Here is a 72,089-nt window from a genome sequence, read left to right as displayed (position 1 = left end):
CAGTCTTTGTTTACACCAGATAATTTGTATTGAAGATGAGAATGATCACCCCACTCTGGACAAGTGTTCCACACCAAAGACAGAACAAAACAGAATATAAGTCTTTAAAATAATTGCTTAATTTGGTCTTACTTACTTAACTATCACATAGCAATGTAAATTTCTATGTACCTTGCACCTAATGTAAAGAGATGCACATTGTTATCCAATTCCTATTTGCCAATCTCCTAGTGAATCCACCAACCCAACAATCTCACAAATTGTAAACTCTTTTTCTTGTTAGCTTTATAGGTCAACATGACGTGACCACAGTTCTGAAAATTTAGTTGCTCAAATTTATTTACTCCATCTTTTACTGGTGATTGAGAATACAGGTAGTCCTCGACTTATAACAGTTCATTTAACATTCAGAGTTATAATGTCACTGAAAAAAGTGACTTATGACCGTTTTTCACCTTTATGACCATTGCAGTCTCCCCATAGTCATGTGATCAAAATTTGAATGCTTGGCAACTGGCTCATATTTATGATAGTTGCAGTGTCCGAGGTTCGTGTGATCATCTTTTGGGACTTCTGACAAGAAAAATCAATGGGGAAGCCAAATGATCTTAACAACTGTGGCAAGAAAGGTCATAAAATGGAGCAAATTCACTTAACAACTGTTTCACTTAGCATCAGAAAATTTGGGCTCAATTGCAGTTGTAAGTCGAGGACTATTGCTTATATTGCTTGATTTTCTGTTATCTGTGTATAATAATTACTGGTCCCATTTCTGCTTTTTGAAAATACTGTTTGGGGATATGGTGTCGTCTGTTGCTAGGCTTATTAGGTTTTCAATCTTCATTTCTTTCTCTAAGGTTAAGTTGAAGACCTGGGGACTTGTATATTGTACAAATACAGTATGTTTTCTCTAGTAAATGACAAAAGATTACCCTTTTATTGTATCTATTCTAAAATATCAAAAAGGCCAGATATTAGCTATCTCTGAGAGCTAAAAATGGTCTTTGCAAGTTACCAAAGCTCTTTATTACTACGGAGCAGATGTAAGCATTTTGGTTCTGACAGCTCCAAGTAATGCTTTGATAAAGCTTGTTGGATTCAATCTGTAGAAACTATGATAGTTGCTTTGTCCCTTTGTGTAACATCGGTATCAGCAAAAGCTGGGCCTGCTGCTACACTGTGAAGAATGCAGCCTTATAAGCTTCTGGCTTATCTTCTATGCCCAGGTTTCACAGTGGCACAACTATGTTGTCTTTTATACTGCTCACTACACTGGCTGGAGACTAATGCTGTTGTATTTATCACTGCTTCCTGCCTAATCATCTCCATATTTTGACATGATGCTACCAAATCATCTCTTGAAATCTAATTTAGATTAAAGTAATCCAAAAGATTGTCATAAGAAACTGGAAAAGCAAGCCAAATGACAAGCATAAATTATGGAAGACTTTTTTTTCATTTACTTAAAGGAAAAGGAAAGAATATTTGCACTTATTCTAATATTACACTTTGAAAGCTCTATGATAAACAGTCATGGAAAAAAACCTCTACTTCATGTGTCTTATTTGGAGTTGAGATTATTAGGCACTTATTCTGTTTTCATCTGGAAATTCTATGTGCTAAAACGTCTCTGCTATAGTTTTATTATAGATATTCAGTCCAAAGACTCCAATGTGCAAGCAGAACAAGAACATGGAAAAAAGGGTTGAAAAAACAGCAGGGGTGTCAAACTGCCGGCCTGTGGGCCAGATGTGTCACACCAAAACCACGTCCACCCCATTGCCGGCAATGGGGAAAAAGTCATGATACATCATGACACATCATGTGACATCGCGAGTTTGACACCCATGGGCTATAGGATGCCCAACTCTTCTCAAATACTATATAAAATTATAATTTAAGTGTCGTGGTTCTGACAGATGAAACTCATCAAAGAACTTTGAGGCATTGCTTACCTTAAAGAATCTTTATTTGAGAAGCATAACATTGGCACTAACATAATCGAAGCAAAAAACTGAATTCCCCCCCCCCTTGAGCACATAGTATCAAAGCACAATTTCCTCCTCCAATTAACAGTCATAAATCACATTCCCCAATTAGTTTAAAGCCCAGGCTTTCCCTCCAACTGTCCAGCCTGCCAATTCTTATCATCTCTTATTTCAACAACCTTGATTCTCATGCTAGGTTCAGTATTATTATGTCTAGCTGAACTCTCATGCACATCCCCCCCTCCCCAGCATCATCTAACTCTAAAAGTGAAAAAAAGAAAATGGCTGCATCTCCATCTGTTGTCAAAGCAAAAACATCTGATGTTAGCAGATATTAAGATATATTATTCCACTTAATATTTATTCAAAGCTTCTGAATATGTATAATGAGTGTAATATATCAGCATGTACTATATTGAGATAAATTATATTGTGGCTTTGAATCCAAAGCTTCTTTATCTATAGAGGTATTATATATTCTTCAATTCTTTATTGCTATAATATGGGTGCTATTAGATATGCCATGAATCTCCAGATAATGAGTATTTACAATATGTAAACAAATTGCAGTATACAAACAGACATTGGTGAATATTGGATCACTATCATCATGTAGCATCAAAACAAAAGAGAATAAAAATGCTTTCTATATTTTCCAAGGTAGTAATATTTCTCTTGATTCCACATCCTAAATGGAATTTTCCAAGCAGTGAGTCTTTAGAACCATATTTATTTACCATTTCTTTGAAATGGATTTTGGAGAAAAAAAAAAGTTAAAAGTAGTAGCTTTCTATTTCAGTATTACAGATCCCACTTTTGCCAGATATTGAGTATAGATTCACTGGCAAATTATTTTTCTTTTAGTTTCTTCAGTTTGCTTTCTGGGAAATGAATTATATATTATACTCACTATCACCTTTTTGTGAATAGCCAGATCTTCTATAGCGGTTCATGACAGTCTGCCTTCAGCAGTGCCATACTGCTGGCTGTATGAGTATCTACACAGATACAAGCAAACTCTTCATGCTAGTTAATTGATAAAAGAAGCTAAGATTAAGGGGTGGTTTACTTTACCATAGAACAAAGTTCTCATAAAGAAGGCTATTGTTCTGGCACCACAGGTAATGTTAAAGTTAGAGAAGGGTTAAAATGGTCAGTGTAATGGTATATTGATGATGCTTGGGGGGGGGGTTGGCAGGGGGAGGGTGGAAAGAGGATCTAGAAAAATATGCTGAAGAATAGGAGGAGGAATTGGAATGAGAGAAGTCTCATCCCTCAGATACCCAGGATAATGGAAGATAAGAAAATTTACTAGCAAGAGATAACTGGCATCTAGACTGTGTTGGAGAAAACTTTTCTCAGTTTTCTCATCAAGAATACGATAGGATAGGATAGGATCTTGGAGATCTTCTAGTCCAGTCCCCTGCTCAAGCAGGAGAACCTATACCAGTGATGGCGAACTTTTAGAGTCTGAGTGCCCAAACCACAACCCAAAACCCACTTATTTATCGCAAAGTGCCAGGGCCGCATAGCATTAGAATGCCCTCGGAGTGGGGGGTGTGGCCCACTGGGTTGGCATGGGCCACTGGGTAGGTGGGGTGGGCATGGGCCACTGGATAGGTGGGGTGGCCATGGCCCACTGGGTGGGCGTGGCCAGCTCAACATCACTCACATCAGGGGCACCTGTGCGGGCATGGTGAGTGCAGGAGGGCAAAGTGCATGGGTCAGAGGGAGGCCCATTCCCTCTCCATGTGAGGAGACCTGGCTTTGTAACCAAAGCTTCCTCAGCAATAGGATGGGAGACCACCAGGAGATGGCAAAAGGGCCACAGGGCTGCTGGTGGCCAAGTGCTAAAGCAGGACTTTCCTCAGGCCTTCCCTCCCTCTCATTCCAATCTCCCTCCCTCCCTTCCTTCCTCCCTCCTTCCCTGCTTCCCTCATTCTCATTCCACTCTCCTTCCTTCCTTCTATCTTTCCTCCCTCCCCTCCTTCCCTGCCTCCCTCCTTTTCATTCCCATCTCCTTCCTTCCTTCCTTCCTTCCTCCCTCCCTCCCTCCCTCCCTCCCTCCTCTCTCTCTTTCTCCTCTCTCTCTCTCTCTCTCTTTCTCCCCCTTTCTCCAAAGTCCAAACATGTGCATGCTACTTCCCTCACTTGCCCTGCTCACAGTGTGGGTGCCCACAGAAAGGGCTCCGTGATAGAGGATTAAACAGCTGGGTGATTTTGGGCCAGTCATTCTCTCTCAACCCAATCCACCTCCCAAATGTGTTGTGAGAAAAATAGGAGGAGAAAGGTATGTTGGATATGTTCATTGCCTTGAGCTATTTGTAAAAATAGTATAGGTGAGATACAAATAAAAATAAAATCAATCAATTAATTAAATAAATACTGGATTTCAGGATCTGTACTGATTTTCTAGACATATAGGGAAACCAATCCAAAGTAAGCAGCAGGTTGCCTACAAGATAATATGAGATCCTTTCAGAAGGCTCCACTTTGCAAAAGATGGAGATGGAGATGGAGAGAGAGAGAGAGAGAGAGAGAGAGAGAGAGAGAGAGAGAGAGAGAGAGAGAGAGAGAGAGAGAGAGAGAGAGAGAAGATACAAATGCTCATCTGTATGGAAATTCATCTTTTCCATCTCCAAGTGTAGTGATGCAAATATGAAAGTTGGATTAATTGAATGAATAGGAAATTAGAATGTAGATTCATTATAGGAATTTACTTTGCTTTACTTATTGATATTCATTTGTATTGAATTTAATTTGGCCTGTACTGTAGGACCAATGGAGATGGATATTAATTTTAAATTAAAGAACAATCCATCTCCATTGGTCCTTCAATACAGGCCCGATCATTCTTTCCTGTTCTGCAATAAAGTAAATAACAATATTCATAAACTTGTACATAAAAGGCTCGCTTAAGTGGCATCTGGTTTTTTAAACAGTGTGTGCAAGGTAATGGGACACTGACCCCTTTGCTGGTCTTGGGAATCTTGGCAAGCACCTACTCTTGAATTTACTGTTCCTATTTGGCTCTTGGGCTGCCCATGTCCCATCACTATGTGGTAGTACTGATCTTCCAGCAGAAAAGATTAATATATTTCTAAGGATGCAGCCAAAAACTGAGCTCAGGAAGTTCTACTCTTGATTTTGTATGACAGGTTGGATCTGCTTGAATAGAACACAACTAGTTCCTGCTCCTTTATCACTTTTGAAAATAGAAGCAATAAGAAATTGCACAAGCAACAGTCCACGGGCCAACAAACAGATTCTTTTTGAAGCCTACTGGTACTAAAACAAGTCATGTCTTTAATTAATTATAGACTCTGGATTTAAACAGTCTTCCAAAGAGGTTAGCCATCTTAGACATGTTGAAGTCACCACTGCATAATGCCAATCAAACAATTATACAATTTATTGCACATTTGCTTTTGGTGATTTATATCCCACCACTTCTCCACAGCAGCATAGACCTGTCCTCCTCTTGAGGGCTACTCTGTGGGAATACTGATTATATTCCCAAAATGCAAAAAACAATTATGGAAACCTTCCTGGTTTGTCTTAGACTAGAGCTCCCACAACTCCCAGACCAGGTTGGGAATTGCAGGCCATGTTTAAAGGGCTGCCATTAAACACGGCCTGGCCAGTTCGTGGATTGTGGGAACCAGTGGGAACAGGGTCGGTCTAGAATTGCCAAAGCAGTGCTTAGCCCCACCTACAGGACAAGATGCACCAGTTACCCAAACAATCTTCCTCTCAGCAAGGCCTACTGACTCCGGTTTGCACTACATTCTGCGGATAAAATCCCCAGAGTTTCACAGCTGAGAGCCGAAGTCCATTCAGCATGGGGTCCCTGAGCTGCTTGGCTCCTGCTGCAACGAGTGGGAAGCCAAAGATGCCAGCCACGGTGATGGCGACTGTTGCCTTGGTGCCATCAGTGGGAAGGTTTACACGGGAGTGGGCCGGCGAGGAGCACATGGCAAGGCTACCACTCCCTCTGCATCGACCAGCCCTTAGCAAGCGCCAAGCAGAGAGCAGACTTGCAGCATGACAAAGCCCCGTTGCCTTGACAAGGCACTGAAGATGTCTCTGCAGAGGAAGACCAAGATTCATTCAGCAGCTAGTGGGTGTGCACGCTTATCACAAATGAGTTTGGGAGGAGGAAGAGGGAGGCTGGATCCCTCCCTCTCTAATCCTACTCTGCGTAGCAGCAGACCCATGCCGCCCCCCTCCAATTGTGCATCTTCCATGTTGGGATTTAATAGCAACGTTATGTTTTTCCCACTTCATTCATTCAGTGAATTCACATCAGTTTTGTGTGTGTGTAACTGTGCATGCTTGTGTCTCACCTCCCATTTTCTGTGGTCCATGGAAAGGAGCGGGAATGAAAAATAAGGGCTGTCTTGCACAAGCCTCTCTGGGTTTGGTCGGTTTTCCAGTTTCTTCTTTAATGCTCTCAAGGGCGCAAGAAAAGATTTGAAATTTCTCTCAGACTAGTTTAGCTGTTGGAATTGCTCAGAAGATTGGAAGCTCTGCATTTTGTGTGTGTGTGTTTGCATTCTGTGTTTCACAGCCTCATGAGTTTAATGAGATTTATTCCTAGACATAGATGTGCAAGATTGGCATCTTAAAAATAGCTGTCCTTTCAGTGCACACAGATTTGAAATGTTGGTAGCACTGGATAGACTGGATTTTTTCCTTGTTGCAAAGGATGGCTTCAAGCGGGAATGATGCAAGGAGCCCAATAATCTTCCCTCCTTTCTCTTTTTTGAAAGCAGAACCAGCCTTTTATGTTAAGGCCCTGCTTGTCTTCCCAAACTCCAAAATCGTGGGTCCTACTTCCCCCACTCACCTTCTCAAAGTCCAAACTCGCGCATCCTACTTTCCTCGCTCGCCCGTCTGTACCGTCGCTTCCAAAAGCCATGCTCTTTCTTGCTTGCTCGCTTGCTCACTACACTTCTTCTGCCAAAAACCTGCTTTTATAGGTTCCCATCTCTCTGCCCAGCTGCCGGGCTCCCGGTGCAGAGAGAGAAAGAGAGCGAGAGTGCTGCTGGATTTGGTTTCCCTATCTTCTCCAGCTCCCATTAGTCAGGCACGTGTGAAAAGGGGAAGGGGAGTGTTCTTCTGGGGCAATGGCATGTGTGCCCCTAGAAAGGGCTCTGCAGTGCCACCTCTGGCATGCGTGCCATAGATTCGCCACAAAGGACATATACCATCTCAGACAGGTGATTGTCTAGTCCCGTGGTGGCAAACCTATGGCATGCATGCCACATGTGGCATGCAGAGCCTCTCTGTGGGCATGCACGCTGTCACCCCAGTCCCAGGCCTTCAGTCCCATCCATGAGCAACCTGCATCAATACCTGTGCAGGATAAGGTTGCCGCTCCCACTCTTGCAAGAAGTTAGAAAGTCTAACTTTCCATAGTCCCACAAACATGCAGTGAAGGCTGAGAAGCAAATGAAGAAACAGAATGCAGCTGAAAGGCAGGTTAGTAAAAAAAATGCTTGGGGGAGGCGAGGGCATCTGGGCAGGGGGGGGGCATGGCAACCTTACCCTGCATGGTGGCGGGAGGGTAGGGCTCATGCCCTTCCTATGCCAGGTCAGCTCCTGCAGCCCTGGGGCAGCCATGCTGGGTGGCAGTGGGCAAGGTATTGAGGTGGGGGCTGGCAGGCCAACCAAAGCAGCAGGTGGAGCGCTGGAGGCTTGGGGAGGAAGGGCGCTGAAGTGTGCGATGCCACTGGCAAGAGCAATGCGTCCTCACCCCCTCCCCAGAAATTGCCTTTTTTTTCCCTTACCTGACTTCCAGCCCCATGCTGTTGCTCCTTTGCAATCCACTGCCGCCACCATATGCAAGGAAACAAAGGAAGTTTTTTTGGGGGGGGAAGGTCAATCAATCAGTTCCAACTTCTTGTGAAAGATCACGAAGTTGGAATTGATTAATTGACATTTTTCCCCAAAAAAACCCTTCCTTTGTTTCCTTGCATGCAGCGGAGGAGCCCGGCAGCTGGGCAGAGAGATGGGAACCTTTAAAAGCAGGTTTTGGCAGAAGAAGTGTAGTGAGCAAGCGAGCAAGCAAGAAAGAGCATGGCCTTTGGAAGCGACGGTACAGACGGGCGAGCGAGGAAAGTAGGACGCGCGAGTTTGGACTTTGAGAAGGTGAGTGATTGCGAAGGAACCTTGGAGGTCATCTAGTCCAACCCCCCTGCTCAGGCAGGAAACCTTATACCATTTCAGACAAATGGCTGTCTAGTCTTTTCTTAAAAATGTCCAGTGTTGGAACATTCACAGTTTCTGGAGGCACTGATTAATTGTTCTAACTGTCAGGAAATTTGTCCTTAGTTCAAGGTTGCTTCTCTCTTTGATTAGTTTCCATCCGTTGCTTCTTGTCTTGCCTTCAGGTGCTTTGGAGAACAGTTTGACTCCCTCTTCTTTGTGGCAGCCCCTGAGATATTGGAACACTGCTATCATGTCACCCCTCGTCCGTCTCTTCATTAAACTAGACATGCCCAATTCCAGCAACCGTTCCTTATATGTTTTAGCCTCCAGTCCCCTAATCATCTTTGTTGCTCTTCTCTGTACTGTTTTTAGAGTCTCAACATCTTTTTTACATACATTTACAAAACTGGATGCAGTATTCCAAGTGTAGTCTTACCAAGGTATTGTAAAGTGGTATTAATACTTCACTTGATCTTGATTCTATCCCTCTGTTAATGCTGCTTAGCACTGTATTGGCTTTTTTGGCAGCTGCAGCACACTGCTCCCTTTCAGTTTGTTCTTCTCCCTTCTCAGTCTCACCTAAATGACAAAGATTTAAGTTTGTGTTTTACTCAATCAGGATACAATTGTGAAGGCTCTAATATTGTTATTAAGAATCAATAGAGTGTGGTTAAGTGCACAAAGAAAACATTTGTCAATATTTTGCCCACGTTTGTGCATGGGCAAGACCAAAAGCACATGGTCAAACATATTTGCATAGGTGGATCACATACAAAAAAATAGGAAAAAATAATTTGCATTAATTATTTTAATCATCTAGTCAGTTTCATTTGTTCCTAGTGCCAAGAAACAGGAAGACTTCTTTCTACAGTTCAACAGTTAGTAACTGGCTTTCAATCAGTTTTGGTAGTCATGACAAGCATATGGCTCACATGTAAGCCACATCCTGCAGGAGTACTTAACCTTGAGTGCAGTACAGCTAAGTAGAATTTAGTCCCAGGTGCAACTCCTTGTATGTCTACAACTGATAGAAATTGCCAACTGGTAACTTCATGTTTTTTCTTCATTCTACTTAGTATCAGAACACTTAAAAATAAAGAGGGGTACACTGAGTACATACTGGGTACATACTGAGTGAATCGTAGCTTAAACATACTTAAAGAAAGTTTAGGTTGCACTACTCAGTAAATGAGTGGGAAGGAGAATCATAATTACCGTTAAAAATGGACAGAAAAAGGCAGGAGAGACCTAAAGGATGGAGATATAAGTCCTTTATTGAAAAAGCCTTTATCTAGAAGATTTTTCTAATTACTGTCAATCTTAATTATTTCATTGCTGGGTCAGGTAATTTAAAAAAAGTTAGTCTCAGAGCTTCAGATGCATTTGGAAGAAACCCATTATCTGGACCCATTTCAACCAGAGTTTCATTCAGAACAGCTACTGAGGCTGCTTGGGTTACTTTGGTGGAGCCTATGTCGAAAATTAGATGCAGAAGTGCCACCCTGCTAGTTTTCCTGGGCTCTTTACATCTTTCGGAACCATTAATCATGGTATCTGTCATCTGGTACTTTTTTCTCACTTGCACATTGATAACTAAATGGCTTAGTAAGGCATGTGTGACCTTTCCCAAACTGGTCAGACTTGAAAACAGTTATCCATGTTCTTGTCCAAGTCATCTTAATTATTGTAGTGCACTCTACATAGCACTGTCCTTCTGAAGTGTCCCGAAATTGCAATTAAACCAGCGGTTCTCAACCTGTGGGTTGCAACCCCATTTGGGGTCGAATGACCATTTCACGGGGGTCGCCAAACAACGCAGTCCACCATTTTTTCCCCCTTTTCCTTAGCTGTGCTACTCCCTTTTATTCTATTGGCTTTTGAAAGCCAATAGAATAGACTCTCTTGAATAGGGTCTAATTCTATTGGCTTTCAAAAGCCAATAGGAATTGTCCAGGCTGTCTCTGCCCTGCTGAACCTGCCAAAAGCCCCAGTCTGCAAACGGTGCTGCAAGTTGTCTGCAGCAAAGGCGAGCTGTCTGGAAGCTTCCACCCGTCCCTGCTGAGCAACTACTAAAAATGTAAATAAAAGAGGGCCAGGGGTGGGAGGTGGGAGGCCGGCGGGCACAGGGAGGGTTGCTGGCGCACGTGGGCCCGGCGGGTGCCTTACCTCTCTTGGGCTGGGCCAGCTGGTGGCCCAGCCAGTGGTCACCCTGCGCCGTCGCTGCCCCTTGCTAGCTACACCTCGGCCGGTGCAGGGGGCGGCACCACGCATGTGCGGCACTCCCGGGCAGAGAAAGTCCTCGACTTATGACCGGTTGGATAGTCCTCAACTTATGACCAGTTGGGTAGTCCTTGACTTATGACCGGTTGGGTAGTCCTCGACTTATGACCGGTTGGGGTCGCGGCATTAAAAAGGTTGAGAACCATTGAATTAAACAAACAGGTTGTGTCTGGTATAAACTATAAAGATCATTTGATGCCTGAATTGAAATATCTGCAATTCCTGCAGATGCAATTAAAACATAACTGTTAAATCTTTAAAATCCTAAACAACTTGTCTACCTGACTGAAAGGCTCTCAAAATTCACTGTGAGACAGACCCAAATTTTAGTGACTAATTTTATTTTAATCACTTGAATTGTGCTCCAAGCAGATAGCAAAAGATTCCAGTATTACAAGATACTGGTAGAGAAGATCCTGTGTTCTCTGAGTTTAATTATTTGCTTGCAGACATCTCATTACCTAACTAGATAACATCTCAATGCTGGTGAATGTTGAGTTTGCTCCCTGTTTACATAGAGTGGCTTGCCCTGAAGGGGTGTGGTTTTTGCCTTGGTAGTTCCTTGATTAAGGTATTATTGTCTGCACTATTGTTTGTTTGATGTTAATCCCTGCTTATCTGGGTGTTGGCTATTGGAAAGTATGTACTCGGATGTTTTTGTTTCCTTAACTTTTTATTGTCTCTCTTGAATGATATGTAAATAGAATTTTTCTGTCTCTATGGATAACTGATTTGTCTGAATCTCTACTTTCCAGGAATCCTCTATGGTTGAGTCTGTCCAAGTGTGGTGAAATTAACTTCTGATTACTAGTTGGTGTTCATGGATGTGCTCTGCTACTCTTCTGCCCATCTGTCCTACATAGTAACTGCTAGTCATTACTCATGTTTTTTTTCCTTCTTTTTGGCCTACTCAGTCTTTTGGTTTATTTAACATAATTTGGAGGGCTTTAATTAGTTTGTGCATTACAGTGATGTGGTTATAATAGTCTGCTGATAGTTTCTGAGATATTTTGGATGTTTGGTAGCATTATCTGTTGGTTGTGCTAGAGTTGAGTGATGAGGCACTTTTTGATAAAGTTGTATGGGTATCCATTTTGTTGAAAGATGTTGTATAGGCAATCTTTTTTCCTTTTTCTAGTGTTCTGGATTGCTGCAGTATATTTGTGCTCATTTGAATAATGTTCTCTTATGGAAGGTTTAACTGTTAATTTGGCTAACAGAGGAAACTAGAAGAAGATACTGTATAGATATTAACTATGTGAGCTTTCAGAACTGAAGTTCTGGGGCCAGTTATTATATTGGCTTCTTTTTGGCTGCTTCCTTTTGAAGATGAATTCTTACAGCCTTTACAATAATGAATTCTATTTTACAGAGGGGAAAGAGGTTGGACAGATGGAAAGAGACTAATGTTGCATTAATACTAAAGAGGTACAAAATTTGCCTTTAATAAGAAAATATCAGCCAATATCATTATTGAATAATGACTAAAGGCTGTTTAAAGTTAAAAGGGGTTAAAATAATTTTTCAAGAATTTATTAATGAAGGTCAATTTGAATTTTATGTAAAATGTAGTTAAAGGATGGTATTAGAAATTTGTTGGAACATTTTGAAATATTTGGAGCAACATAATGACAAATAAGCTGGACTAATTTTCTTAGATGCAGACAAGGACTTCGATGATTTGAACTGAACTATCTTGTTTAAAGTTTTGGAAAATATGAAATTTGGAGATACTTTTTATTAAATAGATGAGATCAATCTATACCTGACAGAAAGCAAAAAAATTGTTAATGGAGAAGTAACAGAACCTTGTGAGATACTGAAAGGAACACAAGGATGTTTGTTGTCTCCTTACCTGTTTATTTTAGATCTTGAAATATTGAATAAAAGGCAGGATAAGAGAATTGCAGGAGTAGAGATCAAAATGTTTGGGGCTTTTGCTGATGATGTGTGTTGGTTTTGGAAGATTTATTAAAGGGAATAGAAATATTAATAGGAAAATTAAAAGAATTTGGTGCGCCAGAAGGTTTCAAGATTAATAATATAGTATATGTAATAATATTATATGTATATAAAAACAGAAAACTGAAGCTCTGAAAATTAAGACCTAGAAAAATCTCACAGAACTTCATGAAATCTCATGCATTTGTATCATTGATGCAGAGAGTTATGTTTGAGTTCTCTGAACTCTTGCTATAAGGAACTTTCTCAACTCCAGCTTATATTTAGAATAATAGAAGTTCAATTTTTATTCATGATACTTTCCAGCCTGGCATGAATTTAAATCTGGAGTTTAAACAAAGGAGCGGGGAACACATTTGGTGCTTTCAGCATACAAGCTGGATGAGTTATGGGCTGAATAAGGAAATACTGTTCTTGAAAGGAATTAAGAATCTCCATCCCTGCTGACATTTGATTTCTTTTTAGCACCAGGACCAGCAAAATAATCTATACCTTACAAGCTAAAAAGGTCTATATCAATATTAACCTCCATGGCATCCTTTTGACATTTGTTCTAAGTACACTGAAATGAACTTTTCTGACAAATACCAAATAAATATTGTCCCACGTCACAATTAAACATTAGCTACGTTTCTTTTGTGTCCTTTTAAAGGGAAGTAGATATAATTGAGATGTACTATGTGTGGATGTAATGATCCCTCTGCTAGTGCTACTAGCATTGGGTTTGGTTCTGAACATTGGATTCAAGTTCAAGGCAAATGCTGTACTTAAGGAAAAAATAGCAAAGAATTGCAGTTGTCACAATTTTATTCAGTTTATCAATTAAAATTAATTGCTTTGTTAAACTGTGATTTGTCAAACAAATCCCAATTGCTTGAATTCTTATATTACACCATCACCACACACACACACACATATACATACACACACACACATTTTTTATATATTGCAATGAGTTTAAGTACTACCGTGTTTCCCCAAAAGTAAGACCCAGCCAAAAAATAAGCCCTAGCTTGATTTTTTTGGAGATGGGCTTAATATAAGCCCTACTCCAAAAATAAGCCCTAGTTTGGGGGCAAGGCACATGACTAAAAATCAAGCTAGGACAGGGGTGGGAGGAGGTGAAGCTGCCCCATGTGCCCCACATCCACTTACTTTACTGGTAGGACCGCCGCAACCAGGCCTCCCATACCCCAACACTTGTCAAGCTGCATGGCTCGTCATGCCAGTGCCGCTGCTCCTGGCAGGAGGTTGTACAGCACTTTGGGACATTGCTGTTGCTCACAGCAGGATTTCACATGGTACTTTGCACCATTTCCGCTGCTCACGGCAAGAAGCCGCACAGTGTTTTGAGCCATTTCTGCTGCTCGTGGCAGGATGCTATGTGGCTCTTTGGGCCGTTTCTGTGGTTTCTTGCCACGAGCTGCAGAAATGGCCCAAAGAGCCATGCGGTGTCCTGCTGTGAGCAGCAGAAACAGCACAAAGCACCATGCTGCCTCCTGCCATTAGTGCCAACCGTGCAATGTGCCACAGGGCTTCCAGCTGCAAGTGACAGCAAGCGGTTGCAGAAGAAGTTAAGCAGCAATGTGACAGGTGTCAGTATATGGGAGACCTGGCTGTGGTGGTCCTAAAGTAAGACATTCTCCGAAATTAAGACCTAGGAAGGTATTCTTCTGGCTTATGTGTCAAATTTCTACAAATACATTTCTAAGTCAAGATGATGTGATCATAGGAAGCTGTAAAGCATTCTGGCTTCTGATAGTGATGCTACTGACATTCCTTCATAAGTAAATTAAGGAAAGGGACAAAGTAAGGATGCAAACAAAGCAAAGACAGTAACACAAATCCCTCATTTTGAATGGAATATATCTGCTGCCTCAAAGATTTCATATTCTGATGGGGACCAAAAAATCTGGGAGCAGGGAATGTGGGGTGGAATATCTGAATGAAGGCATAGCTAGAAGGTGAAGTGGTGTAATCACACAGTTGCATGAGTTTGCACAACTCACTTGTCAAAATAATGTAACCCAGAAAAAACTTTAATTTAATATAGTTGTTTTATTTGGAACACACAGAGAACAATTCTAAGTATTCCCATAGTCATTTCTATACAAATTAATATTAATTAAATTCTACAACAGTGGTTGTTAGTTAATCTGTCAGTTATAAATATTTTAATTTGAACATTACTTTTTAATCTGGAAAAATATCATGACACTCAATAAGGAATGTTTTCACACATATTACAGTACAATAGCAAATAAATGATTTATGACCAGGTTTCAGCCCTTGGCCTTAACCCAATGAAAATTACTTGTAAATTACCATTAAAACTAATAGGAAATTTATTAATGAGTAAACCCCTATTGTGTTCAGTGGGACACAATAATACTTAAAATTAAACAGTTAAAATTGAGATTTAGTGAAATACTACACTAAATAATTTTGTAACTATACCCCTCCAAGCAAGATCTTCCAAACTAATTTCTGCAAACCAAAATGAATTTGGTTTGCAAACTTTCAAATGAATTGTACACCCAATCCTAAATATTTTAGTTATTTCCATTCAGCCATTATAATTTAGAATATTAAAATGTATTCAAGCAAATGGAATAAAATATAGTAGTATATCTAAAATTTCATTGATATTTCACATGTTTTAGAAGAGCGGAATACAGGTTGGGTTTCCATCATAATTAGGTCTAATTCTGATTTATGTTCTCTCGTCATGCTTTTTTGAAACATTGTTGTGTAATTTTCTTCTGACCAAGAATTACATTTTTTTTAAAAAAAGGCCTTCATAGCTACATAGAGATGCCAATAATATATCAAATGAGAGGGTGGAACAAAATATTCAGCACATTCCTGAAGGGCTACAAATGGAATGGATGTCTTAAGCCTTATAAGGCACAATTATAAGGCACAATTATCAAAACCAAAGCACAATCATTTTGAAACTATACACTCTAGTGTTGTGAAGGGGATGCTGGGATAGAGATTCTTTCAAGTGATTAAAACAAACCATAATGTAGTGCAACATGAATCTATCCGGTTATGTCAATGGTTACAAGATCCACTGACATGAAAATACAGATACATTAGGAGTAAACCTTGAATATATTTCACAGTACTTACTTTAAAATGAATATTATAGAATTGGGCTAGGCTTTTGCTTATCTTAATGGGCTCTGGTTATAACTGAAGCCACTTCATGTAAAAGAAAGGGAAGAAACATATTTCCTACACAATATCTTCCTAAAAATCTATTTTTAGATTTTTGATATCTGTTAGATACACTGAATGTTATGCTTCTGCCACTCCTGCTTTGAAAAAAACCTAGATGCATAGGGCAATACCCCTCTCCACCCGCCCCATACCCCCACTATTGCTATTTCCAGGAATATTTCAAAGCAAATGTAATGGTTACTGATTTTCAAAGAAGTACTGTAAGGTAGGTCTTGGTCTTGTATAGATGCTATGGATTACTTCTCACCCAACATTTATAACTTCATATAAAAAGAACATACAAATATCCATATGGGCTATAGAATGTAATGCAGCTACTTATTTTGTAAAAAAACTCATAAGAAAAGGAAATCTGACAAATATTGCACATTAGATTTAACTCAACTATGGGATTATCTAAGAAAAATAAATTAATACATGAACAGGAGCAGTGGAAATACACCCCAGTCAATCCTATAACTTTAGAAGGGCTATGTACTGGAAGAAGTCCTAACTGCTTGCATCCCATAAAGCAGTGAGTATCCCTAAATTAGTAAACCTTGAATATACTATAAACAGACATTTTTTTTATCCACAGACACTTGAATATACAAGTTGAAGTGATGAATGGAAGGTAAAAGGTAGTGTAGAACTTAATTGAGTCTGAAGTAAATAGTGAAATCTATTCAAAATAAATTTAATTCTGATTCACAACGTAATGGCATTTAAAAGAATCAAGCAAACTGTTTTGTAACATTGCCTAAGATATGATTTTTTTTATATATCCCATGAATTGCAGAAATTTTTCAAATAATATGTTAACATATTTTCAACAACAGAGATTTGAAAATTACAGTGTTTGTGCCTGTGTATATATATGTCTGTATCTACAGGTGTCCTCGTCTTATTATCACAATTGGGACCAGAATTTTTATTGCTAAGTAAGGCAGTTCTTAAGTGAATCATGCCCAATTTTATTACTTTTCTGCAATGATGGTTAAGCAAATCACTGCAATTGTTAACTGAATCATGCAGTCATGAAGTGATTCTACTTTCCCCTATTGACTTTGCTTGTTAGAAGCCGGCTGGGGTGGTCACAAATAGTGATCATATGATCCCAGGATGCATGGGATTTTGACCACATGATTATGGGGATGCTGCAGGGTTCATAAGTGTGAGGACCAATCATAATTTCACTTTTTTCAGTGCTGCTTTAACTTTGGTCACTAAATGAATGGTTATAAGTCAAGGACTATCTGTATATATTTATCATATTAATAAATTATTATAAAACTATAATAACATTATTGCTATTCGTCTATGGTTCCAGTAGGAATAAAATAGGTAATAGAACTCAAAAATATTCCAATGAAGGCATTCAGCATAACACCAAATGATTCAGCCACATAAAAAAAGTAACTATATATATAGTTACTTTTTTTATGTGGCTGAATCATATATGAAAAATCTCTTCCTAATGTCCCAAGATTAATGGGGGTTGGAAATCCAAAGAAGAGAATTTTCTCAGTTATTAGAAATAACAATAGGGTAGATGATGTTTATTAAAAGTGAAACATCAAGTCAGAATGTAAAAGAAAAAAAATAAACATAGAAATAATGTTTCCATTGTCCAGTCTAGAAAGTGGCCTTTTATTGATGGTCTTTCTCACTGTATCGCTACATTAATCCAATGTAAACAACATTCATATGCTGTAATCTGGGATTACTAGTTTTGTAGGCCTCATCTACAATACATCAAGCACTGATCTCACTTGTTCTTGCTTAACTAGCATATGTTGGTTAAAGAGTTATCAGATTCTGATTTATACTATGGCACTGTAAAATTTATTTACTTCATTCTCTTAAATTTATATTTAGGAAAACAACTGATCTTTAAAATCAGTACCTTATTTAGAGATATGTAACAGTAGTAAATGATGTATTGATAAAAACATTGCTTATGTGCAATTCAAGAACTTTGATTGGAATAGCAACTTCGTTAGATTTTGTTTTATCGTTTAATTAAAAGGCAGCACAAAAAATCTGCTGTACTGCTAACTCTAATGCAGTGCATTTTCCACAAATATCATAGACTTCAAAGATTAGGCTTTGCATCGCAAAATATCCACATTGTTATTGCACTGGATTGGCAGTGAATCAGTATATAAAAACAAAAGACAATATTCCCATAGAATTCTATGGACTGATAATGCATACAAAGGAGAACTTGTATTGTTATATGGACTTATACTTCTGTCCATGTCTCCCAAGTCTGGTTAACTAGTCTGTATCTACATGATCAATAGAACAGTTGAATTTGGTACATTATTTGAAAAAAGGGAAGATAATTTTACTGTATATTCCTTTCTGTTTATGAGTTTTGGCTGTTATGATTTGCCTGATTTATATTTATGAAAAAAATCAGGGAAGATATCCCATTAGAACTAGATTCAATTTTTAAAAGTGCCACATTTTCTATGTAATTTTTAATAGGTGCAAGTATTACATTTGCCTCAATTAAAATAATTGTTTTCAACTATGTGGACAATAGCAATGTGTCTCCTATAGCTGTCTCTGAATCTTGGCTGTGAGTAGAACTGATTCCAGTGTCGGAGTCTGTATCATTTAGGTCTAAATTTGTCATTTTGTGAAGAAGATCTGTGCCTTGAAAATTTTTTGTACAGGTTCCAGTTTCGTTGTCCTTCATTTCCTCTTCACTGGTTGGGTAACTGAATACATTTTTATCATTAGCATGCAAATCACTAAGCTCTTCTACAAGTAGTTCATATTCTTTTTCCTTCCTTTGAAGCATCAAATCCTGATATTTTAGTTCCTGCTCTATGCAGTTCAAGTGAGAATGAATCCTTAGAGCATCTTTCATACTTCTCTCCAGCTCATTCTTAACACTTTCTAGATCAGCGTTCTCCACTTCACCTTTAGATGCTTCTTCTGTCCATAAGTCTCCATTTTTTTCACTTTCCTTAACCTCTTGTTCAATTTCAGCAGAGAGTTTTTCAATCATTAACTTGTGGTGCTTTAGTCCTTCCTCCACTTGTAAAATCCCATCACATTTATTTGAACTTTCCTGCTGATGGTTATGAGACATTTCCATTAGCTGTTCAGAACTGCTACAAGAAGACATTAAATAAGACTCTTGAACATAGTTTTCCCCATCACTTTCAAGCTGATCTAGATGGAATTTGGCTTCACACTCTTCAATTTCCATATCTAGTTCCTTCATTCTATTAATCTGTTGGTGAATAGTGTGGTCTTGAGAAAGGATGAGATGGATTAGTGTCTCTATATTGTCCCTCTCCTGCAGAACTCCTTCCTGTTTAAGTTTGGCCAGTTTCCGAAAGGTTTTCCTAAGAATTCTCTTTTGTTTGTCCACTGACAACATCTTCATATAATTTGCTGGACTCAGATCCCAGTGCATTTCCAGGTTTGGAACTATTTTGGCTTCAGATGTCCTCCACAAGGGTAAGGGAAGGAAAGCATCTGCCTTGACCAAGACAAAGTGCAAATTAGGTTGCTCTTCCCCCCAGGCTTTCCAGAGTCTGAGCATTTTTGTGAGAGGTGGAAGAACCCGTTCAGAACCTCTCCATTTTTCTATAATGCAATAATCTTTAGGTTGTCCAAAGAGAAATCTCTTCTCTGCCAAAGTGGTCTGATGTTCTTCCAGCAAAGCTTCAACTACTTGAATGCAAGTTGTGTGTTTAGTCAATCCACTGACAATCTTCTCTTCCTGGCAAACCCAGACTATGATTTCTTGGTCACTGGAGCCCATTTCTTTCGCAGATGATCTGAAGTTAAAGAAACAAAAAAAATTTATAAGCCAAATTGTAGCTTTGGGTAAACTCTATATTATATTAAAATATGGACATCCTGCATTGAAACTATCATGTAAAATTTATACACATACAAGGACATGTTTGAGAAGTGTTTCATAAACACAAGAAGTGCTTGTGTGTTTGCTCCTTTGTTTTTGCTCTTCCTTTTAAAAAAATTATTTTTTGTTCTGTTCTGTTCAATTATAAAATGTACCCCCTGCAAACCCCCAAAACCATGGATAGGCTTTGGAGTCTTAAGATAACTTGGAAGATTGTAGAAAAGGCGGTAAAGAATCTCAGGACAAAATTAATTTATCCTACATGTTTAATATATATAAACTGTTACAAAAGCTATGCATGCTCAGTCTTTAATCATATGCCTTGTATGCATTACAATAATTCTCACGGAACTTAGTGATATATATTTTTGCATATACTTGTATGGAACTATATTGCAAGTTTAATTTAGTTTCACTAAAGCTTGCAAAGACTAGCTATTACTCTATACAATTACTCAGAATATAACACAGAGTCAGCTTAAGGAACTGATCTTAATATTGGAGTTGGCCTGAGTAAACCCAGGTTCAAATCACTACAGAATTCACTGGGTGACTTTCCCTCCCTCCCCCCAACCCACCTCACAGTATTTTGTGGGGGGAAAAATGAGATGCTGGAAGAACAACATGTAACCTGTCTTGAGCTGATTGAGAAAATATAAATGAAATGAAATCTATCGACCAATCAATGAATTAGTGAATCAATAAATCAATGAATGAAGCAAGCTAGCTAGCTATTTTGAGTAGTTTCCCTTTGGGCAAACTATAAATACATAAATTAAGCTAATCAGAATGAGAAAATGCAATGAATCTATATTTTTGAGTTGCATTTCATTTGTTATGTTTTATGATTTCCCTAAGTTGCATGTTTTCTGCTATGCACATGGTATTTTTTTGTTTGCTTGCTTTGAAATAGGCTACCTTTTTCAATTTACATACTATGTGGATTCCTTCACAGAAATTCTGAACTATGTAAAGAATGGTTGCTGGAATTGGGTATGTCTAGTTTAATGAAAAGAAGGACTAGTGGGTGACCTGATAGCAATATTCCAATATCTCAGGGATTGCCACAAAGAAGAGGGAGTCAAGCTGTTCTCCAAAGCACGTGAAGGTAAGACAAGAAGCAATGGATGGAAACCAATCAAGGAGAGAAGCAACCTAGAACTAAGAAGACATTTCCTGATGGTAAGAACAATTAATCAGTGGAATGACTTGCCTCTAGAAGTTGTGAATGCTCCAACGCTGGAAGTTTTTAAGAAGAGATTGGACAACCATTTGTCTGAAATGGTACAGGGTTTCCTGCCTGAGCAGGGGTTGGACTAGAAGACCTCCAAGGTCCCTTCTAACTCTGTTATTCTGTTATACAGAAAATATATTTGTTAAAATGTACGAAAATGAAGGGCATTCATAAGACATAATGTATAGACAGACCTTAGGAATGGTTGTTTGACAGATGTCTACTTAAGAGGAGAAAAGCAAAACATGGAAACCAGGGAAAGCATGGAAATGCATTTGTGGGAAATGAGTAATCATGTAGTAAAAGGAAACTCAATAAAGTGACATTTCATAGAAACCACCTAAGATCATTAGGAAGGCTTATTTCAGTTACCTGCTCCCCCCTTCTGCATATTAATTAAATGAGAATATGGGATCAAGTAGTCTGCTTGAATTAGTTGCAGTGCTTGCATCTGTATGTCATGTTAAAAATTGGCTCTTGCAAAGGCACTTCTTTCTAGGTTTTACCCAGTAACTGAATTGGCAAAAATACCCTGCCACCCCTAGCAATTTTTCAGTGAATAACTAAAGTATATGTGAGAGGCAAGTACTCCCAGATCTATAAAAAGGCACCTCAATGAGAACTGAACATGTTCAGTGTACATACTGGGATGCTGGCTGTTGGAGAAAAAAAAAAAGTAGAAAACTGAGGAGGTTGGAATGGAATACAGTTTCTTGAAAAATAGCATGATCAAACAGATCTAATGTTCAACAGGAATGCTCCAGACTGCAAATTTGGTCAGAGACTTCCCAGTCTACAATGAATGTTTGAACCTTAATTAAAATCACTGGCATGGGATCTCTTTTCAGTCAAAGCATATGTGCAAAAGGAAACTTATGAAGCTTGTGATGTAGAGGATGGTTTTGCTTTCTTTTTGTCCTTTCTCCAACAGGATGGAAAGCAATGTTTAAAGATTATAATATAAGTCATCTTGAGGGACTGCCTTCTCACATTGCATTTGCCTGAACAAGATTGGCATGTTCCAGGTTCTTTGATTAAGCAATGTCATTTAGGAGACTTTGGAAGTGTGCCTCCTCTGTAGCAGTGCCTGCCCTCTGGAAACTTGCTGTCTATTGTCAGCTTTATTGTAGTATTTTGTTTGATTATTGTGAGCCATCCAGAGTTGTTAGAAGCCAGATGGCAGACAAGCTATTATTATTATTCTCTGTTCACAACAATGTAAAGTTACTGCTATCAGTTCTTTAGCCGGTGTTATGTTTGTGTGCCTCGGGTTCTTCCCAAGAACCTAGAATGTTGTAATGTATCAGTATTAGTATATGTGTGAATCCAAGCAGTGTGGCGTTTTGCAAGTGACAGATGGAAATTTTGTCAATTATTTTCTAAGTGCTGGGCAAGATTTTTTGGTATAGAACCCAGTATGCTGATAACCATTAGCACACTATACCCAGTTTATGCCATTATCTCTCAACTTTGATTTATAAATCTTAACACTTTGTGATCCTCTCCAATACTCTATCTTCTATTCTGCTTTCTCCTGGTACTGACATATCAATTATCCACACTTTGTTTTTAACCACAGTTGTACCAGATATATAAGCAAAGATTTAATAATAATAATAATAATAATAATAATAATAATAATAATAATAACCACTTAGAAACAAGGAAGATCAAGGAAGCACTGGAAATAATAAAGCAACAAATAACAGCTATAGCCAGGAAAATCAGTAGATATGAAGCTTGAATTGCAAACTATAGGCAAAACCTCCAATTTCAATCCAATCAGAAACATTTCTACCAATCCATCAATGCAGAAACTGCAAGGAATCAGTCAGTACCTGACAAGGAAGAAACTGCAGTTCTGGAAGCAGATATGGGATAACCCAAAGAAATACAACAAGGATGAGGCTTGGTTAAAAGAGGTGGATGCAAATAAAACAGAAGTTGAAATGAAAGAACTAGTAATAACAACAAAAATGGTAGAAAAAAGAGCAAGGAAAATCAAAAATTGGTCAGCACCAGGTGAAGATGAACTGCATGGGTTTTGGTTGAAACATCTAACTGTTATACACCCACTCATTGCCAAACAGTTCAACAATATACTACAAGGAGGAGAAATTGAAAAGTGGCTAACAACTGGGAAAACCTACCTAATAATGAAAAATCCAGCAAAAGGGGCAACACCAGGTAACTACAGGCCAATTACCTGCTTACCAACAACTTTCAAATTACTAACTGGTGTGGTAGCTGATGCAGTACAACAGCATCTAGTTGAAAACAATCTCTTTCCACCTGAGCAGAAAGGAAACCGCCCCAATAGCAGAGGAACAAAAGATCAACTCCTAATAAACAAAATGATCTTGGAAAACTGCAAGAGAAGGAAGACCAACCTGAATGTGGCATGGATTGACTACAAAAAGGCATTTGACTCTCTGCCACATGATTGGATAATAAAGTGCCTAGAAATAACAGGAGTCAGTAGAAACATCAGAAAATTTGTGCAAAGATCGATGGCACAATGGAAGACACAGTTGCAGATCAATGGTGAGAGGCTGGGAGAGGTTAATATCAAGAGAGGAATATTTCAAGGAGATTCATTATCACCATTACTATTTGTTATTGCACTGTTTCCTCTGTCAACAATACTGAATAACTCAGGACATGGCTATCAAACATCAAAAACATCTGCCAGACTATCCCACCTCCTTTATATGGATGATCTGAAGCTGTATGGAAAAACATCATCTGAAATAGAATCGCTGCTCAACACTGTCCGTATATATAGCCAAGATATTGTAATGGAGTTTGGCTTGGACAAATGTGCCACACTTACTATCAAACAAGGAAAAATAATGAAAACTGAAGGAATCAAGATGCCCCACGAAAATAACATTAAGAGTCTGGATGAGGAAGAGTACTACAAATACTTGGGTATCCTTCAAGCTGACAACATCAAGCACACTGAAGTCAAGAAAAAGATTAGAGGTGAATACATCAAGAGAGTGAAGAAGATCTTAAAGTCCAAACTCAATGGAGGAAATACCATAAAGGCAATCAACACCTGGGCAATCCCAGTCATTAGGTACACAGCTGGAATAGTGGACTGGACTCAAGCAGAACTAAAAGCAATGGATAGGCAGACCAGAAAAATAATGACAATGAATCATGCCCTTCATCCACGCAGTGACATTGATAGACTTTATCTACCAAGGCAAATAGGTGGGCGTGGAATGCTACAAGTACATCAGATGGTTGAAGAAGAAAAAATGGCTTTGGAAGAATATCTGAAGAACAATGATGAAGATGCACTGAAATTAGTATATCAGGAAGGCTTACTAACTACTGGAGAGACCAAACTGGCCTACAAGAAAGACCAAATGAAGAACAGAATAGAGGCATGGGAAGACAAAGCACTACATGGCCAATACATGAAAAAAAATAGCTGGGAAAGCAGATAATAATAAAACCTGGCAATGGCTAAGAGCAGGAAAATTGAAGAAAGAGACCGAGGGACTAATTCTGGCTGCACAAGACAAAGCCTTAAGGACAAATGCATACAAAGTCAAAATTGAGAAGACAGCAACAGACAGTAAGTGCCGCCTATGCAAAGAAGCTGAAGAAACAGTGGACTACTTGGTAAGCTGTTGCAAGAAGATTGCACAAACTGATTACAAGCAGCGGCATGACAAAATAGCAACAATGGTGCATTGGAAGATCTGCAAAAAATATCATTTGCCTGTAAGCAAAAACTGGTGGGATCATAAAATAGAGAAAGTCATAGAAAATGATAAAATTAAACTGCTCTGGGACTTCAGAATTCAAACAGACAAGCACCTGCAACATAACACCCCAGACTTAACAATTGTCGATAAGAAAGACAAAAAAGTCTGGATAGTGGACGTGGCAGTGCCTGGAGATAGCAGAATAGAAGAGAAAGAACTGGAGAAGATAACAAAATACAAAGACCTACAAATAGAAATAGAAAGACTGTGGCAAAAGCAAGCAAGGGTAGTACCAATAGTAATAGGCTCCTTGGGTGCAATCCCAAAACAACTGGAGCACCACTTGAACACCATTGGCATTGACAAATTCGCTATTAGTCAATTGCAAAAGGCGGCCTTATTAGGAACTGCTTCCATCCTGCGACGATATCTGTAATACCATCAAACATCCACATCTGCCTATCCCAGGTCCTGGGTAAGGACTCGATAGGTAGACAAAATGCCAAATCCAGTCTGAACATCTGGCTGACTGTGCGATGATCGATAATAATAATAATAAAAAAAATTGGAAGGGACATTGGAGGTCATCTATTCCATCCCCCTGCTCAGGCAGGAAACCCTATACCATTTCGGACAAATGGCTGTCCAGTCTCTTCTTAAAAACTTCCAGTGTTGGAGCATTCACAGCTTCTGGAGGCAGGTTGTTCCACTGGTTAACTGTTCTGTCAGGAAGTTTCTCCTTAGTTGCTTCTCTCCTTGATTAGTTTCCATCCGCTGCTTCTTGTCTTGCCTTCAGCCGCTTTGGAAAATAGCTTGACTCCCTCTTCTTTGTGGCAGCCCCTGAGATATTAGAACACTACTATCATGTCCCCCCTTGTCCTTCTCTTTATTAAACTAGACATAGCCAATTCCAGCAATCATTCCTTATATGTTTTAGCCTCCAGTCCCCTAATCATCTTTGTTGCTCTTCTCCGTACTCTTTCTAGAGTCTCAACATCTTTTTTACATCGTGGTGACCAAAACTGGATGCGGTATTCCAAGTGTGACCTTACCAGTGGTATTAATACTTCACATGATCTTGATTCTATTCTATCCCTCTGTTAATGCAGCCCAGCACTGTGTTGGCTTTTTTGGCAGCTGCAGCACACTGCTGGCTCATATTTAAGTAATTATCCACTAGGACTCCGAGATCCCTCTCACAGTTACTACTATTAAGCAAGGTACCCCCTATACTATACCTGTACATTTGGTTTTTCTTGCCTAAATGTAGAACCTTACTTTTTTCACCATTGAATTTCATTTTGTTAGATAGCGCCCAGTGTTCAAGTCTGTCCAGATTCTCCTGTATCTTAAGCCAATCTTCTGGATTGTTGGCTATTCCTGTCAGCTTGGTGTTGTCTGCAAATTTGATGAGTTCCCCATCTATCCCTCGTCCAAATCATTGATGAAGATGTTGAAGAGCACTGGTCTCTGAGTATATGGTCTACTCTTTTGCTTCTTTGTACAATCTGTGGTTTGAATATTTGATGATTTTTCCATTCTGATCTTGATTGTATTTGTTCAAATTGAGCAGCCAAAATCAAGCCTTGGTTTCATTTTTTTTAATGTTCCAGTTGTAAGGCATTGCCAGATTTCATCTTTATCTATTTTTTCCTTGATTTTTTTCTAGAAATTGGCCATGCAATTTTTTTCGCCAGCATTATGTTCTTGTTTCCATTATATAACTTCTGTATTCAATTTTTATTTTGTGCACATTTAGTAAGTTATGTATGAATCTAAACTTAAATTCACAGTCTAAAGTGAAAACTTAATAATTCAGGCCCTAACTAAGGACCTAAGAATTATTAAAGTAGCATCTAAGTATTATTGTAACTATTGATTGCACAGTCAGCCAGTAATTTAGTCTGGATTTGACAATTTTAATCACCTATCAAGTCTTGGGAAAGGTAGATGTTGTTGTTTGATGGTATTAAGGGATTGATTGTGATTTTGTCAATGCTGATGGTGTTCAAATGGTGCTCCAGATGTCTGGAGACTACACCAAAGGCACCAATTAGTCTTTGTTTTCCTTTGCCACAGTCAGTCTACTTCTATTTGCAAGTCTTTAAATTTTGTGATTGTCTCCAGTTCTTTTTCTTCTAATTAAGTTGTCTCTAAATTCTGAAATGTCCACTATCCAGACATTCTTATTTTTCTTACCAATATTTGTAAACTCTGATGTATTGTTATGTGTCAGGTTCTTACCTGTTTGAATTCTAAAGTCTCAGATCACTGGATTCTTCATTTTCAATTAACTTTGTCTATTTTGTGGTCCTACTAATTCTTGCTTGCAAACAAATGTTATTTCTTGCAGATCTTTCATTGCAATATTCTTGCTACTTTATATGTCATTGTTTGTAATCAGCCTGTGTGATATTCTTGCAGGAACTAACCAGATAGTCCATTGTTTCTTCAGCTTCTCTGCAGAGGCAGAACTTGCTGTCTGTTGCTGTCTTTTCAGTTCTGGCATTGTATACATTTCTTCTTAAGGCTTGGTCTTATGAAGCCAGAATTAGCCTCTCTGCATCTTTCTTTAATTTTCCTGCTCTTAGCCATTGCTTGTTATCTACTTTGCTTGCTATTTTTTTTAATGTACTAATCATGTAATACTTTGCCTTGCCATGTCTCTTTTCTATGGTATATTAGCTTCAGTGCATCATCTTCACTGTGCTTCAGGTATTCTTCCAATGCCTTTTCTTCTTCAACTGTCTAGTGTACTTGGCAACATTCCACGCCTACCTATTTTCATTGTTAAGTAGTCTGTTGACAACATGAATGACAGGCATTGTTATTGTGGTTCATTGCATAGTTAGCCAGATGTTTAGACTGGATTTGGAATTTTTATCCACTTATTCAGTCCTTCCCAAGGTTCTGGGATAGATAGATGTAGCTTGGTGATGTTAAAGTATTGTTGCAGGATGTAAGCTGTTCCAAGTAAAGCTACCTTTTGCAATTGACTGATGGTGATTTTGTCAACGCTGACCATATTCAAGATGATCTTTGGGGATTGTGCCCAAGGACACTATTTATTATTATATGTATAAAATATACTCAATGAAAATTATAGGAAATACAATTTTTATATATGTATATTCTGAATCAGATGAAGTGATCATGTTCGCAAATAAATATAAGATGCTGATATAAAACAAAAGGGCAGTAACAAAAGGGAAAGTACATGTCCAAAAGTCTCCGTTCTGGATGTTTTCTAAAAAGATTTATATATAATTTTTATTCAAGTTTTTTTAAAATAAAAACAATACATATTTTGTAAGAAAAAAATGAATATATCTCTTTGAATTTTAAACTGCATAACAATATTTTAAAATAAATGCATAAGGAATAAGAATGCAAAATAAGACTGATAAAGCAGAGGACACATAAAAGAACTGTTGCAATCTAATTAATGGAAGTCTAAAACTTAAAAACTTAAAGAATGGATGCTCTTGTAGAAAGACACTAGTTAATCAGAGTGGAAAACAATAGCTATCATATGTGTGATATGTCTGAAATGGTATAGAGTTTCCTGCCTAAGCAGGGGGTTGGACTAAATGACCTCCAAGGTCCCTTCCAACTTTACTATTATTATATTATTATTATAAGTACACTGCGTCAACATAATATCCTTTTACAATTTAAAACAAAGTGGCAATTGTACCCATGCATACAGTCTTTATTATGTTTGTATGGTAAAAAGCCTTTCTTCATCTCTTAAAGTCTAAAATCAGAAAGAGGGAGATGATGGAAAGATCTCTGCAACGGATGGGCAGGCATCTGTCAGGAAATCCTTTATGCAAAGGATGTCCTGCTCTAGGGCAGAGACATTGGCCAGACAATTCACTTTGTCATCTTCTATCCTTACAATTCTATGGCATCACAAATTGCCCTGTCCTAAATAAAACAGGATTTACTTTTGATTACCTTCAGCTGTCATTTCAACATCCCTCAGGCTCTCTAGAATTTTAAGCAGTAACATTACCCATTTCATAAAGTTGAATAATATGTTGCTGATGCTTCTATTGAAACAGAATTTTAAAATATAAGTTATATAATTTTAAGCCCTTTGTGCCACTTTGTAGATGTTCTGGCTAGTCCTAAACTTCTCACTATCTGAGGCTATCTCTGTCTAAAAGAGAGGGTTACTATTGTAATAGTGAGGCAATATTAAAATGATTATGGTTTTCAATTATAAATTGAATTATGCAGTCTGGAGGAAACTAGAGATAAAGATATTTAGTTAATAAAATCTGATATTCTAAGAAGGAGATTGGTTGTTTTAATCTCTGAGCTTGTCAAAGTAAAAAATTACACCAGCATAATGGAAAAAATAGTTAACTATCTGGATGAGAGAAAGCATTATGGATATTTCAGATTCACTCTTTAAGAATTCTAATGTGAATTATTAGATCTTCACCTTAATGACTACCTAGGCAGGATTTTTTTTCTTTTTGAAAAAAAAAATACTAATTAATCCATAATGGGCTGAGAGATGAAGACTGGAGAAATGATATAGACCAGAAATAAGAACGAGTCACTCATTAGTATACACTACTTAATGTTTCATATACAGGCTGTGTATATGTGTTTTATGTGTTTTATCTCTCACCTAAGAAGATAGAATTGACCAAGGCTTTTTTTCTTATAGAACGCCCAGAACGGAATTCCGACACCTTTTTATTTTTTTACAAAAAAAGCATTGGAATTGACTAATTTGAATAGAAGCCTAACCGGCAAAAGCAATATCCTTTAATAGCTTCTGAAGAGATAAAAGAAAGATAATAAGAGGTAAACTTCACTTTTATCATTTCTTGATAGTTATACATATCTTGAACAGTTTTACAACATTGGTAATACATGTACCAATGTTTTAAGATTCATAATAATAATTACGAATAAAAAAAGCAATCTAGAACTAAGGAGCATTTTCCTGACAGAGCAATTAATCAGTGAAACAATTTGTTTCCTTTAAGAAGTTGTGGGTGCTCCAAGGCTTCAAGAATAAGAGAAATAGAGGTCCAATGCAGAGGATAGGAGGCTTATTACTGCCTTAAATGGCATCACAAGCAACAAAGAGAGACCCATAGGTTGGAAGGGAAGCGTTGTTGTGAAAACCTGCCTGGCAGAAAAAGAAGCCCAGAATAAGACTGAAAATAGAAACTTAAAATTATATATACTGGATTTAAGGCATTTTAGAATTATGGACTGATCTAAGGATTAAGGTCTTGTGTTAGAAATAAGAAAAATGGGTGGTTGTTAGAATATATATATTAAATAAAGTAAGAATGTATGTTTTGGAATAATAGGTTTATATGTATGAAAATTATTATATAATGGAATGAAGAAAACTGAAGAGGTGTTCTAGATCGGGATTGAACTAATAATGAATTGAATATTATTTTAATAAAATGATGTGTTTTATCTGATAATATGGATGTTATTAGGTCTGATAACTAATTGGATGAAATTAGAACCTTGTCTAATGGACTTAAATGATTTAAGGTTGAGATTATTGTGTTAGCCTAAGAAACTGATTGATTGATGTATAGGATAGATTAATATTTTATTTTAACTGGGAGATAGTAGTGGAAGGAGGAATAAATAAGATTTATGAGGAAATTAAAGAATTAGGATAGATTTGGAAGTGATACCTGAACTGATAATGTGCTTATTTAAAGTTAAATTTGATTATGGTCTTGTAATTGCATAAAGCTGTAAAACAGGTTTAGGATTAATAGAAATTTAAGTTAGAAATAGACTATTTTAAATATATAAACTATTTGAGGGAAATAGAGAGGGAATATTTGATGTATTGATTATGTTTTGTTTTTGGATTTTTGATTACCCCAATACCACAGTGTGTCTCGAGCACTTTCTATTAAAATTAAAAAATCAGTAAAATTTGTTTTTAAAAAAAGAAGTTGTGGGTGCTCCAACACAAGAGGTTTTTATGAAGAGTTTGGACAATTAATTGTCTGAAGTGGTTGGATTAGAAGACCTTCAAGGTCCCTTCCACCTCTGTTATTCTGTTATTAATTTCAAAATTTAACTTGTGGAGAATATGGGGATTCATCAGTTTGGCTTGAAAAATTCTAAATGGCTAATCATAATTGTCCTCATTTTATCTTGTAAATGTTACAGTACAATCTCTCTGCTGTAATTTAGTAGATGAGCAGGACATTAATGCAGTGGAATTGCTATGCTTAATCAGCAATAGCCAATAGCATAGCTGTTGGGCATGAAGGTGATATAACTGCAGATATTCATCTTTATAGCTGAGTGAGAAACTCTGCAGTCTTGAATGTCATGCAGCTTAGAATAAATCCATCTTTCTGTCCACTAGAGTGTTCATACTGGGATGGTTAGCAGAAACAGGTGAGACGTGCTGAAAAGGAGGACAATACTGAACTCTCAGATTACAAAATGTAGATGTTTCTGTTGAATAACTAACCTGCCTTAGAAATAAACATACAGAAATTTCATGATGGGAATCTGTATTATATAGATTACCAAGTGATCTCCCCTGCTTATGTTAATATGACCCAAATTTGTATTAAAACTGAGAGTCCTGCACTGAGTCATAATTCAAAAAAAAAGTAATTGGGGATTTAGAAATTATTTTATTCAATCACTGAATTATAGTCTATGGTATTAAACAGTATGCACTTTAAACCTTTTAGCTAAATATACTATTTCTTTCATCTCTAGATAGTTGTTAATACCAAATGTATCAAGCAGCATCATAAAATTACAAAATCTAAAGCAGCTGTTTTTTGTCAACTCATATTTCATAAGGTTAAATCAATAAGATCTAATATCATATGGTCGCTCTGGCAAATTATATCATAATTCTTTAATTATAGATAATCCTGGTAATACTCAGCAAAGATACTCTGAACTCTGCTTCTGCTTGTCAGTAACAATTTCACATCATAAACATTTTTGCTCTACCACTCAAATAGAAGTTGATATAATTAATATTTATTGTCAAGGAAATACTTCATGGCATATGTTCTTATGTAGAAATAAACTGTTTCCATTACCATCTGACACTGTTCTAATGACTTTTTTTAATCAAGAAAGGGCTTATTACAGCTCTCTGCCTCTTTTCTAACCATTGAAACAGCCCTTCTCATTAATGTCTTCAATGTGTGGAATACTGTCCCAGCCCTATTGGTATTTCAGAGACTAAACCTGTTCCAATGTCCATTTGGTCTTAGTTTTAGTAATTGTATTGCTTTAGTTTAACTACGTTATTGTGGGCACTATGTGCCAGATATCATATTTTCATTTTTGGACTTGTATCCCACTGAGAGTTTTCTATATTTAAGGCAGGCTAGCAATATTGTAAAATTTATTTATTTATTCTAACAATTTATTTTGCCACCGTCTTGCAAATAAATAAAGTGTGTTCTGAAATAAGGTACAGTGCAATTAACATTTTCCCTGGATTGTACCAGTCTATTCTTATGCTTAGAAAGCTGCTATGTGTCACAAAAGAAAATATTTTTTTTTTCTCCAGGATTTCTGTCCAGAAAAATCTATTGGTTAGGAAGAGAAGCCAAAAGGGAAATAGTTGAATATGCTTTACTTTTCTGGTATTTTCTTTTCTGATCTCCCCTATCTTTTTTTATACTACTACTACTACTACTACTACTACTACTACTAACAACAACAACAACAACAATAAAGTTGGAAGGGACCTTGGAGGTCATCTAGTCCAACCCCCTGCTCAGGCAGGAAACCCTATACCATTTCAGACAAATGGCTGTCCAGTCTCTTCTTAAAAACTTCCAGTGTTGGAGCATTCACCACTTCTGGAGGCAGGTTGTTCCACTGGTTAATTGTTCTAACTGTCAGGAAGTTTCTCCTTAGTTTTAGGTTGCTTCTCTCCTTGATTAGTTTCCATCCGTTGCTTCTTGTCCTGCCTTCAGGTGCTTTGGAGAATAGCTTGACTCCCTCTTCTTTGTGGCAGCCCCTGAGATACTGGAACACAGCTATCATGTCCCACCTCATCCTTTTCTTCATTAAACTAGACATACCCAATTCCAGCAGCCTTTCCTTATATGCTTTAGTCTCCAGTCCCTTAATCATCTTTGTTGCTCTTCTCTGTACTCTTTCTAGAGTCTCAACATCTTTTTTACATTGTGGTGACCAAAACTGGATGCAGTATTCCAAGTGTCGCCTTACCAAGGCATTGTAAAGTGGTATTAATACTATTAGTTTTCTAATTTTACAATTAAACATTTAAAAAGCAATGTGGTGACTGGGTAATCAGTAATTCAATAACATACATAAATCTTTAGCACAAATCTCAAGTTACAACATCAGATATTTCCTCTTTTTTCCCCTAAATATCTACTATCTCATATTGGGCAAATATAGTTCTTATTGTTATCAACTAAGTAAAACCATATTTTTACATTTATCAATAATTTTTAGCTTATACATATATTAATTGTGTTTGCATTCAGTCCTTATATACAATCAATGTCCTGCTATTGCTTTTTTCCCAGGCTTTAATTTCCCCTCAATATTCAACTTAACATTTGGTATATTATAATTTCCAAGCTTTAGGTGACCAGAGTTTTCCTTATCTCAACTCCTACACTTCCCCTTTTTATAACAAAATCTAATATTCTAAATACACATCTTGTCTATTTGCATATAATCTTATTCTATTTTCTAAAAGTTATCTATTTTCCACCATATTAAACCAAAGGTCTATTAATCTTACTACACATCTTACCTATTCAATTATGTTACTTTCTTTTCTAAAAATTATCTATTTCCACCATATTCAACCATCTAATCAGTAGTATAAAATCCCCTCTAATAAATCAAAACCCTAGTTTCTTTCAGCCTTACTCTAGCTTTTTTCCTTTGCCAACTAACCTTCCATGTCAGTACTTTTGAATCCTCAAACAGTTCTCCAGCATGATGGATGGAGAATCCACAAGTAGGTTGTCTTATTCTTCTTGCTCAAAGCAGACTAAGTCTGGAAAGTTGCCACACCTCTTGCTGGGCTAGAGTACCCCAGTTTACGACTTAGTCTCTTGCTTAGCAGACATGTAATTTGTGCTCCTTTCCAGATTTAGCAGCAGGTTGTATGATTCCCTTGTGGATTTTTCCTCATTCATAGCTGTAGTTGGGGAATATTTAGGACTCAATTTGGCTCAATTTCCCTATAAAATTGGACTCGTAGATTTTTACATTGGTACTCAGGGGAGCTTCTATCCAGCCTTCAGGGGTTCCTTGCAGGCTGCAGCCTCCTGACCATCGGGGATAACTTGCCTTCCGCGCAAGTCATTCCAATGAGAAAAATTGCACAGCTGTTTGGTGCGAAGGTGGGGCTTGTCGCAAACCCGGCCTCATAGGATTGTCCTGGCGCCTCTGCCTCAGCACTTTCCCTCATTGCCAGACGGACTCTCCTGGGGCCTGATGATCGTCTAACCTTCTTTCGAGCCGACTGCTCGTCTCAGCTGATAAGAGCAGCACTAAACACCACCGTCTCTAGTTGTGTTTGACCGGCCCTTTCGGCCCCTCAGCTGATCGGCGCATTGCCGAAGGATGTCATTCCTGCTGGGGCCCTAATTACCATATATCTGAGGCTGTTGTTTTGAGTGCAAAAATAGCGCAGCCGCCATTTTGGGCAAGGCACAAACAACTTGGTTTGCATTCTGGCCTCACAGCTGCAAGTTGCTATCAGCTTTAGAGGCTGTTAAATTAGGCACAAAGTTAGCGCGGCCGCCATTTTGAGTACAGCACAAACAGCCATACTTCAGTTTTTTCAGCCAAACAGCCACAGGAGGTGACCAGGCAGATTAGTCCCTTATTATCATCAACATTGCCAGCCGCTGTGTATATTAGCTCTGGGGAGGGCAATATTGCCCCAGGGGGCCTTATTACCTGATCTTTCACCTCCATCCCCCTCAGCAGCCCAGCTTCTATGTGCAGGACTTTATCCCTGGGGGGACTGGGTCACAAGTGGTCACCTGTAGTATGTGCAGGCACTGAGCTGCCATGATTGGCCTCGCTGATAGCAGCTAAGACTATCAGCCACTGCCATTCATTGGAGCACTAGTTGGAGCCACTCTTTGTCCAGGCTTGGGCACAGGGTATTTTTGTTTCCATTGTTCCGCTCCTTGCTCTGGGATTCCTCCTGACTTACCACTGGGTTATCCCAATTAAAATGACAGACAATTTGTTACCTCAGCTTGCACAGGGTGTTCCGGACTCCCCAGCCAGAAAGAAACAAAAGTCTTCCATGTGAGGAGATTTAAGGCCAAGGCCAAGGCTCTGTGTAGTAGGAAGCCCTCTAAGGCAGCTGAGAAGGAGGCCAGTAGAAGACATCATGCATTGGAGAAGGAGTTCTCCAAGGCTCAGAAACTGACCTCAGGTGAGATGGACCTTAATTCTCCCATTCCACTTGTGGTATCACTGTTTGAGCCACAGCTGGTTCCATCTACTCTAGCTCCATGGACTTGGTCTCCTTAAGGGGAAACCGTACAGATGGAATTCACTTCCCCTAGCCAGGGTTTAGGACCTCAGAGAATCTTCCCTCCAACCACAGTGCAATCAGGGGTGGAGGCCACTTTTACACCCACAGCAGTGGGGATTCGTCCCGTTGAGCCACAGGGATCATGGCCTGATCAATTTCAGGCACTGATAGCACAGGCTTTCAGCCAGGGTATGGCCTCTTCCTTTTACCAGCGTCTCTGACAGGAGCCTGTAGTTCCATTAATGATGCTCCCTCAGTCAGAGGCCCCTATGTTTCCTCGCTCGGCCTCTTCGGTCAGATCCTCTCAGGACGGGAATCAGACTCTGAGGATTTTGAACCGTCGGGCATACTTCTGTCAGATGATGAGGAAGCTTCTTCTTTGGATCCTTCTCCGCTTACCAGCCTGTTTGACCAGTCACTGTTCAGCTCGCTGCTCCTGAAGGCGTGCCAACATCATTCCAGATCAGGAGTTGCAACCGGCTCCTACTACCACCTAGGACCTGAACCCATTGTACTCTGAGCTGTTGGTTACACAGAGACATATTCCCTGTCCGTCTTTCTTCCACAACACAGTTCAAAAGCAATGGGCAAACCTTGGCTCTCTCCCCACACCAGGTGTAACAGAGAAAAAGCTTTTTAATGTTGCTCCCTCCTTCTCATCACTACTAGAGGTGCCTCTAGTGGATGAGCCATTAAATTCTGTTTTCCGCTCCCACTGTTCCAGGGGACATGGCCAAAGCTCTGAAGGCGGAGGACAAAAGGTTTGAGTTTTCTTTACACAGGTCCTATCAGGCTTCGGCATGGTTGGTGAAGGCGTCTACATTCCTAGCCTTCTTTGCCCAGGCTTCTGTCATCTGGCTTCATGAACTTTAGGATATGGTTCCCCAGATCAGGTTTGTGCGCACCAGAACCTGGGTAAGTTGGTGGCAGCATCACAATACATGGCAGATGCTTCACTTCATGCTGCCAGATACTCCTCACAAGCCATAGCCTCAGACATTTCAGCCCGCAGGCTTCTCTGGCTCAAGCAGTGGTGAGCAGACTTGAAATCTAAATGGCGTTTGGCTACCGCTCCTTACGGTAGAGGTCATCTTTTTGGTGAGACCCTCAACCCTTATCTGGTGAAGGGTAAGGACAAGCGCAAGGTTCTATCACATATGAATAGGACAGCGAATAGAAGGTCACACCAATATTTTCACAGACAGTCCTTTTGTTCAGGTCCTTCTTGGGACTGGTCTCAACCCCCCGTTCATTTCCCTCCTAGACTGGATCATCCTCAGAACCACCCAGGGCCCAAGGCCAGAATACAGTTCAAGGCCAAATGACCCTTTCGAGGTTTGGGAGGACGTCCTTTTAGAAGGACCAAGTGACTCCAGGGAGGTTTCTCCCATAGGTGGCTGGCTGTTCCTCTTCGCCAACGTGTGGGAAGCCACCACCACAGACTCCTGAGTGTTAAACACCATCACTCATGGCCTAGCCCTGGAATTCTTGTCCAGTCCTCCAGAACGTTTCCTGGCTTGCTCTACCCGCAGGAATACAATCAAAGCGGACCTGATGTCACAGGCCATTTCTCATTTATTACAAATAGAGACCATAGAGCCAGTTCCAGAGGATCAGAGGGGACGGGGTTTTTACTCCACTCTCTTTGTCGTTCCAAAATCCTCGGGGCTGGAGAGCAATATTGGACTTGAAAAAGCTAAATTCCCACCTGACCTACAAGAGGTTCAAGATGCAAATGCTCCAGTCTATCCTAGCCAGCATCAGGAGGGGAGACTTTCTGACATCCATAGACTTAATGGAGGTGTATTTGCATATTCCCATCCTCCCTGGACATCACAAGTTCCTCAGATTTTGCCACACATGCTGACACTTCCAATACAAGGTGCTACCATTTGGTTTCTCCTCGGCCCCTTGAGTGTTCACGAAGGTCTTGGCAGTGCTGGCCACCTACCTGAGGCAAATCCCGATACGAGTTCATTGTTACTTGGACGATATTCTGATCCAGTCTCCATCCTTCCAATCGGCTCAATCAGAACTGGCTCTTACCATCAGGACCCTTCAGGCTCATGGGTTCTCTGTAAATTTTTTAAAAAGTCCCATCAACCCGCCTCCTTCACTTAGGCGCAGTCATAGACATGAACCTTTGTATCGTCCACCTGTCACAGGACCGTCAAGACAGCATTTGGACCCTAGTTCATCGGGTCCAGAGGGAGCAGGTAGTCACTCTGGCAATGCTTTTACAGCTCTTGGGGAAGATGGTGTCCTGTATAGCAATTGTTCCATGGGCAAGACTACATTCCAGGGATCTACAGTGGTTTTTTTCTCCCATTTCAGAAACTGGGCACCAGCTCTTCCAGCCAGAAAGTACGGGTTCCACGTCAGACTTTGAAATCCCTTCAGTAGTGGACCTCCCTAGCAATGGCGAAGGCTCCCTGTTCAAGGAGCCAGTCAGGCTTATCCTGACTACAGATGCCAGCCTTTTCGGCTGGGGAGTGCACCTTCAGTCAGAGTTAGCTCAGAGTCGGTGGTCCCAGTCAGACTTGAAACACAATATAAACTGGTTAGCGCTCAGGGCCATACATCTGGCCTTACGCCAATTCAACAGCAGAGTGGTGGGCCAGCATGTCCTGGTACTCACAGACAATGTTGCAGCAAAAGCTCATGTGAACAGGCAAGGGAGGACCAGGTCCAGATCTCTCATGGAGGAGTCCCAGTTGTTAAGTTTTTGGGCGGAGGTCAATCTTTGTTCCCTCAAAGCGGAACACATCTCAGGAGAGGCAAATCAGCAGGCAGACTCCCTGATCAGGTCAACAGTGGACCACTCTGAGTGGCGCCTGGACCCCAGCCTGTTCAGGGAGATCACGGACTGATTTGGTCCTCCAACATTAGACTTCTTTGCCTCTCCAGTCAATTCCCAACTTCCGAGATTTTTTTCCAGGTTCCCGTCTCCAAAAACAGAAGGGACAGATGCCCTCTGCAGCCCCTGGCCCAGGGAGCTGTTGTACGCCTTTCCTCCCCTTCCCCTGATTCTGGCGACGATCCGCAAGATGCTACACGAACGGCCAGAAGTTGTATTGATTGCCCCATATTGGCCGAGACGTCCGTGGTTCGCCGATCTGATGGAGCTTTTCATCTATCCCCCATGGAGGATACCTCCAGGTCATATTGCCTTCAGCCAGGGGGTTCTTCAACATCCAGATCCCCAGTGGCTTCAATTAATCGCCTGGCACTTGAGCGGCAATCCTTGACCAGAGACTCTTATTCGTCGAGGGTGATCACCATGATTCAGCAATCCAGGTGCCCCTCTATGAATAGGATTTATGATGCCACATGGAAGAACTTTTGTCTCCGGTGTTCAGGATGTCAAGTCCAACTCTCGGCCATCACTATCCCGACAGTTCTAGACCATCCGCAGACAGGTTGCAGCTCTATCCACAGTGCTTGTATGTAACAATTCAGCACCCTTGGCACAGCACCCTATGGTGCATTCCTTCATCAAGGGGGCAACTAATGCCAAACCACCTGCGGTATGTCGTTATCCCTCTTGGGACCTGTCGTGGGTCTTACAGGCCCTTACCTCACCACCGTTTGAGCCCATTAAGACCTGTGCTCTGCAGTTTTTATCTATAAAGGTAGCCTTCCTCATAGCCGTCATGTCAGCATATCAGAATTGGCTGCCCTCTCAATCAGAGAGGACCTGTGTGTTTTCCATGAGGACAGGGTGGTCTTCATTTGGATCCTTCATTTGTTCCCAAGATTAATACCTTGTTCCACAGGTCGCAGGAGGTGGTACTCCCTAACTTTTGCCCTTGCCCTTCTCATAGCCTGGAATGACAGTGGCATACTCTGGACATTCGCAGGGCCATGCGCCACTATATCAAATGGACTTTGGATTTCTGAAGGTCTGAGGCCTTTCCTTTTCTCACTTTCCTTACCCGTTCCCAGCCGTATCACTGCCCATTCCACCTGCAGTGCTGCAACATCCACAGCTTGGGTGACACAAGCATCCAACGTGGAGATCTGCAAGGCAGCAACTTGGTCCTTACCTTCCTCGATTGTCAGACATTACAGGATAGACAAGTTTGCCTCCACAGACATTTTGTTTGGCAGAGGGTATTGCAACAAGTAGTATCCTCTAGTGGAACATAGGTCCAGACGGGTTCCCCCCCATAGGGACAGGTGGATTCTCCATCCATCATGCTGGAGAAGGGGTGTTGTCTTACCTGAACACCTTTTCTCAGCATGATGATGGAGAATCCACACCCACCCCTTAGTGTCCGTCAGGTCCTGTGTCGGGTAGGAGGAGCCTTTGCATCAGATTATCATTTGTGCTTTGCCTTTGTCGTAAACTGGGATGCTCTAGCCCAGCAGGAGGTATGGCAACTTTCCAGACTTAGTCTACTTTGAGCAGAAAGAATAAGACAACCCACTCGTGGATTCTCCATCATCATGCTGAGAAAAGGTGTTCGGGTAAGACAACGCCCCTTCTCCCTCTATTATTATATGTATTATTTGAAATAAGAAATACTATTTAATTACAGGTTTTTTTGGAAGAACTATCCCATTTGTATTCATTTAATCACCTCCCTATTACTCCAATTTGCCATAATTGTCCTGATAAGTTTATCTTCCATTCAATCTGTTCTTCTTCCTTTTCCTCAAATTTCTTCTGATTTATGTAAGAATTCTTTTCCATTTTCAATGTTGTCGCTCTCTTTTCTAATTTTCCCATTGGTTGGATATGTTGGTCAGTTGGGTCCTCTGTCTTAGTATTTAGTTGTTCCACTTATCCTGTTACTTTCTGCATTGTTATTTCTTGGTTGTAGTCAAGATCTGGGTTTGTATATCTAAGCTGGCATCTTGTTTCTTTATGTTGTCTCTTATTTTGTTACATGCTGAAAAAATGATTTTGTGTATTGATTTCAACATAAAAAGGATTTTTTCCTGACCTTCATCCATATTCTCTTGATAATGTATTAAGTTGAAGATTTTAAAATTGAATGTTAAAAATATTTTTTTGTTTTTTATAGCTAGGTATGGGACATCTATTTCACATGTTGTAGGTAGTCTTTATAGTGGAAATTGTTTTCCAAGTAAGAATTTATAGTCCAAAGTATTCCATCATCTCGTGTAATAAAGATACTTCTCATGTAAAGAAATAGAAAAACAATTTCCCACATATAATTCTGAAAATCAGTAAAGGTTTATCTTCATACTTCAAACAGGCCAGATATGCTGCCCTGCAGTTCCTTCTTTACAGCTGAGTTTTTCACAGGTGGTATCTGTCAAGATCAAGAGAGTTTTTTCTAGATTCTGGGCTTCAAGCCAAATCTCTTTTAGTCAATAACAAGTTGTAAACCATACTTTGCCACAAGATGTCACCAATGCCATTTAAAACTTTTTAAGTCCCAAGTTTTTATAATAGTTTTTCAAGGTTTATTTCTTTTCTTTTTAGATAAAAACCAATGTCTCCAGTAAGAATAGGAAAACTTTTAGTCCCCAAATTTCAAAAGTATATGCATCCAATTAGATTAAAGTTGTTCTTATAATTGCTCTATTTCCCCTGGGTAGTCAGTCGCCACTGTTCTTAGAGGGTGTGGTAGGAATTCCCTTCCCTTTCTCCTCACGGGGAAAAAAATACTTTGGGCAGCTTTTGCAGTAAAGTCTTAAAGAGAAGATCAGATCTCACCCAGTTTCATCCGCGTTGCTTTACAGGTGCTTGGTCATAATTTTGACTTCTGCTGTCAGCAGCTTAATGATGAGCCATATTGCTATGGCCAGTCTTTCCCCCGCCAGTTTGGAGAGCTGCCCTGGATCAAGCGGAAGGGCTGCCACCCTCCTGCGATCAAGTGGGGGCCCCCTCCTTGCTCATCACCCCTACAGGGTGACTTTCGACCCTTTTCAGGGTCCTCCAGCGGGATGAAATTGGACGCAGAAGGCACATATTTCCGCAAGTGCCGCAATGGCAAACCGGAAGTCCCTTCTCCCCTTTCTTTCCTCTTACCTAGAAGGGAGGAACTATGGTTGCTTTATTTTTATGACAAGTATGGGATTCAATTTGGAAATCTTTCATTTTGGCCAGGAGAGAGAGAAGATGCAACATCTTTGCTAAGTAGCCACAAATAATCCAGCTTTGATGCTTTCCTACTGTAATCCTTAATCAGACATTCCACTTGCTACAATTTAAAACAAAATATCCAAAACAGATTTCTATCATTTCTATAAAAATCAAAAGAGTACTCATGTCAGGCTTTCATTTAGAGTTCTCCCTTTTTAAGTATAATTTAACCAGTGAACAAATAAGTATTTGTTAAAGCTTTCATGGTAGGAGTATTTAAGTTACAACTGCATTTCATTTGCAATTCAAAGCCTTCCATGCTCTGTGCTCAACTGAATCCTAGGTATGCTGGTTATTTCTTTTGTAACTTTTCAAAACCTCTTTCATGGTAGAAGTAATATAGCAGAACTGATAGATCTAATGAACTGTAAATAAAAGTATGTATTTATTATATATGTACCTTCTATCATTAAATTCTGGTGAGATATTGCTTAAAAGGATATGACATCTCTCTCTCTTTCTCTCTCTCTTTCTCTCTCTCTCTCTCTCTCTCTCTCTCACACACACACACACACGCACACCTCAAGATTCCTTATGTGGAAATGTTAGCTAAATGAATCAGTACAACTTCTATGGTTATTTGGATCAGGCACAACAACACATAACCTGTAGTTTTCTAAGTTTGACTAAGCCATGATGAATGTTCAACCCAGAGACAAATTTAAGAAAGAAGAATATTCAAAGAGCATATGAACGCAGGAAACTGATATCCTAAGTATAATCTTTTCTCCATCTAGTCCAGAATTCTTCCCATTGACTGTCAGCAACCCTAACAAAGGTATCTGATAGAAATTTTACAATTGTGTCTGCAATCTTGTACTTGCAAATGAAATTTCTTTCTTTCTTTGTTTGTTTGTATTGTGCCTTTATTGTTTTGGCAAATAACTCCAGGTAGTGAACATACTTAGTACTTTTTCTATTTTCCCCTCAGCAACAATCCCGTGAGGTGAGCTGGACTGAGAGAGAGTGACTGGCCCCAAAGTAACCCAGCTGGCTTTCATGACTAAGGGGGACACTAGAAATCAGGGCCTCCTGCTTTCCAGCCTGTGCCTTGACCACTAGACCAATGTGGCTCTATCAAAGTATCGGCCTATCCCCAGGAATAACATTGAACTACATCTGAATTGGGGGACAACAATAACAAAAAGAATAAATATCAAGACAATCCACCTTGATTTTACATTTATCCACAGTGCCACAGTTATCCAGTTCATCTCATGGAAATGAGTTTTCTGAAAACCATGAATTAAAAGCATTCTTAGGGACTTAGCCCTGACGCTTTTCATCAGCACACTTGAACTTCATTATTAATATTTTTTTACAAATTAGCTTTTATTTAAATTAAATTGCTTTACTCTGTTATTTCTTAGTACTCTTGATTTATTTCATAAGTCTCTTCTGTTCACTGTTGCTAATGAACCATCTATTGTCATCACATTCTCAAAATAACCAAATGACAGTACAAACATGCAATTGAAGTAACCCATGGTATAAAGTGGCCTTATTTATCATTATCTATTGGAACTCTATGACAACCAAATAATGAACAAATAAGAAGTACAGTGCACAGGTTTCAGGTTTCTGTCACCTGAGCTCACAAGATGCAGTCAGAGTTGCTTTACAATGAGCTTGGACTAAAGCCTGAATAAATAGTCCTTGTGGAAAGAGCAAGTCTGAACAAAACACTGACATTTAATGAAATATGTTTCATTTTAATTTTATCATCTGGATAGTCAACTTAAGAATTTGACATGCTTGTATCTTACAATTTCAGTATGTCTTACCTTGAACCAAGTTGATTTAGAAGAATACACACACACAAAGTGTGCATCTGTGGAGTTGGTCCAAAGTATTCCATCAACCTGATATTATGGAATAGGATTCCAAAGTGCAGTTTAGAAATTGATAGGGGAGTTGCAAGCAAGAGAAAAGGATTCCATTACCTAGATTGAAATGCATTATGGATTCCTGTGAACAAGCAAGATAATGTTAAGAAATCCCAGGTTTAAATAATATTTAGGGTAACTAAGCAGTGACAATACTACATAATCTGCATGGGAGAAATCACTTTCAATTCACATAACTCCAAAGTCTGACAGGAAGTAAACTATTCCAGAGGTGGAGATACCTGGTATTTGCCTGTTCTGTTAGTTCTTAATAAACAGATTTACATAGAGCACGTAGTCTTAAAAGTATCAAGCACCATAGGACCTTATATATAAAACAACCAGCATTTTGAATTGCACCCAGAAAACGGTCATCTGGAGAAAGAAGATGCAAATTAGACAGCATGTGTTACAACACAAATGCTACCCTTTTCATACTTGCATTATGGGATGCAAGTATGGAATGTAAAGGGTAGAACTTAGTCATTTATATGGAAATAAAAGTATATGTATTTGAGACTTTTTTGGATGATAATTATAACTGTCAACAGAAGGGAATAAATGTTGCTCAGGGTTGAACTGTTATGTCCTTGGTGCTCTTTGGGCTTGGTTGTTTATTTGCAGATGTTCCATTACTTGACTAGGATGTTACCTAGCTCAGAGAGAACCAAGGACAGTTATAATGGCTTTCTACTCAGGCTTTTTCAAAGTGCCTTTCACCATCTTCCTACCTCTGTTTGTTTCTTCCAAAAACCTTCCCCACTCTGATGCCTTTCGAATGTGCAGGAATTTATTTATTTTTTTAAAAGAAAGAAATATCCAATAGCTGAAATTCTCCACAGTTTACAAAAAACACATTAAAAGATACCATTTTAATAAAAATATGTTGAGTAAAATAAACAAAAATGAAAAATAAATCTCCATATACTGTAAACAGCATAAATAGTCATCAGATTTGTTTCATTTGAGACTGGCTTATTGGTGTAATATTCTTATTAATTTATTAAATAAATTTATTTATTTAGTGTATGGCATCTACAGAGGATCTACATGCATTCTATCAAATATGATAGAAAGATAGTACTAAATGACCCTGTTAATTAAGAAGTTGCTCTGAGGGAGCAAAATAGACAAAGAATCTCATAGTACCTTAAAGGCCAATCATGCTCCTTCAAGCAAAAGCCTTGGTAAATTTGATTAGTCTGAAAAATGCTATTAGACTCCATATCCTAAAAAGATCACCAGTAATATGTGCATGCAAAAATACTTTCAATTATTTTTTTGTGTTTTTCTAATTTTTATGATAACTTTTATTCTACATATCTATTTGCTTAAATCTATTTTTCTTTAGTTCAGGTATAAAAGCTTATATCTGCAGCTTATCTTGAAGCAATTGTCAGGCACAATGTAATTAATGGATGTGCATACAAAAAGGGACTCTAAGGTCAGGGATAAAGCAATAAATACTTCCATAAAAGAGTGGAAACTCCAGATGGACTTTTTGGCAAAAAAATGTGCTGATTAAAAAGGGATAAATATGGAAGAAGGAAACCATGTAGTAAAAAATTAAAAAGGGATAGTAAGTGTATCAAAGTACTTGAAGTTAAATGTATTAATCCCTGGTAGTATCAAGTTAATTGTGTGTTTCACTGAGAAGAGTAACCTCAACATTTCAAAAATTATTTAATATACTATGATTAGAGTTTTGTACTAATTAAGCTAAAAATATTAAACTTTTTTGCCATTAGCTATTGTAAAATTTATATAATCTTTCAGGATCAGATTGTTTGTTAGATTAAATAATTGGTTTTTAGATAAAATACAAGTCCATGTTTACTTATCAAGTCCACTGAATAATTTTGAAAAAAAATTTTTTTTTCTTAAAATGGACTTGCTGCATTGATAAAATTAAATAACTATTAAATTACAGCATTAACTTCAGAAGAAACACAGGATGAAAATATGTTATATAGTGTTGTTAATGCTGGAACATCTTTATGGCCATAGGTAGGCATAAAACATACGTGCTTCAGAGAAAACAGATTTACAGATCTAAAAGATTTTGGTAATAAAAAGTATTTTAAAAAACAGGACATTTAAGTAAGAATTGATTAAAATTGCCAGTAAGAAAGCATATATGGTAAGTGTTGTATCCTGAGCCTACAAGAGCTGAAAGCAGGCTCAAAATTGTTGCAATTGGTCCCAGACAATCCAAAAGCTGCCCGGGACCAGACAGAGTGGTGCCAGTCTTGTGCACATGTGCAAGGCGTAAAAATGGTCAATTCCTATTGGTTCACACTGTCAGGGTTTCAGGCACTATAAAAGGCCTGCGTGCCTTTTGTTGTTTGCTTGGTTGTAGGAGAGAGAAATAAAGAGCTTGTTGTTTTCACCATGTGTCTTCGTCAATTGCCACCGAACTGAAAATACAACACTGGCGACGAAGGTGGAATCCCTGCAAGCAAGGAAAAAGATTAGGACTCACCAAGGAAGTCCTGACGATCGGGAAGACGGCGTCCAGTACAGCGTTGCAGGAGGTGAGCTCGGCAAAAGGACCCTTTCCCAAATCTTAGCTTGCAGAGGAGGCAATTAGCGAAGACCGTCAAGCTTATGTTGAAGATTGGCCGTTTGACTGATTTTGATGTCTCCCACCGAGAGAGATGGAATTCATACGTAGCACGGGTGGAGAACTACTTTAGAGTAAATCAAATAAGAGAAGACGGCCTGAAGGCAGCAACTCTTTTGTGTGCCTATGGACAGGAAGCTTTTGACATCGCAGAAAATCTGGTGGCTCCTGCACTTCTGGAGTCAGTATCGTATGCTGACTTGAAGAAGATGTTGAAGGAACATTTCCAGTCGAAATTATCTGTTATCACTTGGAGGCACGCGTTCAAGCAGAGAAACCAGAGGCCGGGTGAATCTGCTGCGGACCTTATTGCTGCATTAAGACAAGCGGCCAGGCCTTGTGAGTTCAAGGATCTGGAAGAGAGGCTGCGCGATCGCTTCGTGTGTGGCTTAAGAAGCAGAGACCTACTACAAAAGATCTTTGCAAAAGAAGATTTCTCCTTCCAAGACGCGTTAAGAGAGGTAGCAGCTGAAGAAGCAGCAGGCGGCACTATGAAGGTTTTGCGGCTCATCAGGAACCCTCCAGCCACCGCTACCATCCATCAAGAGGACGCTCAAGAAAAATCTGAAGTGGATCCTGAAGAGGAGGTGAACAGACTGCACCAGCCAGCAGAAAGAAGGCCGAAGGGGCATCCAGACAAGGCCCCAGCATCTCTTCAGTGCTTTGGGTGCGGAAGACGCCACAACTGAGCTGACTGCAGGTTTCGCTCCACCATATGCCAGGCATGTGGCAGACAAGGCCACATTGCCTCTGTTTGGGTCGCCAGAAGATCCAACCTCGGGAAGAATTGCTTCAGAAAGATACCAGGGTCCCCAGCCAACATAGGGTGGGTTTCTGTGCATCGCACAGGAGTATTCTGAGGACAGGGACACACAAGCCCCTTAAGAAAAAACTTCGCATTGATGTGAAGTTGTAAGGGGATCCCTTAATGATGGAGTTGGACACAGGGCCCGCTCTATCAGTAATTTCACTTGACACATTCAAAAGGATTTGTAGCAGTAGTGGCCTTTGAGTTAAACTCAGGCCATCAAATCTAATACTCACTGATTTTCCAAATTCTAAGGTCTGTGTAAAAGGGGAGGCCACACTCAAGGTACAACATAAGTATTTTGAAGGTTTCCTGGATGTGGTGGTAGTTGGGAGTGAACGTACAAGCCTTATTGAACTTAATTGGTTCGAGGCTCTGGGAATCCAAGTAACTGGGCTGCACAACTTGCAAATGTTGGGCCTTGCAGAGCTTTGCAAGGAGTTTGCGGATGTGTTTAGTTCAGAGCTAGGATCCTATAATGGGCCTCCCATTGCACTACGGTTAGACCCAACTATCACACCCATTAGGGTCAAGCTAGAAGGGTGACTTTTGCCCTCAAAAGTAAGATAGATACTGAGCTGGACAAATTGCTCCAGCATGGCATTTTAGAACCTGTAAATTCTAGTCCATGGGAAACCCCCATAGTAACACCTCTAAAGCCTAATAGGGAAGTCCGTATATGTGCAGACTATAAGTGCACACTGAATAAAGTGTTGCAACAGCACGCATATCCAGTGCCAGTTGTAAACCACATTCTGGCCTCCCTCAAGGCGAGGTGCATTTTTGCGAAACTTGACCTGGCACAGGCCTATCAACAGCTACTTATTGATGAGGCATCTGCAGAGGCCTAGACGATTGTAACTCGCAGGGGGGCCTTCAAGGTCAAAAGACTGCAATTTGGGGTAAATGTATCCCCCTAGCATATTCTGCAGCATGATGACTGAAGAATCCACCAATGGGTTATTTTAGTCCTCCTGCCCAATCAGACTAAGTTGTCAAGTTGTCATGCCTCCTCATTATCTAGCTCCTCTCAGTTTCATCTTAGTCTTTCGCCCATGAGGACGTGATAATTTGACTCTCTTCATGAATAGCAGGTCAGACTAGATATTTAAAGCATTGGTGGATTCTTCCGGGAGAATAGGAGAATTAGTTTGGTTGTTCCTTCTCTGGGAGGTTTGGCAATACACCTTCTGGTTCCTCTCTACCTGAGACACATGTGCCATCTGCTTCGGGAGCCTGGTCGCCTGTGAGCGCAGTCCAGCAGGTCTCTGCTCAGACCTTTGGTCAGGTGGGTCAGCAGGTCACCCATGTTTGGGGAAGACCTTGATTTGCCCAGCCCATCATCTGCACCCACTGTTACATTCACTCTAACGGCTGCAGGGTTACGACCTCCGCTAGAACCATCTTTTTCAGAACAGCTCCAATCGTGGATATCGCGGGAGGTGATCCAGGCCGTGGCATCATCGGATATCCATCAGGCGTCACTAGTTCCTCGGCCTTCCTCTGCACCAACTTCCTCATCCCAACCTACTTTGGATCGTTCAGGTATGGTTTCCCCATCCCACTCTCCTGAATCCAAGTCTTCCAATGTCTCGGATTATGATGAAGGTGGGGACCGCTGGTCTGAGTGCGAGGAACCTACCCATGAGTCTCAGCCCATGGCAGAGTTATTTAATGCTTCGCTCTTTCCCTCCTTGTTGTACAGGGCTTGTGCAGCAAGCAAACTCTCCTCCATTACAACTCCGGCCCCTCAGCTTTCCACAGATCAGTACTCTAATCCTCTATTTGCTGAACTGGCAGACAAGCACCTCCAAATCCCATGTTCCCCCATATTCCTGAAGAACATTCAGGGACAATGGAAATCTCCGGCAGCTCAACCTTCCCAAGGAGCGTCTGAGCGCAAGATTGTGGACATGACAAAGAATTTGACTGACCTTTTAGAGGTGCCTAAGGTGGATGAATCCTTAGCCCCACTGTTTTCTGCAGCCAGCCTTCCAGCGGATGTTTCAGATGCCCTTAAGGAAGAAGATACAAATTCTGAACTGGCCTTATGCAAAGTTCATTTGGCATCCACATGGGCAACAAAGGTGGCAACTTCCATTTCCTTTTTTGCCAGGATTTCCATTACCTGGCTTCGACAATTACAGGACAGGATCCCTCTGGAGGAGATCAGGATCCATCAGGATCTTACTAAACTTATAGCCACATCTGAGTATATGGCAGATGTTTCCATGTACTCGACCAAACAGCCCGGGCAATGGCTTCTGGCATAGTCGCCAGGAAGCTACTTTGTCTCAAAAACTGGAAGGCTGAAAGCAAGCACAAGTGGCGTGTGGCCATTGCTCCCTTCATGGGCAGCCAATTGTTTGGGGAGGCATTGACCCCATACCTCATTGAGAATAAACGGTCATTTCTCACTTAGCTAGGAAAACCAATATGCGTTTCCTCCCTTACAGCCGCCGTCAATCCTGTCAGACTGGATTTACGTCAGAACAGGGACAATCTTACAGGCCCCCTGCTCCGAAGGCAGAGCGCCCCTTTGATAAACAGGTTATAGGGACAGATCCCGGTACCAATCTCAGAACAAACCTTCTTTCGCGGCAGAGGAGGTCACCTCTTCCGCCGCTCCAAGTGACTCATAGGGGACCCCTCTCATGGTGGCAGGCTTACACTTTTTATCCGCCAATGGGAAAGCATGACCACAGACTCCTGAGTTCTGAGCACCATAAGGGAAGGCCTGTCCCTGGAATTCAGGTCCACTCCAATAGATCACTTTGTCTCTTGCCAAGCCATGAGAAATCACATAAAAAGAGGTCTCATGGAAGACGCCATCCGACATCTCCTGGGCATCAAAGCCACAGAGGAGGTCCCCTTGCCTCAGCAGGAATTGGGGTATTACTCCATCCTATTTGTGGTTCCAAAATCGTCAGGAGGATGGAGAGCAATCCTCAACCTCAAGGGGCTGAACCTCCACCTACAATACAGGAGGTTCAAGATGCAGACGTTGCACTCCATCCTAAGCAGTATCAGGAGGGGAGACCTTCTAACATCAATAGACCTCAGGGAGGCATATTTACACATCCCTATCCATCCGGCACATCGCAAGTACCTACGGTTTTGCTATTTCAACCATCATTTTCAATACAGGGCCCTCCCATTCGGCCTCTCTGCCACCAGGGTTTTCACCAAGATACTGACAGTTCTGGCAGCCCATTTGAGGTTGGTTCCGGTGCGTGTCCAGTGTTATCTGGATGACATTCTGATCCAATTGCTGTCAGCAACTTCTGCCCAGTCGGATTTGGATCTCACGATCAGGACCCTACAGAACCATGGGTTCTTAATAAATTTCAAAAAGAGCCAAACAACATCATCAACCTGTCTGTTACACTTGGGGGCAGTGATAGACACAGACAGTTGTCACGTGTACCTATCGGAGGAGAGGCGCAAGAGCATCAGAGCCTGGCACTCAAGGTATGCAGTAACAGGACAGTATCATTGGCTCTCCTTTCCCAGCTACTGGGAAAGTTGATATCCTGCATAGCGATAGTGCCGTGGGCCCGACTACATGCTCAAGCCCTACAGTGGTTTCTTCTTCCATATCAAAGACAACACACCAATACCTCCAATCAGTTGGTGCGCGTCCCTCGTCAGGTGTGTCTGTCTCTTAGCTGGTGGGCTTCCTCAGCCATTCACAAGGGGACCCTATTCAAAGAACCCAGTCGCATCAGTATGACCATGGATGCAAGTCTCTTCGGTTGGGGTGTTCATCTCCAAACCTGGATGGCTCAGGGCCAGTGGTCACAGGTAGACCGGAGGCACAGCATAAATTGGTTGGAGCTCAGAGCAATCCACCTAGCTCTCAGACATTTCCACTCAGTAGTTAGGGGGCAACATGTGCTGGTCCTGACAGACAACATAGCAGCAAAAGCCCACATCAATCGGTAGGGAGGTACTTAGTCAAAGTCCCTCATGACAGGCTCGAGCATTGAGCTCTTGGGCAGAGAAACACCTGCTCTCCATCAGGGCAGAGCACATTTCGGAGAAGGTGAATCAGCAGGCAGACTTCCTCAGCAGGTCAATAGTGGACCATTTGGAGTGGAAATTACATAGATGGAAGATGGATTGTAAAATGGGCTGGCTCAGAGAAGATGAAATTCTTCTAAAACAAGTAAGAGATCAAAGGCCAACCCATATAAAGAGAGTTTATGGGGTTTTAGTGGAATTGGATTCAGAATCTGAATTAGTTAAAGATTGTATGATTAAATGGGCACAGAATATTGGTGAATCGATTTCAATGGATACTTGGGAACTTATTTGGATAAGAAATGTTAAATTCACACAAGCGCAAAATTTAAGAGAGAATTTTTATAAGATGTTTTATAGATGGCACCTTGATCCAAAGAAAATGTCCATTATGTACCCTAATTTACAGCCGAAATGCTGGAGATGTGGACACTTGGATGCTACTTATTATCATATCTGGTGGACGTGTAAGCATATAAAAGCTTTTTGGATTAAGATATGGTGGAATATTCAAAGAATTTTTAGAAAGAGGGTAAAATTTACTCCGCAATTATTTTTATTAGGTATTGTTATTGATTGTGATGCTAAGGAGGTTATATTGATGTTAAATTTGATTACAGCCGCTAGGCTGTTAATAGGACAATATTGGAAGAAGGAATCCTTGCCTACTTTACAAGAGTGGTTTTATAAAGTTTCGTATTTGGCAGAAATGGCAAAGATTTCGGCTTTTTTAAAGGAGCAATCTCAAGAGAAATTTTTTGCGGTATGGGAAAAATGGATAAATTTTATACAACATAATTTGGATATGGAAAAATATTATTTAGCTTTTCTATAACTTGTAATGATTGTTTTTTTTTCTTTCTTTCTTCTTTTTTTTACGCTTTATGTATTATTATTCATATACTTTTTTATATATGTTTTATTTTTCGTCTACCTTTTTCTTTTTTTCTTTCTCTCTCTCTTTTCTTTTTCCTTTTTTCCTCTTTTTTTCTTTTCTTTTTTTTTTAAGTATATATTATTCATCTTAAAGCTTATGTTATGTATATTATTATTATATATATTATGATTACGATTTTTATTATTATTATTAATTATCTTATAAATTGTAAACGTTATTTTTAAAATTTGTTAAATAATCCTATATTCAGTTCTGGGAAGTCGGGGGGGGGAGGGTGGGGTGGTTTGGGAGGGGGGGTGGATGTTTATCTGTAAAATTTCTGAAAAAATTCAATAAAAAAAAATAGTGGACCATTTGGAGTGGAAATTACATCCGGATGTCTTCAGGGAGATCACCGACAGATTTGGTCGTCCAATAGTGGACCTGTTCGCCTCGCCAGAGAACACCCAGCTTCCCAGGTTTTTCTCCTGGTTCCCCTTGCGGGGGGCAGAGGGGGCAGACGCCCTACGCAGCCAATGGCCGCAAGGCCTCTTGTATGCCTTTCCCCCACTGCCTCTGTTGCCAGCAGCTATCAGGAAGATCCTGGCGGAGCAGGCGGAGGTAATATTTATTGCTCCTCATTGGTCCAGAAGGCCATGGTTTGCAGACCTGGTGAGCCTCTCCGTCTCTGCTCCGTGGAAGATTCCAGCCAACCACATTCGGTTGACACAGGGAGATCTTCAGCATCCAGATCCCCAATGGCTTCAGTTGACCACCTGGCACTTGAACGCCGCATCTTGACTCGGGAGTCCTATTCGTCAGGGGTAATCGATATGATTCAGGCTGCCAGGAGACCGGCGACCAACTGTATTTACAACCATACGTGGAAGAACTTCTGTCGCTGGTGCGACAGGAATCACATGAGTCTGTCACAGGTAACCATTCCCAAGGTGTTAGAATACTTACTGGAGAGCGTCAACAAGGGGTTGTCACCCAACACTATCCGTAGACAGCTAGCGGCTCTTTCCACAGTGCTTTCTTGGGACTCTTCAGAGTCTTTGTCTAGACACCCTACCATCAGATCTTTCCTAAAGGGAGTTACTAATGGTAAACCCCCTGTGATTCATAGGTATCCCTCTTGGGATCTACCCATGGTTTTACAAGCACTAACCTCTTCTCCCTTTGAACCACTCAGAACATGTTGCTTAAGGTCTCATTCCTAATAGCTATTACTTCTGCCAGACATATATCAGAATTAGCTGCCTAATCGATCAGGAAGGACCTGTGCTTGTTTCATAAGGACAGAGTGGTTCTTAGATTAGATCCCTCGTTTATTCCATAAATAAACACTGTGTTCCATAGGGCAAAAGAGGTTATTCTCTCGGACTTCTGTTCTCACCTGTCGCATAACTTGGAATGGCAATGGCACTCACTAGACGTGAGGAGAGCCTTGTGCTGTTATAGCAAATGCACGGCCTCTTTCCGTAAATCAGAAGCCAGTTTATATCCTTTCAGCCTTCCTCAATGGGCCAAAAGATGTCAGCTTCCACTATAGGTAGGTGGATCAGGGCTTGTATTGCAGCCGCCTACGCGTCTCTTGCCCCACCCGTTCCTAGTCATGTGATGGCTCACTCCACCCCCAGGGCTGCCACAACTGCTGCGTGGGCAACTCAAGCATCTATTGAGGACATTTGCAAGGCGGCAACATGGTCCTCGCCTTCCCCATTTATTAGGCATTATCGCTTGGACAAGTTTGCTTCGGCTGAGGCCGCCTTGAGTAGACGTATTTTACAGCAGGTAGTGTCACCTGTTCACAGGCCCCAACTGATTCCCACCCATAGGGACTCCAGGAGCTTTGGTACATCCCATTGGTGGATTCTTCAGTCATCATGCTGGAGAAAGAGCGTTGGCTTACCTGAACGCATGTTCTCAGCATGATGACGAAGAATCCACGCCCTCCCTTCCAGTGGTTTGTTAGATAAGGGTTGGGGGCCTGTTCCTTTCTTGTTTTTTTATGAATACCTGCTTGAGAGTCATCACGTCGAACTGTTGTCATTGGCTACGCCGTTGATGAAACTGGGAGGAGCTAGATAATGAGGAGGCGTGACAACTTGACAACTTAGTCTGATTGGGCAGGAGGACTGAAATAACCTATTGGTGGATTCTTCATCATCATGCTGAGAACATGCGTTCAGGTAAGCCAACGCTCTTTCCAAAGTGTCATGGAGAGCACACTTCGTGGTATTCCTGGGATCTGTCCCTACTTCGATGACGTCCTCATTGCTGGGGAGTCATCTCAAAATTTAGCAGAAAGGTTAAGGGCTGTCTTGCTTTGTTTTCACAAAGCAGGCCTTAAATTGAAGCAGGATAAATGCAAGATAGGAGTCACTTCCACTGACTTCTTAGGGTTCAGGATTGATTCCCAAGGCATTCACCCTGCTGAATCCAAGCTTCAAGCAATTCAGCAGGCCCCAAGGCCCAAGTCCAAAAGTGAGCTGCAAGCTTTCTTGGGGCTTTCAAATTTCTATCATGCATTCCTTCCACATAAGGCTTCAGTGGCTGAGCCATTACACTGGCTCTTAGACAAGCAAGCTCCATGACAATGGACTAAAGTCCATGACAGGAGTTTCAATGAGGTTAAGGCCTTGCTCTCTTCAAATGCTGTTTCAGCGCATTTCAATGAGCAACTGCCTGTTTGCATCGCATGCAATGCATCTCCTTATGGGGTGGGAGCAGTACTTAGCCATCTGAAGGCTGATGGGACACAAGTCCCTGTGGCCTACTACTCAAGGACTCTGTCATCTGCAGAGTGGAATTTATGCTCAGATTGACAGAGAAGCCTTGGCCATAGTGGTTGGCATAAAGAAATTCCATGGTTTTTTATATGGCTGCCATTTCACGGTCTACACAGACCATAAGCCTCTGCTGGGTTTGTTTACCATTAACAAACAGACACCACATATTATTTCTCCACGTATGCTGAGATGGTCCATTTTCCTGTCAGCATATTTATTTATTTATTTATTTATTTATTTATTTATTTATTTATGAGACTTATATACCGCTTTAAGTGCAAGCACTCTCTAAGCGGTGTACACCAGTAAGCAATGTATATATATATTTACATTGCCCCCAACAATCTGGGTCCTCATTTTACCTACCCCGGAAGGATGGAAGGCTGAGTCAACCTTGAGCCGGTGAGATTTGAACCGCTGACCTGCTGAACACAGTCAGCTAAAGTGGCCTGCAGTACTGCACTCTAACTGCTGCACCACCTCGGTATATGACTATACTCTAATTCACAAACCGGGAAAAGAGATGGGTCATGCTGTGGCCTCAGCAGATTACCTCTTAAACAGATAGAGGCAGATCCTGCTCCTGCCATTAATATTCTTTCGATTCAGGAGTTACCTGAATCTCCCCTAAATGCTAGGGATGTGGCTGCAGAAATTGCCACTGATCACATGCTCACAAACGTGCTGACCTGGGTGTTGTCAGGATGGCCTGACACGTGCCCAGATACTGAGTTCCAAAGCTTTTGGCACAAGAAGCATGAAATTTCCACTTTCAAGGGGTGCCTGTTATGGGGTAGTAGTAATCCCAGCCTCATTGAGGTGTAGAATCTTGCTCTCTCTGCATGAGGGACATCCTGGTATAGTAAGGATGAAAGTGCTTGCGTGCAGCCATCTTTGGTGGCCTGGACTCGATAAAGCCATTGAGGCTCAGGTGCACGGGTGCCATGTGTGCCAACAGTCATGGCCTGAAATGCCTCAGGCCCCAGTACATAGGTGGGAGGAAACTCAAACCATGGTCCCGGGTGCATATAGATTATGCTGCGCCCTTTCAGGGGCAATTCTTCCTGGTTGTTGTTGATAGCCATTCCAAGTAGCTAGAATTTGTTCCTGTTTCCTCCACTACTACTGCCAGGACCATCCAGGTGTTGAGAGAAATTTTTGCATTGCACGGTCTTCCAGATGTGCTGGTTTCAGATAATGGCCCTCAATTTACCTCTTTTGAGTTCCAGGCTTTTCTTCAGGCCAACGTGATCCGGCATGTGACTTCTGCTCCCTCCACCCATCCTCCAATGGACAGGCAGAGAGAATGGTGCGCACGACCAAAGATGCTCTCAAGAAACTGACTTACAGTAACTGGCATCACAAGTTAGCAGATTTCCTTCTTGCACACCGCACCACACCTTGCACAGCCACAGGGAAGAGCCCTGCAGAACTCTGCTGGGGTCGCCGCCTCATCACCAAACTGGACAGGTTGCACCCAGACCAGGTGGCTTCACAGGTGTCACAACCGTGGCCACCTAGGAGACTTCAGGTGGCCGATCCGGTTTGGGCAAGAAACTATGGGCCTGGACATCTCTGGGTCACAGCAGTGATCTGCAAGATCTCTGGGCCGTTGTCATACGAAGTGGCTTTGGAAGATGGCCGCGTTCTTCGCAGACACATAGACCAACTGCGTTGGAGGCCGGACAGCCGAGTTTCCACTCCTGGCTCTGCTCTGGGGGGGGGAGGAGAACCAGAATATGCATTCTGGGTCACAGGTTCCCAGGCCCAACAGGGCCTCACAAGCTGCCGAGACTGTTTGGGGGGGTCATCCCAAGTTTCCACAAGTGTTCCAAACAGGAATTCCCAGGATAGGGAGTCATCCCACACATCCGTTACTGCTCCAGAGAGGGAGTCACACCAGGGGTATCCACATTATTCAAACATGTCAGATGGTGCTCCAGACAGGGAGACAGACCAGGGGTATCCACATAAATCAAACACAGCCATAGAAACGGAATTCCATCAGGAGCACTCTCATAATTCAGCTATTGCTCCGAAAAGGAAGTCAGTAGCAAGGGGATTTGCCATGGAGCTGGCTCCTGACTCTGGCACCCTTGGCACATGCATGGGGGCTATGGAGTATTGCGGCACTTCTGCCACTCAGGCCTCTCCATCTGCTGGCTTTGGGTTCGAGAGACAGTGTTCCCAAGAGGAATCCATTGTGGACTTGGAGACTTCCACTCCCCCAAGGTATACTGGCTTGAACTCAGAGGGTCCAGCCAGTCAGCAGCTAGGTGGGTCACCTGGGTATTCAGGGCATCAAAGTCCTGGTCTGCCTAGCCTGGCAGGCGAGCAGGTAGGCCAGGCACCCTCACCGGTCCCTAGAAGGTCACAGCGGGCAAAGTGCCCGCCTAAACATCTAGGAGATTATGTGAGGTTCCTGTCAACACATAAGGAACCTTGCTATGAGGTTGCTGAATGAGGGGGGTAACACTCAGAGAGAGTCTCATATACTATTTTGATTTTGGATATATTTTATCTGAGTTAAATAATTATTTTGAAAGGTATCTGCCTGCGTTTCCACCCTCCTTGCATTTCCACCCTCCTTGCATTTGACTAATGCATCTGTGTTCCACTCTCCCTGCATTGCATGATGCACCTGTGTGTAAGCTAGGTGTGTTTCATTTAGGGGGGAGGGGTGTTGTGTCCTGAGCCTGCAAGAGCTGAAAGCAGGCTCAGAATTGTTGCAATTGGTCCCGGGCAATTGAAAAGCTGCCCGAGACCAGACAGAGTGGCGCCAGCCTTGTGCACTTGCGCAAGGTGCGAAAATGGTCAATTCCTATTGGTTCACACTGTCAGGGTTTAAGGCACTATAAAAGGCCTGCATGCCTTTTGCTGTTTGCTTGGTTGTAGGAGAGAGAAATAAAGAGCTTGTTGTTTTCACCATGTGTCTTCGTCAATTGCCAACGAACCGAAAACACAACAGTAAGCATATTAAATCATCTCCTTAACCAGAAGGAATGGAGGAATTTTAAAAAAATGTTGGACCAAAAATGGAGTGAGAGTTTATTTGAAATCCTGCTCCATAGCAGTAGGTGCAGTGAAGAAAGAGTACATCTCTGCTTATCTTGTATCTGACTAATTTAAGAGTGGCACTACTTTTGTGGATTGTGAAGAATCTTCACCCTCAAGATGTGAGAAGGAGAGTGGGAACTGTTAGAGGGTAACATGACAAATTGGCATTGGTTTTTTTGTAGACAAAGTTAATCAGATTCCCTGTAGTCTGAACTCTGGTGTTGGGCAGGTGAAAGAGGCTATCCTGACAACTGCTCGTCAAGATGCTAAGGATTCTTTAGTTTGTAAATTGCAAGGAGGTAGAGATCGTATGGGGGGATAAAAGTAACCCAACCAGTCTTTCTATTGGGAACAGTCTACAGAAATAAATATCATCTGGTTCACATCTAAAACATGTTGATATGTGATGTCATCAGATAATTTAAAGCAAATCTATTTAGAACTAATTCTTCTAACTTCCTTCCTTCATGCCTCTTTCTTTCTATAGCTATTCCTAGGAAACCAAATAAGCCATTCCATTACAAATGGCAATAATATCCTGAAAACAAATACTTTTTTGGGGCAAATATCGGTATTTGTTTGTGGATATTATTGCCATTTCATTTTAACTACATCTCACATTTTAATTTTAATTTTCCTGATTTTGTCTATTTTCCATATCAATTTTAAATTGGGAAGAAAGATCAGCATAGAAATTTATATGCTAACACATTCAACTTCAGGTTATTAAAATGTATTGATTGTAATTCATCTTATTGAGTTAGTGAGTTATTAGCTAAGACATAAAAAAGGAATCTTAAAAGTCCAGGTTGTAAAGAAGATGACATTTGATGGAAGTTAGACTTAGTTTTATGAACGGATTTCCACAATACAATAAAATAAATGAAAATATTTTTAAAATTGTTTAAAACACTAAATCAAAGAGCTTTAATACTCTATTGTTAAGTTTTGATTGCCCCATTTTTAAGATACCACAAGAGTCTGTATTATTTCCAAGACATAATTAAATCTTTTGGTTAATGTGACATATCTTCATTTTGGCACACACATTCCTTCAATATGTACTCAAACTGACATTTAAAAAAATATTAAATTGATGTGGCATGACTCCAATTGCTCTACATGCCTTACAATACAGTACACAATATAACAAAGAACAGATAAAGAGTTGGATAAAGACAAAGAAGAACAAGATGGCTTCCCTGCAAACCACAAAACATCCTACCAACAACTGATATGTAGCAAGAGAGGCACCAACTATCGTAGCTTCCTGGGAGAACAGCCAAGCCTTTATGGCACCAATTGGTGCAAACACTAACATTTATAAAACCGAATATGTCAGGTATCAAACCTCACAGCTATTTTGTGAATGTAATTGTGAACTACCTCCTGCATTTCATTTTATTCCCACTTTTTTTACAAATTGATAACTCTGTTGTTCTCTTAAGATAATATTCCATGCATCTCATGAATTAGATTTAGTTCCAGATTTAGTTTATGCTGTAATAAAGCATAAAAAGCCCATTCTTGCTACTGGAGCTCTTACACCTACACTCTTAATTTTTTTATGCCATTATGTTCTTCAGTTCTTATTAAGTACTTAATATGATTGCTCTTTGGTTTTAATTCCCTTAACAGGAGTAAAGTGTAAATTCCTAACCACCAGAAACTCTTAATTCAACCAAATGCAATTGCAGCTTCAGATTCTAATCACAAAAATGATTGTTAGACATGACACAAACTTTCTGTGGAAGAGTTGATTAACATATACAGTGTGCATAAGTAATGAAATAAAACCCAGCATATTAACATAATCATAGAAGATAACAGCTGATGGAGGTCTAACAAAAATATCGCAGCTGGAAACATAGGAAATGTTAACTTGAGGACTGTTTGCAGTCTTTTGAAAACAAGCACCTCCTTTTATGCAGCTCCTATTGCTACCCATCAAATGGCAATGCAGAGCTAGAGGTATCTTTCCTTTTTTATTGATTTACTGATTAGTGAAGAACATCAAACTGTTCTCCCCACTCACACACCCCAAAAACCCTGTCTTATGAAGCTTCTTTTGACTAAGTCTCCTTAAAAGATGGAGAGCCAGCAAACTGGAGAGCCAGTTTGGTGTAGTGATTAAGGTGCTCTCCTACAAACTGGAAGATTGTATTAGTACCACCTTAGACACAAAAGCCAGCTGGATGACCTTGGACTAGTCACTTTCTCTCAGCCCAACCCACCTCACAGGATTGTTGTGAGGGAAATAGGAGGAGGAAGGAGTATTAGGTATGTTTGCCACCCTGAGCTACTTATTAAGTAAGAAAGGTGGCATAAAAATCTAAGAAATAAATGTTTGGATATTCATTGACATACACTTTCTAACAAATGTAATGAAGATTTACTTGCATTACAGGTTTTTAGATTGGGTCCTAAACTATCAGTCCTGCTGAAATCATTACCTGCAATCATGTGTAACTTCTTTTCACACCCAGTGAATCATTAAACATCAGGGGATGGCTATTTTACATCTGTTGAACTATTGCAGCACTTGGCAATTAAGGCCTAACCAGTCATTATGTTAAGACTACCAGACTGGGATCTGCTGAGAGGAAGACTGTCTCCAAAATCTTGCCTGATTTCTGAAAACTCAATTATTTTAGGCCCTATAAACATACAATTCTTCACGGATAATATTTTTTCATACCTCAAGGCAACTTACTACTTTAACTTAGTCCCCAACCCCTCAAATCATACATTCTTTCTCTGGGTATTTTTTGGCAACTATCATGTAATCTACTTTCAGCTTTTTCATCAAAGTAGCCTCAGCTGTATTCTATTCAGGTTTATTTGAAATTAAATCCCATTGAGTTGGAAGATGCATTTTTAACATTTCAGTAATGATTGCAAAGAGGAATTGTATTACCTTCCAATAGTGATTATCAAAAAATAAAAATGACCAAAAATTTTCTATAGAAAATTCCTAATGTGTAATTATTGTAAGCATAGGAGAAAAAGAGGTGTGGCTTGCCATCAAGGAACATAATGATAAATAATAATTAACAGTACATTTATTTTCAGAGTTATGTCTCTTGTTTGAAATGTCATATGAATTATCTTTTTAAAAAACTTTCTACCATGTTGATTTGTGGGAAAATGTCCAAGGCTGACTTCTTTCTTATATACAATTGTAAAGCCTGTCTATGAATTTTAAAGTATACAAGAGACATCTGACAGTGCAAGTAAGTGTGAATCAGACAGCAGCCAAGTACTTTTTAACATATATACCACTTATCTTCTCCACAACTATGGGGAAAAAAAAAAACTTCTTAGTGCTCACAGGAAATTAAGGGATTGCTGTTCAATTTAATATAGTTGGTATCTAATTAACCAGGTACAAATACCTGTAAAGCAACAAACAACTCTAGTCTGATTTGTGGTAAGCAAATCTGAATTAATCTCACTTGAGCTATCAAAGGGTAACTGGATAGGGTTGATATAACTGGAAAAGAACTTGGCTTTGGCAACATCAGCAAAATGAACAAAGACAGATAGCCAAGAGGTGAAGCAATGCTCTAATATTCCACAAATTATGAATGTTATTAGCATATCAAGTGATGCCATCAAATTCCATTAGTGCAAAGCTGTCTACACAGACATAATTTCATACTGAAGATCTTTCTGAATATTTTCTTACTCCTTATATTCATCTGTGTGGGGGAAAAAGATCCTCCTTTCTTATGCAGAGAAAGTGATATTTTTGCTATCAGGTCATTTTTGATGAATTTGTTAATTAGATTTATATATTACCTTTTGTCATGTTTCCCAGATCTCCTAATATCTGGCATCAGTCATGCATTGATCAATTTTCCCATTTAACATGGCACATGTTCTGTATTAATACTTTGCAATTTAATTTGTCTGTTTTACATCTTGCTTTATATAAACCTAATATAATGGTTTGAAGTTATGCACTTAAAAACTTGATAACAAAATCCTGTTCCTTCATGTTCTTTGTTGTTTATTTGTAAACCACCCCATTCATACATCTTCTAAGCTTTATACAAGTAAGAAAAATATTTGAAAGCAACAAAACATAAAGAGATCTATGGTTCCCATCTTAATGATATTTAGGAAGATATTAAAAGCTTGGCTACATTTTCAGGCTTTGAGACAGGGTGGTGGTTGAACCTATGTCAGATGGGCATTTTGCTTATTATATGTGTATTTCACATATCTTGGGTTTCACAGTTCGTTTCATATTTTTTTTCTTTTTAAATTGTAAATCATTTGAGGTCTCTGGGAACTGGACAACCTACAAATTGTAGAAATAAGTTGTAGAAATAATAAAAAGCTAATAGCATTGACAGCTATTATTGGTTGCTGCTATTACAGTGAATATGTGAAAGCTTTAAGGAAATTATACATTGTTCATAAAATTGTGAATTATACAGGTATACTTACAAAATCACAGTAACAAAGATGTCTCAGTACTGTTCTTGAAAGGAAAATGTCATTTATTAAGTTTATCAACTTTTAAACTTTCCTCAATATAAAAATAGTTCCTGAACTAATCATAACACTCTGGATGAGTCCTCCATCCTTTAACCTAAGCTCCTCTAAGGCAACAATGCCAAAGCTATCTGAGCCCTTCCAGGAATCACAAACAATTAGACCTGATACAAGAACCTATCAAGTCCCCAAGATCACAAAAATAAAATACTGGGATACTCAACTGCAAGAGAAAACCTAAAGCTCCTAAGTCAGTGCAAAGTAAATTCCTATGCAGTCCCTCTGACCAATTTTGGTTGAGAATAGAATTGAATTAATGCCCACTTCAGCTGAGATTCATCCCTTTTGATCCTGGATTATCCAGCTGCTACCCCTTTGTCAGCCTTCCCAGGTAAACCAGATATAAAACACAACTAGTTGAGCTAAATCTACTTTATTGTAAAGCTACATTAACAGAATCTTGCAACTCTGAAAATACAAATTTCCTGCCCTTCATCTGCTTGCTCCTTTAGGATGGGTCCTTCCTTAAGTTTCTTTGTCTGATTGTTATGTAACTACAGGCTCCTGCCTCTCTTGTCCGATTGTTTCCTAGTCAGGATCTTTTCTATTACCTCAAAGTCACCTATACATTCCATTGCATCCAGTGGTGGGATTCAAATATGTGAACAACTGGTTCTCTATGTGGATGCCGCTTCCGGAAGTCCATTCTGAGCCTGGGCAATAAAAAATTAGCTACCAGTTTTGCCGGTGGTGCAAACTGGCCGAATCCCACCACTGATTACATCACCTTCTTCAGACTCATCCTTCCCTCCTGAGTTCTCAGGGGAAATAGATTGTGGGCTATGAAAACAAATAATTCTTTCCCTCCCCTCTTCTCCAAGCAACTCCTTTTAAGTCCACAGGGTATCCTATAAATCAGGTGGCAGACAGCCCTTCCTTGGGAATCTTCTGATTCTCCCCTCTCATGTCTTGTATACCTGATGTGGAAGAAGCTGAATCATTTCCCCCTAGTTGTTCTCTTGGTACATACAATTACAGGAGCAGTTGTTTTCTCTTCCATTGCTCACCTGTGTCCTCTTTTAGGAAATATAGGAAATTTCAAAGGAAGAGATATAGACTCTTATTTTAATGTGTAATCAATATAGAATACTTTATTGGCCAAGTGTGATTAGACACACAAGGATTTTGTCTCGAATGCATAAGCTCTCAATGTACATGCAAAATAATAATACTTTGATATTATTATAATTATTGATAACAATGTCAAGCATGGAAAATCAGAAAGCATATGCCCTCTGCAAGAATCTGAACTACTAATGGTCAAATCAAATAGGTGGTAGGTAAGAGCCAATGAAATTCAAGGTGGGCTGGATTTAGGTAGGTATGAAGGGACTTAAGACTGATGACACCCTTGACCCCTCCCTCAGGTCCCTACATGGCAAACTCTGCAAGCTTCAGTACAAGTCAATTTATCAAGTGCTGTAAATGCCTGTTTGATGATTAAAAAACCCAATTCTTTACATATCCCCTCCCCATAATGTATCTCTGCAACACATCAGTTATCCTCAATGAAACATTCAATTAAATTTAGTTAATATTTTTTCAAGAATGAAGAGTAATGTCTTAAATATTTATTCTGACATCATAATTAGACTCTTAGAACGAAGATGCAATCTGCATGTCAGATAGTTTATCTAGTAATAAAACACTATGAACCAGGAAGCTCTGAATCTAAATTTGAATCCTAACTGAATAGAATATACTGACTTGTTTGTTTCCTTATTTATAATCCCCATTTCTCTGGCTGTCCACTGGTACATAATTTTGTTCAGCACTTTGGCTTCAACTATTTCTTAAACATTTTCATAAATCCTGGTGAAGTAATGTATGGACAATGAATACAGAATTCCACTCTTGGTGTCCTATCTAAATGAAACAGCCTTAAAATGTAACCTGAGATTAATTGATGGTTGCCTCTCTAATTCATAAGGAAGCGGTGAGAATTGATGTTTGCATTATGTTTCTAATTACAGCGTTTGCATTATTATGATGATTAAGATAATGTCTGTAAAATATACCTTTAAGTATTTATTATTCTTATGTGTTCATAGAACTTTTGTCCCCTGTGATGTGAGTAAATAATAATTTTCTGAATATATTTAGCTACTTAATGCCTAAAGGAGTTGCTATCTTTTAACCTATGATCCCATGTTTAAAAACTAGGACAGATTCAAGCAGAAGTCTGCTTTGCTACCGATTCAGCTTTTCAATATTCAGCCTGTAGTACAGAGAAACACTCATATGCAGGTAGTCCTCACAAATGGTCACTTAGTGACCATTCAAAGTTATGACGGACTCTCCCAAGGGTATTTACAACCTGATTTTAAAGTTTCAATGGCCGCACCTCCCTCCATAGTCATGCAATTGCATACTGTATTGGGTACTTGGCAATTGGCTCACCTTTACAATCATTTATAGCTTCCTGCAGTCTTGGGTTTTGACATTTTTGCTGGTTTTCAGCATTTATTTACAGTTTCCAACAAAAAAAAAATCCATTGGACAAGACAGATTTGCTTAATGACCACCACGTTCACTGAATGACCACTGTGTTCACTTAACAACTACCACAAAGTAAGTAAAATTGGATGCAGTCACATGGGAACCAGCTTAACTACCACAATGACTTACAACCATAATTCTGGGATCAATTATATCCATTAGCCAAGGATACCTTTATCTTCTCCTAACGTGGAAGTTTATTTTTATTATATGGATTACCCACTCAAGTAGAATTCATCATTCTTTGGCATACCATCTAGAAGGATTTCAATTCTGATTTGGTCTAGTTTATAGTTTGTTTTAACAAAGTACTTATAATTCAACTATATGCAATTTGCAATCTTATTATATGATCCAATGCACTAGATCTTAATTTTTGTAGCTCCTTATAGAACAATAGTTTAAATTCAGAATGAAATATCTCATGGCCTACAGTTCACTTGTCAGATGCTCAGGAATATATCAATGTGTTCATTAAGACCATACAGAAGAAAGGGGGAGTAATGAACTCCAACCTCTTATCAAGAGGCAAGTTGATACATGTTAAGGGCATAAATATATTCAAATTAATGTGGTTACAAATTCTATGCCACAGTTAGCTGAAGTGCCCTTAATCTTCTCAAGCAGCTTGAGACTTGTAGGCATCAAATGGCACTAAAACCAGAACACTTGAGTATTTAAAAGCAATGCACAATATATATTTAAGTATTATTTGTTGACTGTCAAAATAAAGTACTTTTGTGCCAACACAAATAAAATCCAATGAAGGTGTTTATATGAACCTAAACTGAGGGCCTCATTTAAAGTCCATTTAATAGTTCATCACTATAGAAGATTTCTCTTTTCTGATTCACTACAATGAGCTCTTTTTTAAAATGCACTGAGTTTTTCATTCCCCTTCCCCCACCAATACAATACAATGAAGTTATGGATGGGATTTAAGAACCCAAACATTTGGGGGATGTTTCTGCTTTTATCTTAGTTCTTGCTATACCACAATCTAATTTATTTAGATGTGCACACAAAACTGGATCTGGATTTCATATTAATCATAATTAAATTATGACAATTGAATGAAAAACTGTTCATTTCATGATGTGACACCATTTGACATAATGTTATATATTATTTTTTACACTAAATGTTAATTCATTTTATAAAAAGCACATAGAAGTTCTTGCACTTTCCATTAATTTTATTTAATGGACAAATGTTCCTGATTATTTCATGAAGGGGATGGAAACCTATAAAAAATTCATCAGTGAACTTCTAGTCAATAATTGAACTCATATTTTGGCCATTATACAAGCAATATTTGTTGCAGGTCATTGTGACAATTTAAGGCATCTACACTGATTTCTACAATTTATTATATATTGTTCTGATAATTGTCAGAATATATGAAGGATAAATTAAGGTGACCAACTTTTTTACAATGAAAAGGAGGACACAAATAAATTGAAGAAAAAAATATCGTAAATAAAAGAAACATTTTATTCATCGCAACAATAATACAGACAACTTGCATGTACAAAGTTTGCCAGCCAAGTGCTTTGATGCGCTCAGCAGCAACTCCTATTGGCTTTTGAAAGCCAATAGGAGGAGTAGCACAGCTCATGCAAAAGTTGAAAAAAAATCATCAAAAAAAGTTGCTGGAACGCCGTTCTAAGCGTTCTATGAGGAAAAAAAAAGCCCTGCAGATTAGTCTTCAAATATCAAAAAGGAGGACATATAGGAGGACACTTTTCGAGGGAGGACATAATTTACAAAAAAAGGACTGTCCTCCCTAAAGGAGGACAGTTGGTCACCTTAATAAATGTATATTAGTAGCTGTTCCTGAGCTCTTTCGCATATAATTTGTAAAGGAAGACATTCACATAGGACTTTCCTTTGATGAAATTAAGAACAAAGAATGTGCGATTCAATAAAATTTATCTTGTTTTACTGATTGCATTCATAACATAATGTTCCAGTCAGTTTATCATTCTTTTAAAAAATCTACAGTAGTTTAAATGTTCACAGGCCTTTCTAACATATAACTTTAAAAAGTGAAACTTTTTTGATCTGGGTAGTTTCCACAATACATAATTTTTAAAGAGTTAACAACAAAAACAATACTCTTTTGATCTTTGTTCTGTAAGTATCCCCACAAATGCACTATTAGCTCTTTTTTATGGAAATACAATCATTTGGGTTACATTTTTCACAAATAAATTAAATTTGATTTGTTTTATGAACAATCAGACCCTAGTGAATTCTGCCTAGGGCTTCAGTGATCTTTAGTTTTACAGACTATGGCATTTTGAAATTTAAAAAGTCATAATTGACTTATCTTACATTTCTAAGAGAAGAAACATTCATGTTTCTTTATAGAAGACATATGTACTGCTTGCTCGCTTAAAACTTTCAAATGAGTCAATTCCATTTGTAATCAGCCTTTTTTTGTTATTGAGTATTTCTTACTATACTGACTGTAAAATTTGTAAACATTTTCATGTCCTGCTTTTTCTATTTGTTCTCTATATGTAAGAAAGTATTTTCATTTAGGGCCTATTTTTGGTACCACAGGTATAAGAAAATAAATGTTGCTTCACAGTACTATTCATTTATATATAAGTATTTTATTCATGAATCATTAAGATGATTCTTGTTTTTTCTCTGGATTATGTAAGATTATCCACAAGTCCATGTAATTTTCTCTTCTCAAATGAAATCATTTCCTATCTTCTTCAAATACTAGATAATTAAAGAATGAGATACAACATACAGCCATACAGCAAAATATCTTCCTGAAGGTTAAATTAGTTCACTTCCAGATATTACTAAGAATGCTTGCAAGTCTGATCCTCAGAAATCAGTCATGCTAAGATCTAACTAATGAGAAAAACGTTTTAAAAATTGCTCATTTCTTTGGAGTGCCATTTTTATATTAAATACAGTGTGTAAGAGAAGAGAGCAAAATTCTCTGTCTGCTCTACTTGTCTTCTCAGAGGTGGTTTTACCTGGTACCTCTTGGCCCAGCTCTAATACTTGGATTTACATATAAATAAACAAGAAGCAAGAACTCAGGTTCCCCCTAGCAGAGTGTGCCAATTCTGGATTCTAGTCAGTCAGTCATGCTCGATTCTCAGATCTTGTTTCATTCTGGGTTCCATCCCACTTCAGCATTTTTTTTTAATTCTTTTCCACCACAGGCATTCAGTACTCAATGGCTATTGAGCAAACATGGGCCTTCATTGGGCAGCATCAGAAGGATTGTTCCTTTACGGTTTAGCAGGAAATGAGAAGTTGATTTATTTCTGTACATCATGTGTTCCATGATATGCATGTTCAAACTTAACTATTTTTTTTTGTCCTGGCCTCCTATAGCTACATGTATGTCAGAATTTAGTGGCTGAGCATGCTAATAGAGGGAGTGATATGGTATTCATGCTAAGACAAGTCATATATTTCATGTTCGTTTTCAACTTATCACTTTTTCCTCAAGTGCTGTTGAAAACAAACACAACTAACTATAGTTGATTGCTCGCATTACATTTCATCTCCTACCTGATTTGCTTCCCTTATCTGAAACAAGTTTTACTGTTGTAGCATTGAGAGTCAGATAAGCATAATTTTCAACCTTAAGTCTTTCAAGTAAGACATCCTTCTCAAAAATCTAACCTTCTTAATGACTTAGTCCAGTAAAAAGAAGACTATAATCTATGAATAACTCTAAATTATAGCATGTCCCATAAAGAGAGCCAGGCAGTAAGCATTACATTCAGAATAAGGGAAACTTTTACAAAGACATGATGGATCGATTATGCTGGCTATGTCACATGCTTCTGGAGAAAGTAAACTGTGAAAATAAAATACTCTATTTGATATAATGGATAATTACCATGATAAGATGTTTTCATATTTTGACTACACAATTTGAAGATATGAAGGCATGACTGGAGATGTTTTTGGAAAGCAACATTATCACTTACCAGAAAACAAGTAAGTGTTACTTTCCAAAAACATCTCCATTCATGCCTTCATATATTCAGAAACTAATGAAATAATGCTAAGGTATCCCATAAATTGTGTAGTCAAAATGTGAAAAAACACAATTGTTTTAAAACTAGACTGTCCATCACTGCTAAAATCATTCATTTTTTTTTAAAATAGCTGGATCAGTTCTTCTTCCTCATATGTCCTCAGGTGCTGGTTATTAAGTTAAAAGAAACATAACAGTCTAGCCATACTTATAAAATGCAAATTCTAACACATGTCACCAAAAAATAAATGTGATTCTGTAATTGAGCATGCCATGACATTATGGCTGAGAATTTTTAATATCACAACTATTTATATAATCCTTGATAATTAAATTTAGTATCCATGATAATCCAATACAACCCACTGTTCAATATATGTCAAGGAAAGGATGTCCCCTTTCTATGTTGCCCAGAAGCATTTGGCTATTCAGCACTGAAAACCTCAGAATGGATGAAGACAAGTTTCTGAACTGCTGTAGGAGGCTTCTGCTTATGTTGGTATAATCTCAGATGTGTGTTGAAGATTAAACACTGCAATATTTATTTAAATCAATTAGAATGTATAGATACTTTGACTTCATTGAAGGCATCTGGAAAAAAGGAATCTAACCTGTCGCAGTAGGATGATTTGTAAACAAGAATCATAGATAATGATTTGGTTAACACATTTGGTTAATACATTTGGTTAACACGTTTGGTTAATACATTTTTAAATTTAATTAAATTTACTTTTAAGACAGTTTCACTAAAGTTATTCTGAATTCTCAAAAGTGTGCTGAGCTCCCCCACTTTTAGAAACATGACTTATAGGATCCTCAGTTACCAAAAAGCATCTGTAAAGTTGCAGATGTAGCACTGTTCAGGCATCCCTTGTGTCTAAGCCCTAGAACTAATATCAGGAAATCCAAAAGCTCCATTTCAGGGTGATGCTCTACATTCCAATAACAATTGTGATAAGTAAATCCTACTCATAGCCAAATTAAGTTACGATACAGCAAAAGTAAGATAATGGTGATCTCATTACCATTCTAGCTTTAAAATATCAATTTTCCATCTCTCTTGGCAGCTCTTGAATGACCAGACACAGATTTCTAGTAGGAGCAGACTCTTGCCAAATTTGTTACAGTATAGTGCTCACTAAAGGATGCTCCTGTCTATTTACAGGAGTAAAAGTGATCAAGGAGTTAAATGCAGGACAGATTCTTTGGGCTTTAATAACAATTCTTTTCTCAGGAAAACAAGGGTTAGGGTTAGTCCCACTCAGATTTCCAGTAATCCAAAATATTTCTAGCCAAGTATAAGTCTTTGGACCTTGCTGTTTATACAGGTTCACTCAGAAGTAACTTCCAGTGTGCACAACAGTTATGTGGATTCATGCTTGTGTAAATTTATACATAATTATAATTTAAATCAATTATTTCCAGTATAAGGTTCAAAATAAAGCAGAAAACACATCTCAAAATATTGTTTGATCTACAGCTCTTAGTATCATTGGAATATACCTAGTAATATCATCTCACCACTTATGAATCCCAGCATAATGCTGAAGAAAAGTCAAAGTAGACACAGGTACTGAGAAGGATCAAAATATATTAACTAGGGAAAACAGGAAAGTTTTCATTGTGAAGCATGCTTTTCAACAGAATCAAAACAGAAACCAAACTCTAATCAGGATTTCAACTATCAGAAAAAGAGGAAATAAGATAAAGGAGAGATTCCCACATTAACCTTGCTCTCCCCTTTTGCCAAGGTGAAGGGCTTTGGTGAATCAGTCTCGCATCAATTGTACACGACGTATTTCTTCCAACACACTTCAAGAACACCAGCAGTTAAAAATAATTACACAATTCCAGGGTACGCAATTTTCCGTGGGGGTTTGCGGGGGGGGGGGAAGAGACAGGTAGAAACAAGCACAATAGGAAGACAGGGGAAGGGGCAGAGAAAAACTAACAGACCCCCCCCCCCAAATATGGGGAGAACTAGTATCTCTTCGGTTCCTCCTTTCCCATATATCACCCCAATGTCATAGAACGTAGACATCTTAAAGTCATTGCTCCTTGGAAAATGACTCCTCCTCCCGGGAGCGCTCGAGCAAACTTTGGGAAAAGTTTAGGTAGCCAGAAAGAGAAAAGTTTAGGTGGTCAGCAAACATTTTTTTCGTATTCCAATGTTACGAGTCCCGTTTACAGCGGGACCAATAGTCACCCTCTTCCCCTCCCCGCCCCGTTTTAAGATAGCAGCGCTTTAACGTTTGTTGTGAACTTTCGTTCCAACCTGGGATATTCTGCAACCATCCATTCATCTAGGACGACATTTTAGAAGTAATCATCAATTCTAGGCTCGCTTCGCAGCCTAGATTAATAAAGCGATCGTGCAGCTGGGTACACAATCCGATTTTATAACCTGCTTCTTTCTTGTTTCTGTTTTGCTTTTTTTTTCCCCCCTTTTGAAAAGAGCAAGCGTAGGAGGAGAGAAACTTTGGAAAGTTTTGAAATTCCTTTGGGAGAGCTTCATTTCTACCAGGCAATGGCGGAGCAGAGGTAAAGTGGGTAGCGGAAGGTATATTCCCCTCCCATCACAATCACTTTAGAGGCATCTGTTTCCAAAAAAACTTTTGTTAATCTTTGGAATACACAGAGATCTGGGATTGAACTGGGACAGGCTGACACTTTCTGAAAAAGAAACGAGCAGGTCCTCCGACGAAAACAAACCCGCGCACTCGGACTCAGAACTGAGTTTCAGTCCTCGCCTTACCTGTTTTTGTGGCGGGTCTTTAAGAGATTCCTTCCAAAGGGAGACATGGTGAGACCCAAAGGCAGCAGGGGAACATCAAACTCGGGAAATTGACTGGGGGCAGTGGCTGAGCCGTCTCCCTGCGCGCTTGGTGCTGGTGCTGGTGCTGCTGTTGCTGCTGCCGCCACAGTTCCAGCTTGTTAATAGTCACCCAGCGTAGAAGTTGTGCAATCCGTTGCTAACTTTGAACTCCTGCCTCTTGTTGTTGTTGCTGCTCATTTGGAGCCCTGCCCAGTTGCGAGCTGGAAGAAGGCATTTAGGACAGGGGAGAAGGGAATGAAAGCAAGAACAAAGGGAGGGAGAGGGAAGAAGTGGGTGGGGGGGGACTCTAATTAGACACTCTTTCTGACTTCACTAACGAAACACCCATAGCTTGGCGAAGATTCAGGATTTGGAGCGGGCAAGAAAGAACTTCCCTGCGAACATACAGCAAGGTCATGGTAATCTTAACCAGAGGACAGACCCTACAGCTTACCCCTTCTGAGCTAAGGGATGACTTTGTCTCTCATAGGTCAGGCAGTGTTCCTCTTGTCCATAAGAACTTGTTGAAAACCCAACCTGATTGGCAAACGTTTGAGCTTCATGGAACTCTCCATCAGAAAAAGAAGAAAAGGGGAAATAGACGGGGAAAGAAAAAATGAAGGTGAAATTGCAGAAAACTCAGATATGAAGTCCGTTGCTAGTGTGCAGTATTGTTTAAGTTTACAGACCACAGCAGCTTGGTTCACCATGATGTGTTTGGATAAAGCAGGTCACTGGTGTATAAACTCTGGTTTATGACTTAGTATGTGTTTGAACAGTCATTGTGGTATATTAAAAAAAAAAACTATGGGGAAGCAATTCATGGGATATCACAGCATGCTAGACCAGGGGTGTCAAACTCAATTTCATAGAGGGCCGCATCAGCATTGCAGTTGCCCTCAGGGGCTGGGTGGGTGTGGCCAGGGTGGATGCAGTCTACTGGGTGGTGTG

General features: G+C 39.6%; 1 protein-coding gene across 1 annotated transcript; it reads right to left on the bottom strand.

The window, feature by feature from the left end:
- Positions 1–17,297: 17,297 nt before the first annotated feature.
- Positions 17,298–71,359, bottom strand: RASSF9 (Ras association domain family member 9). Its single transcript, XM_039365170.1, has 2 exons — positions 71,079–71,359; positions 17,298–19,471 (listed from the first exon to the last, which is right to left on the bottom strand). Exons 1-2 carry the CDS (start codon positions 71,123–71,125, stop codon positions 18,205–18,207), a joined length of 1,314 nt encoding a protein of 437 aa, XP_039221104.1. The 5' UTR covers positions 71,126–71,359; the 3' UTR covers positions 17,298–18,204.
- Between the last annotated feature and the right edge of the window lie 730 nt (positions 71,360–72,089).

This window comes from Crotalus tigris, unplaced genomic scaffold, assembly GCF_016545835.1.
Source record: "Crotalus tigris isolate CLP2741 ecotype Arizona unplaced genomic scaffold, ASM1654583v1 scf7180000019971.1508617, whole genome shotgun sequence".
Lineage (NCBI taxonomy): Eukaryota > Metazoa > Chordata > Lepidosauria > Squamata > Viperidae > Crotalus > Crotalus tigris.
The sequence above is the reverse complement of the archived record's forward strand: the minus strand, read 5'-3'. Positions and strand labels throughout refer to the sequence as shown.

Excerpts from the sequence above, each read along its gene's own strand:
- RASSF9 (XM_039365170.1), bottom strand. The coding sequence starts at position 71,125 with ATGTCTCCCTTTGGAAGGAATCTCTTAAAGACCCGCCACAAAAACAG. Across the intron at positions 19,472-71,078 it reads AAGACCCGCCACAAAAACAG|ATCATCTGCGAAAGAAATGG; the intron begins GTAAGGCGAGGA and ends CTTTAACTTCAG.